This window comes from Nyctereutes procyonoides, unplaced genomic scaffold, assembly GCF_905146905.1.
Source record: "Nyctereutes procyonoides isolate TBG_1078 unplaced genomic scaffold, NYPRO_anot_genome, whole genome shotgun sequence".
Taxonomy (NCBI): Eukaryota; Metazoa; Chordata; class Mammalia; order Carnivora; family Canidae; genus Nyctereutes; species Nyctereutes procyonoides.
The window spans coordinates 26,400,775-26,471,502 of NW_026575043.1; the positions used below are offsets into that span (position 1 = coordinate 26,400,775).

Consider the following 70,728-nt stretch of genomic DNA (forward strand, 5'->3'; position numbering starts at 1 on the left):
ATAATATTCCATTGTATATACCTATCACCTTTTATTTATCCATTCATCCACTCGTAAACATCGAGCTGTCTCCACTTCTTGGCTGTTAGGAATAATATTTCTATGAAATATTTGTGCACAAGTTTTTTTTAATAAATTAATTTTTATTGGTGTTCAATTTACCAACATACAGAATAACACCCAGTGCTCATCCCGTCAAGTGTCCCCCTCAGTGCCAGTCACCCATTCACCCCCACCCCCCGCCCTCCTCCCCTTCCACCACCCCTAGTTTGTTTCCCAGAGTTAGGAGTCTTTATGTTCTGTCTCCCTTTCTGATACTTCCCACACATTTCTTCTCCCTTCCCTTATATTCCCTTTCACTATTATTCATATTCCCCAAATGAATGAGAACATACACTGTTTGTCCTTCTCCGATTGACTTACTTCACTCAGCATAATACCCTCCAGTTCCATCCACGCTGAAGCAAATGGTGGGTATTTGTTGTTTCTAATGGCTGAGTAATATTCCATTGTATACATAAACCACATCTTCTTTATCCATTCATCTTTCGATGGACACCGAGGCTCCTTCCACAGTTTGGCCATTGTGGACATGGCTGCTAGAAACATCGGGGTGCAGGTGTCCCGGCGTTTCATTGCATCTGAATCTTTGGGGTAAATCCCTAACAGTGCAATTGCTGGGTCATAGGGCAGGTCTATTTTTAACTCTTTGAGGAACCTCCACACAGTTTTCCAGAGTGGCTGCACCAGTTCACATTCCCACCAACAGTGTAAGAGTGTTCCCTTTTCTCCGCATCCTCTTCAACATTTGTTGTTTCCTGCCTTGTTAATTTTCCCCATTCTCACTGGTGTGAGGTGGTATCTCATTGTGGTTTTGATTTGTATTTCCCTGATGGTAAGTGATGCAGAGCATTTTCTCATGTGTGCACAAGTTTTTATAGAAGGGTGAGTCCTCTTTTCTCTCAGGTGTGTACACAGGAGGGCAATTGCTGGGTCATATGGCAACAGCATGTTACACCTTTTTTTTTTTTTTAAGGTTTTATTTATTTACTCACGAGAGACACCCAGAGACAGAGGCAGAGACACAGGCAGAGGGAGAAGCAGGCTCCCTTCAGGGACCCGATGCGGACTCGATCCCAGGACCCCGGGGTCAAGCCCTGAGCCAGAGGCAGACACTCGACCCCTGAGCCCCCCAGGTGCCTCCAAGATATTTCCCTTTCTAATCCTCCATCTACTCACTTGTAAAATGGGGACATTTTGATTGCGGCAATCTGGGTAAAGGGCTTAGCACAACGCCTGACACGTAGAAATACCGCTAAATGTGACACTCATTTCTCGGTGCTCTGCGCACTCCAACGCCCAGGCCAAGCGCCACCGCTTTCCTGAGCGTTTTCCACTCAGTCCAGCACAGCCCTCACAGCTCTGCTCCGACCTCCCTGGCTGCTCAGCTTGTCTATCCTTTGCTCTCCGTGTGTTCTCTGTGCTTTGTCTCTAGGAGGCCTCACCCAGTCTTGGGACTTTCGCTCCGTCTCTAGGCTCTGTCTCCAGCCTGGAATTTGACTTTGAATGTGAGATGGGTACGTGCCAGAGCTGGTCTTTGCCATTTTGTCCCTGGATCCATTCCCCGGCTGTCCCCTGCTCTGCGTCTCGAGGGGTGGAGGCGGTGCGGCCCCATAGCTTCCCTTTCTTAGGCTCCTGGGTCACGAGGGTCAGGCTGCATTTGCCCCCAAGGGGGAACTGGTGGGAGGCTCGGGGGCAGGAGGCAGGAAGGCCACGGGGCGGAACCCTCCTCTCCTGGCCCAGAAGCGTCTCTGGCAGAGGCGGCTGCTCAACACAAGCACCACGGGGCTCTGGCCAACGGCCGTCCCCCAGGTCCTCAGCCCTTCCTGCCCTTGCTGCTCTCTGTGGGCCTTGCCTGAGGCCTGTTGGCTTCCTGGCCGCTCTGCCACCGCAGAGCCACTTCCTGGGGGTGGAATCCCTGGTGCGGGTCCGCCTGCAGAGAGTAGCCTAACAAGTGTCTCACAGTCAACACCTCTACCACGACTCTCTCGACTCTCGGTTTCCCTCCCAAGGTGCTCTCTGTGCTTTCCTTGCTTGAATTCAAGTGTTTGCTCCCCCCCCCTCCCGCTGCTCTCAGCACCGCGTCCAAGCCATCACCACCTCTGCTCGGTCGATTGCAGTAGCCTCTGATCGTGTCTCCCCGCTTCCCTAGCTGACCTCAGCAGTCAGAGTGATCTTTCTAAAGTGTGAACCAGAGTATGTTGCCTTTCTATTGGAAACTCTCCACTGGCTTCCCATCTGGGTAGGAAGAAGAAGCACAATCTTTACAGTTGCCCCTCTGAGGCACCCAACTACTTCTGGGACTTCATCACATTCTGTTCCAGCGACACCAACCTCATTGCTCTTCCCAGAACCCACCAGAATATTCCTGCCCCAGGGCCTTTGCACCTGCTATTCTCTCACCCCAGAATGGTCTTTCTGCAGTATCTACATGGCTCTCAGCCACCTTCCTGTTTATGTTCAGTTGTCACCTCATCAAAGTCCTTTTTTTAGGGATCCCTGGGTGGCGCAGCGGTTTGGCGCCTGCCTTTGGCCCAGGGCGCGATCCTGGAGACCCGGGATCGAATCCCACGTCGGGCTCCCGGTGCATGGAGCCTGCTTCTCCCTCTGCCTGTGTCTCTGCCTCTCTCTCTCTGTGATGTGACTATCATAAATAAATAAATAAATAATTAATTAAAAAACAATAAAAAAAAACAAAGTCCTTTTTTATCTTATACATAACATAGGAGTGTCCTCCATTGTGACTTTATTGTTTTATTGTTCTTCGTGGCGCTTTCTACTACTTCCTGTTACATGTTTACTCGTGGTGTGTCTTTTCCTAGTGGAATGTAACAAGGGGAACAGGGACCTTGCTTGCTGGCTTCTAGATCCTTAGTCTCTCTCTCTCTCTTTCTCTTTTTAAAAAAGGTTTTGTTTACTTAATGAGACCCACACAGAGAGGCAGGCAGAGGGAGAAGCAGGCTCCTGGCGGGGACCCGACGCGGGACTCGGCCCGGGACAGGATCCAAGACAGCCGCTCAGCCGAGGGAGCCACTCAGATGCCCCCATCCCTAGTCTGCGCATTTATGAAATAAAAAGCCCTGATACTGGGCATATTAGAAATAAAACAAAATGCAAAGCAGCCTTGCTGCTCTGAGCCCTTGCACAGCGCACTTCTTCCGCGCGGGTGCGGAGGGCGCAGCCCGGGTGGAGCAGGTGCGGCGGGGGCGCGGCCGGGCTGGAGGCGGAGCCTGAGCCCCTCCCCCGCCCCGCCCCCACCCCCGCCCCCCCCGTCTCCCGCGGCGCAGGCTCCGAGCTGGCCTGGGCGGGGCGGGGTCTCGGCGGCACTTCCCGGCGGCGGCCGCTGCGATTGGCGGCGCGCGTGGCTGGGGGGGGGGCACCGGCCCCCCAGCGTCCCGGGTCCCGCCCTCCGGCTCCGCTCAAGAGGCCTTGCGGCCGCGGCGGGCTGCGAGGCGCGGAGGGGTGAGTGCTCTGGGGCGCCGGGGGTGCGTGCCCTGGGGTGCTGCGGGGTGCGGGGTTCCCGGGGGGAGGGTGCGTGCCCTGGGGCGCCGGGGGGTGAGTGCTCCGGGGCGCAGGGGGGTGCGTGCCCTGGGGCGCCAGGGGTGAATGCTGCGGACTGCGGGGTGCGTGCCCTGGGGCGCCGGGGGTTGCGGACTGCGGGGCGCTGGGGGTTGCGTTCCCTGGGGCGCCAGGGGTGAGTGCCCTGGGGCGCCGGGGGTGAGTGCTCCGGGGTGCAGGGGAGTGCTGGCTGCGGGGCTGGGGTGTTTGTGCCCTGGGGCGCCGGGGGGTGAGTGCTCTGGGGCGCCGGGGGTGCGGACTGCGGGGCGCCGGGGGTGCGTGCCCTGGGGCTCAGAGGGGTGCGGGCTGCGGGGTTCCCGGGGGGAGGGTGCGTGCCCTGGGGCGCCGGGGGGTGAGTGCTCCGGGGCGCAGGGGGGTGCGTGCCCTGGGGCGCCGGGGGTTGCGGGCTGCGGGGTTCCCGGGGGGGGGATGCGTGCCCTGGGGGCGCCGGGGGCTGCGGGGCGCCGGGGATGAGGGCTGCGGGCTGCGGGGCCCGGGGGGTGTGGGGTGAGTGCTGTGGGCTGCGGGGCTCCGTATTGCCCTGGCCCTGGCGGCACCCCCCGCCCGAGCTGAATCTGCGCCCCTGGCTGGCCGGGATCTAAGGGTGCGCGCCCAGGTGTCGGCCCAGGTGGGAGGGAAGCCGGGCGTGGGCGCAGGGAGTGTAAACGGAGCCGAGCTACTGCCGGGCGGTGGACTGGGTCCTGACCACACCGTTACCTGGGACCTTGGGGCCGACCCCTGTCTCGTGTTCCAACACCTGTGCCGCGCACCTGCTGTGTCCAGGGCGCCCCTGAAGATCCAGGGGTTCTAAGTGACTCAGATGCCGCCAATGGCCGGGGTGAAACAGGGCAGAGCCTTGCTCGCGTGTTACGGTGTAGAAAGAAGGGAGATTAAAGTTGCTAAGAAAGCCCGGAAAAAAAAACAGAATCCAGCCTGGAAGGGAGCTTTGTCTTGCTCTAAACTTCTCAGTCATCATCCTTCCCAGGACCAGTTGACTACTTGGTTGAAAAGCTGGCTTAATGGGATGGAAGGAAAAGTGAGCAGAGGGACGTGTGCAGTTGAGAGCCCTTAGTTGTTACCCTCCTGCAGCTTTTCCACAGATGCTCCGGGCTCCGTAGGTTAGCACCCGGTGGAAGGCGTCTGCTGCCACGGAATTCTTTAGTTGTGGGCATAGCCTTTCTTTCTTCCTTTTCAATCTCTTCCCTGCTCCCTAGTAAAAATAATGGACTTTGGGGCGGTTGAATTTATGATAAAAGGTGGCTTGGGAGGTGGCCTTCCCAACCACCACAACAAAACAGTTGTAATTGCCAAGGGAGCCTCTCTGCCAGTGCAGACTCAAGGTTACATTCCTTTCTTTCTGGATGCACAGTGTGCTCCGTGGCTTGGAGAAGTAACTGCAGCATCAACAGGACTTGCATTGGCGGGATTTGCATCACAGTCTCTAGAGAACGTCTCTTAGGTTGGTGGAATACTCAGATAAACCACCTTAGTGTATGGATGTACAATGGCAACACTTTAAACCAACGGTTCCATAACTTTGGCCTTACGTGTGCTCCCATGAAACCCTTGGTAAATTCAGCATAGTGAACCTGTCCAGCTCCCTCAAAACATTCCTTGTAGCCCCTTGTAATCCTTTCTTCTCGCTCCTTTTCTTCTCAGGCAGCGGAGATCTGCTTTCCATCAATAGAGATTATGTTGCATTTTCCAGAATTTTATATAAATGGAATCATATGTATTTATTCCTTCTTTTTTTTTTTTTTTAGGTCTGGCTTTCATTCCCATGATTGTTTTGAGATTCATCCATGCTATTGTGTGTTCACTCCTTTAATTGCTGAGTAGTAGATATATTCATATATATATATATATATATATATATATATATATATATATATATATCTCCACCCATTTGGGGCATTTGGGTTTTTCTAGTTTTTGTGAATTACACACAGGCTGTTTTAAACATGTTTGCACAAGTCTTTGTATGGATATACATGCACACACCTTTTTTTGAGTGAATATATTTTTAAAAGCAAAGGATGCCTCCAGCTCCAGTTTTGCCTCTAACCATCCAGGTTCCTGGGGACTCTCTTCACTTTGCCTTTAACATTCAGCCCCAAGGTCTTTGCTGTGCTGTGATTTTGCGCCATCCCTGGTGGGAACTAGATCATCTTTGTGGGTGGTTGTAAGGTCTCAGCAGGGGAGAGGGATTGGTCTTCTATCCTTTTTTTTTTAATAAATTAATTTTTATTGGTGTTCAATTTACCAACATACAGAATAACACCCAGTGCTCATCCCGTCAAGTGTCCCCCTCAGTGCCAGTCACCCATTCACCCCCACCCCCCGCCCTCCTCCCCTTCCACCACCCCTAGTTTGTTTCCCAGAGTTAGGAGTCTTTATGTTCTGTCTCCCTTTCTGATACTTCCCACACATTTCTTCTCCCTTCCCTTATATTCCCTTTCACTATTATTCATATTCCCCAAATGAATGAGAACATACACTGTTTGTCTTTCTCCGATTGACTTACTTCACTCAGCATAATACCCTCCAGCCCTGTTTCTCTTCCAGGCTCTCGTTCATTCCAGTCTTTTCCTTGGATGACATATCTGTTTTATTTACTTTTAAAAACACATTATCATACATTATAATGTGTAGTTGACACAGTGTTGACACAATGTTACATTAGCTTCAGGTACACAACATAGTGGTTCAACACCTTTGGACTTCATGCTGTACTCAGAGTGTAGCTACCATCTAGAACCATGTAACTCTCTTCCAAAACCATCGGCTCTATCCCCTGTGCTGTGCCTTTCATCCCCGAGACCTATTCCTCCCATAACTACAAGTCTGTAGCTCCCACTGCCCTTCACCCATTTTGCACACCCCCTACCCCTACCCCTATGCCATCAGTTCTCTGCATTTATGGGTTTGTTTCTGATTTTTGTGTATTCTTCTTCTTCTTTTTTCTTTTTTAGATTGCACATACATGTGGAATCATACGGTATTTGTCTTTCTCAGTCTTGCTTATTTCACTTAGCATAATATTTGACTGACAAATTTGAATCCTGACATGTAATTTTGTGTGGGAACAGAAACAGTAGAAGGCAAGAACTGATACTGGACTTGAAAATGTTTAAATCACAATTGGAAGGGAAAAGGTGGGAGGCTAACAGGCGCTGGAATTCTGTGGTTCTTCCCTATTTTCAGCCTATTGTCTTCTAAGTCCCCTCTTCTGTTATTTCTTAGGAACAATTGGTTGAACCTTGTGGTGAGAGAGTGAGTGGGTGTGCTGGGCTCCAAAGGTCACATGTTAACTGTGAAGGCAGGTGGGGGAGTTTCCTAGTAAAAAAGTGATTCCTTATTTTTTGGTTTCCCTATATGGCTGGAGTCTTTTGTATCGTATTTGCCCTTGACCCGATGTTTACCTGCCCTAAACCTGGTTCAGAACTTTTTATGGAAGCATTAATCTACCAACATAAGCTGTGTAGTGAAATTCGGACAAATAACTGCAGACTATTTTGTGCAGAATGAAAATGCAGCTCCTGGGATTGGTAATCTGTTTGGTCCTTGGGACCCTGCGTTCTGAGGCCCTCAAAGGGAAGCTGGCATCCTTGGATCCTGAAACGAAGATGAACGTGGTAAGTTTCTCAGAGTCTCAAAGAGGCTTTTAAAATGCAGCAATGACAGATGTGCATTATTTTCTGTGATTCAGTTATGTGGGCTACGTGAAGCTACAGACTAATCTCTTTATATGTCATTGTGCTTTTCATGTTCTCTGAACCTTAGATTTCGTTTGCTGCCTTTCCCACCAGGTAATGTGTGTTTTATGAATTGCACTTAACTGGTAAACTACATGCTTCTTGATGGGATAAATGTCATTTTTATAAATTCATTTCATCTTTAAGTCTCACTGCATTTATTGAAAGAATGATAAAAATGTATCAAAACTTTGCAAGAATGTGCTACCAAGTGCTACTTTTATAATACACTGGACAAGGAGTGTGATTAGCAATGCCCAGGCAATACAGTTCAAGACAAAGATCAACATATCTGAAAAAAAATTTGTTAGACCAAGTAAGCAAATATAATTTGTTGAGTAACTGACACAGTTCAGAGTTATTAATCTTAAGTAAACAGTAAAATCTGGAAATACCTCACTTAGACATAAAATATTGGGAAAATACAAGTGACTATAGAAAATACTTTATTTTTTATTATTATTATGTTTCTTTAAAGAGCAAGCATGGTGGGGAGGAGCATAGGGAGAAGGAGAGAGAGAATCTTAAGCAGGTTCCATGCCCAGTAAGGAGCCTGATGCGGAGCTCGATCTTGTGACCCTGAAATCATGCCCTGAGCTTAAATCAAGAGTTGGACACTTAACTGAGCCACCCAGGCGCCCCAAGAATAACTACTTTGAAGCAGATGATGCAGTGACCTCAGTGAAGAATCCAGGCAAGCTCAGAGGCAGATAAATCCATAGTGAGTCAAGAGAATATAACCTGATATATCAGGGTCTTAAGGCCAAGTGTTATTTCTCGTCCCCAATTTTTTCTTTCATTCCTCTCCCTCCTCTAAAATTTTTATTCTGTAAAAATGACACAATAAATTCTTTCAAATACTTGTGATAGAGAGGATAGTGAGCACTTACATTAAATCGAGATGCTCGAATTATCCACACCCACTGAGCTCCTGATTGACAGTTAGCTCCATGGGTTGTTCCTTATGGAGAAGTGAATTTGATCATAATTTCCTATTTTTCATCTCTTATTCTTCAGCTCCACCTTACTATTGTGTATTTTATTACTGTCTCTTGTTAGCATTATTTTATTAGGTCATTGATAAAAATGGGTTAATGAGATACTTTGTTTCCCAGGACAGGCCCTCTTAAAATAAGGGTAGTGGTAGGTGGCTGTATTAGCTGACATATTTAGAAAAGAAAGAAGTGTGTGTCTCCCTGTGGAGCCAAGATGGAAACAGGCTGAAAGCCATGGTAAATTAGACACGTTTGGTGTAGAACATGCTAGAATGTTGAAACCAAGGTTAATCAAACACCTGTGAGCAAAACACATGGATAAAAACGTGCGGAGGCTCCCCCCTGTTCGGGAGGTGCTTCTGGAGAGAGCACAGTAGGAGTTCAGGGACAATCGATGGCTTAAAGGCTGAAGAATGCCGACACTTTGTCTTCCCCTCAACCTGTTCAGGTGGGAGAGCCTGTCGGCTTCTGTCCACAGACTTTCCAATATTCTTTTTCTCTCTAGAGTGGAATTATCTCTCACTGGGGATTCCCTAGTGAGGAGCACTTCATCGAGACGGAAGATGGATATATTCTTTGCCTCCACCGAATCCCTCACGGGAGAAATGGCCGCTCTGACGAAGGTATGGGCCTTTTTTCTGGTGAGAGAGCAGGGCTCTGCAAAGTACTCGCAGTGCTGGTATTTGGCTGGTTTTTGTATCAGTGACCAAGTTGAGTTTTAACTTCAAAGCATTGAAATCTTATTTTTAGGTCAAAGTACTAAAAGCGTTACATTTACACGAGGCATATAAAAATACTGTTTTTGAATAAGTAAGGATGAGTCATCTAACTTCATATTTTGCTTCAAGATTCGAAGGTCAGTTTTGTTGGAGGACGTGCTGAAATCTCTGCTGTCTTTGTCATAAGGAAGCACCTTATTAATGAAAGGTTTTGAGCATTACGAAGATAGCTTTTGCTGTTTGAAAATTAAATTGTTGAACAGGCAATGCATTCACATAGTTCAAAACTTAAAGGAAATAAAAAGCCATACAGTGAAATCCCTCCCTGCTGTCTCATTGTTGGACTCCCCCAGGTGTGTATGTATCCTTTCCAAATCTCTGATTTCTTCACCTCTAAAAAAAAATCTCTTTAGAAGCAGATATGAACATAATTATTATTTTTCCCTGCTTCCATTTTAATACAAAAGGTGGACTGTAACACACATTCTTTTGATTCTTGAATTTTTTACTTAATATCTTGGAAATCTTTCCGTACAATACATAGAATACTTCACTGTTTTTTTTTTTTAAGTTTTTATTTATTTATTCATGAGAAACACAGAGAGGGAGGCAGAGACCCAGGCAGAGGGAGAAGCAGGCTCCCTGCAGGGAGGTCCGACGCGGGACTCGATCCCGGGACCCCGGGGTCACGCCCGGAGCCGAAGGCAGACGCCCAACCCCGGAGCCCCCCGGGTGTCCCTTCACTGTTCGAGTCTATAGAATCACACAGCTATATATGCTTAGCTATACCATGACTTACTTGACAGATGCCCTAATAATGGGCATTTGGGCTATTTCTAGTCTTCCGGTAGAAGACAAATACTTCAGTTGAAAATAACCTTGTGGGATCCCTGGGTGGCGCAGCGGTTTGGCGCCTGCCTTTGGCCCAGGGCGCGATCCTGGAGACCCGGGATCGAATCCCACGTCGGGCTCCCGGTGCATGGAGCCTGCTTCTCCCTCTGCCTGTGTCTCTGCCTCTCTCTCTCTCTCTCTGTATGACTATCGTAAATAAAAAAAAAAAAGAAAGAAAGAAAATAACCTTGTATGTGTGCAAGTTTGTTTGTAAGATTCATTTCCAGAAATAGAATTTTTGAGTCAGAGGATGTTGAATACATTTGTGATTTTGACAGATGCTGTTAAATTGCTTGTCGTGTGGTCTTGTTCCACTCTTGCTAGTAATACATGAACGTCCTTAAAGCTTTGAAGATAGGTATGTATCTTCCCATAGCAAAACTGTGGTTTCTAATTCAGAGTAATGAATTTCTAGACAGACTACTTGAAATTGTTAAACATGTATCAGACTACGGATCTGATCCCAATTCAGTCATTTCTCCAGATGTGCCTTATGCTCTAACATTTTCTGTTTGTAGAGACTTTCCTTGGAAAATTAAAATTGAGATTAAGGAAATTTGATGACTAACTGTTCTTCCCTTAACATTTTATGTGAGCAGAAGGGCCTTTTTCCCTCAGTTCTTTCTCAAATTATTATTCAAAGCAAACTAAAAACCTATGTTAGCATGAGCTTTGTGGCATTCTTTTTTTAATTTTTTTTTAATTTTTATTTATTTATGATAATCACACAGAGAGAGAGAGACAGAGAGAGAGGCAGAGACACAGGCAGAGGGAGAAGCAGGCTCCATGCACCGGGAGCCCGACGTGGGATTCGATCCCGGGTCTCCAGGATCGGGCCCTGGGCCAAAGGCAGGCGCTAAACCGCTGCGCCACCCAGGGATCCCCTCTTTTTTTTCTTAATCTAGAGTGTCTATTTTTTCATCCATAAATTCTAACTATAAGAAGGCATTTCCTAATGCATAAGTGGCTGGGACAGTCACTTTTTTTATATTTAATTTCTAATTCTTGAGATTTTTGTGATTTACACATATATATCATCATTAAGCTTCCTTATTGTAAATATGTTGCAAAAAATGAGTAGTGAGCTATGCTGAGGGCTTCTATTTTTTTTTCTGCTCAAAACACACAAAAATGTATACTTTTTTTCTGCTCAAAACACACAAAAATGTATACTTATTCCAAAGTGAACATAGGATCGTACTTTCCTTGCTGTTTGTTTCTTTGTTTTTTTTTTTTAGTAAACCCTTTGCTTTCAGATCCCATATAAAAAAAGACTGCACTGATATCATATCTCTTAAGGTTAGTTGACCAATTAGTAATGTGAATCTCTGCTAAAAGAAGCTCCATGAAAACAGGCCCAGACAATGCACCCTCTCTGTTCTGTGGACGTGCCCCCAGGCTTGGGTCTCACGCAGCATTAGAGCCGATAGTGAGGGCCGCCCACCATGCCTGTGGGCAGCGCCACTCCTGCAGCTGGAGCGCTGTGCCCTCCCAGGAGAGGAAAGCGAGCACCGGTCTCAGTTGTCTCCCTGCTGGCAGGAAGGGGTCATGAGTTCAGCACTAGGTCTGTGTCAGCTGGCAGAGGCGCTGGTGCTTTTGCCTCTGCATCTTGGATTCTTCACCAGCAGAAACAGTTGATTGGCTGGATGATCCCATAACTCCCTTTTAGTCTTGCTCACTTGGGTCCTGTGGCTTCTAGTCCAAAGTCTTTGGTGGTGGTGGTGGTGGTGGTGGTGGTGGTGGTGGTGGTTGGCAGGCGTGCATGCTGTGGGGCCATGGATACCCTTGGTCCTCGGAATGGGGAACACATAGGACCCTAGGACCCTGAGCTCATGACCTGAGCCAAAGGCAGATGCTTCACTGACTGAGCACCCCCAGGCAGCCCCGTATACCTTCTCTATAGTAAAATAGAACAGAACCCTGTGTACACACGTATGACACACATATTTGTAGAGGGTTTTTGGACTCAGTAAAGAATGCACTGGTATAAACAATCATTTGCCTGTCTGGCCAATGTCCTACCAGCCAGTCAGTGCAGAACGCATATTTAGAAAGCTCTTAGTGGCCTGTGGAGCGTATGTGTGTGCTTCTCGGTGTTAAGCCTACTTCTCTGTCAAGTGTTGAGCTACCCCTGCTCTGCACTCGCTCCAAAAGGGAATTGAAATTAGGAAACCCATCTTTAGAAGGGAGTGGTTCTGTTTTCATGTGCTCAACCTAATTTCAGAAAGTCATGGGACGCCAGCACTGGAAGGATGTCAACGTCCTGTGTGAACCCGGAATCTGGAGAGTTTGCATTTTAAACTTACTTCCTGGTGGATTCCAAGGCCCTTGCATTCTGGAACCTGTGTTCTAGGTGAACACCCTCATTTTACTGGGTGACACAGAAAGAAACTGCTTTGAGGCAAAGAATAGTGGCCCAGACAGTCTGACTCCAGAGACAGTGCTCTTTGAACTAGAGAACGCAACCTTAAGTCATAAGTATGGGGCAAGTGGATCCCATGATGATTAGGTGATTTCTTTTCTTTGACTAAAACCAGGAAATGCATATTGTCTTGCCTAAAATAGAACAGCGACCACAACAAGGCAGACCTGTTGCTTAATTGGGAAATACGTTCCCTGTAACACAATTGCCCAACAAAGCGCCAAGTGGATTGGTTTATCTGATACAGGTACCTCATGAGTACCTGTTGATGGTGGTATGATGGCCCCATGAGCCAAGCGGTGGGACTGTGGGATATGAGTAGTTGTCTTCAGGCGTTTTGAACTTCCCCTTGGCCGAGACGCCCCAGGGCTGGCCTCTGGAGCTTTTGAAGTCCTCACTGAAAAGTCACAGTCAGGCTTGTGAATTGGATCTTTAGACAGAAGGGCCATTGACTGTGTTTGCCTTTGATTATTTTAGGGTTCTGATTATTTCTGGATTTTCTGTTCTTCTGTGCAATCGCTAACGGAGCTGTCTCTGAGGAAACGCTGTGCCCCAGAGAGCTCCCCGAAGTCCCCAACAGGCTGAGATGTAATTCCTGGCCCCTCAGCTACACTGGGCACAGGCAGGGTCTTTAATCAATGCCGGGCTCGTCGGCTCTGGCCAGCTGAACGCACGCCCAGGTATGCTCGGCTCCGACGGCACGTGGGGTAGGCGACTGTGTTCAGACCTTGGCCTCACGGAGCTGTGCAGGCCGGTTCCAGCCTTGCACGTGCTGTCTGTGTGCAGGCTGGGGCTGCAGCAGTCAGGGTGGAAAGCAGAGTGTCCTGCTGGGAGCCGTGCCTCCTGCAGTTCCCCGTCTTCCTCCTGGTTCGCCCTCCCTCTGTCCTGTCCCCCGCGTCACCTCTCCGGGAGGATTCCCCAGCCGCTCCCGGGCCAGCCCCCGCCGCTCATTCTGAGCCCTCCGGTGTTTCCAGCACCGACGGCGGGAAGACCAAGGTCATAACGTGTTCCAATGCTCACGGGGTCTGTGATTTCCATCCTCACTAGACCGTATGCTCTCTGAGGCCGAGACTTCTTCGGACTATTCAGTTGTCCCTCCAGCCAAGGCTTCAGTCTCTCCAAGAGGCCTTCCAGCCTGGGCCCTCCTGGGATGTGGTGGAGCAGGGCATCGAGGGCCAAGGCCACGCAGGTGAAGGAGTCCATGCTCCGGAGCTCGGGCATAGCTACAGATGCCCATGGAAAGTGCACATCTTGGAGCCCTTCCTGGGGCTGGGCCAGGTGCTCCCCATGGATTGGGAGGTGGATACTCGTGCAACCCTTACCTCTGTTACAGGTGAGGGGACCAGGGTTTATGGAGCTCGATTGGTTTGCCTGTGGTGAGGCAGCTGGTTGACATGGCTTAGGACTGAGCTCCTACCCACTCCGCCCTGGGGACAAGGTGATGTCCCCAGATAAAGCCACAGTATGGGAAGTGCTCTGTTCAGGTGACCTGTGCACCAGCTTCTGTCTTGGAAGTTCCTGGCCCTGACTGCTTTGGAGATAAGCCCCTCCTTCTTCTTTTCTCCAGTGTGACTGTAAGTGTTATGACCACGGCTTCCCCCTGGTACTACTTGCTGAGAGTGCTCTGGGCTGTGTTTGGAGGCTGACTCTTCAAATTCACTCAGTAGCCCTCTGCTCTGGATAAGTGGAGGTCTGTTCTTCATAGTTCTTAACAAGGAGGCTCTAGAACCGCCTCCAGGAACCTGTGGGATGTCAGCCCGGGATCTCCACCTGTGGCCTCTCTCTGGGCATTTAGGCAGCACGGTTCTCTCTAGGCTAGGCTGGTGCGGCAGAGGGAGAACCTGCGCCCCGTTGGGTGAGGGCCCCTTGAACGCAGCTGTGGGTGGGCTGCATCCGGAGAGCTGAGGCAGCCTGTCGAAAATAACTACTTCCAGGCCTGTCCCTGGAGTTCCTAAATCAGGATTTAGTTCCCTAAATCAGGAGCTGGGCCCGAAAGGTGTATGTTTTTGAAGTGCTCCAGCCGGTTGCGTATCTTTTGATACGCAGCCAGCTTTGGGAAGTAGCGTGCTCAGCTTGCGTTGAAGTGTTTGGGTACAAATGGAGTACTTCCATTTACAAGCACACCTCTTGTCCCCTACCACTTTACTTTTTAATGACCGATTTTGTTGGAGCAGTGGTTAAAGTGGGGACTTTGGAATGAGGACAGCTTGGCTCCCGCTGGGCGAGTGTGCTAGCACAGGTCATGTAACCTCCCTCTATCTCCGAGCATCTATTGTCTTTAGCACGGGGGTGGATCGTCACATTCTCTCGTAACAGCATAATCCATGTGGAACACAGCGCCAGACCCATAATCAGGAGCTGTTATGAAAATACTAGTGATAACCACAAATTAACCAGATGCCAGAATGCCTGCTACAGTTTGGGAGTTTTTCGTGATTGGAGTCCTGCCTCAGGGATGGTTTGAACCAGCCCTGGACTTTGGGCTCGTGCACCGTTTAGGGCCTGCCTTGCTGGGGCTCCAGGTCTCTTGAATTGTCCAGTCCTAGGGATGATTGCAGGGACTCTAAAACGAGGGGCGATCCTGACTTTGCCTTACCCGGTGCAACATGGTGGCAGTGTGTGCACCGCAAGCAGGTCCTCAATGTCCTTTTGTCTAGAATCTGCCTTGGCAGAAGGAGCAGGAGGCCGGGGGATCCCTTGTGTGACTCAGAGCCCACCTTCTGAGCTATTCTGGAAGGCTTTAGGTTGTGCAGACTCCTTCCAAACCAGCGAGGAGCCAAGCCTGTCTCTTCTTTAGGTCCTGGAGACGTACTGCCCGCCTGTGTCCTGGTCCGGGATTGCTGGCTCTACGACCCCACACAGATTCCTTAGCCATACTGTGGCTTGATACCCCACACTCCTCCTGTCTGATGGTTCTGGAGGTCAGAGGTCCTAAGACCAAGGCGTTGGCAGGGCTGCGTTCCTTCTGGAGGTTCTAGGGGAGAATCTGTTTTCTTGTCTCTTCTAGCATCTCGAAGCTGCCCACATTCCTTGGCTTCTGGTCGCATCCCCTACCTTCAAAGCCAACAGCGAGGCATCTTCCACCTCCCTCTCCCTCTCTCTCTCTAGTCCTCCTGCCCCCCTCTTAGAAAGCCCTTGTGGTTACATGGACCTGCCAGCTAATCCAGGCTGATATTCCCATCTCAAGATTTTTTTAAAAAAAAGTTTTATTTATTCATGACACACAGAGAGAGAGAGGCAGAGACCCAGGCAGAGGGAGAAGCAGGCTCCATGCAGGGAGCCCGACCTGGGACTTGATCCCGGGGTCATGCCCTGGGCCGAGGGTAGAGTCTCCACCACTGAGTCCCCCGGGTGCCCCACTAGAGCGATACTCCTTTTCCAGCAAATGCTCAAGTCCTTGATTGATAGTGGGATGGGGAAGAATGACATGATCCCTTCCCTCCTCCTGCCTGCCGGGATCAAGGGAGGGACGCCGGTGGGCACAAGGGCAGGCCCATCTCCACGGCCCTGTCGTTTCTGGGTGCCCTCCTGCAGCCGCCGAATGCCAGGGGGAGGAGACAAGCTTGTCAGCACCTCTGTGCCACCTCTGTGGCACCCCAGGCCAGGCTTGGTTAATGTTTTGTCTGCCGATGACCCATTGTGTTTAACAGAATCATGGGTGCCAGAAGCCCATGAGGGCCCTTTGGTTCTAGAAAGAAAGGAAGGTGGCCCAGCCTGGAAGGACGTGCACCCCACAGGGTCCTTCATGTCTCCGGGTCACACAAGGCACCGACCTTGACCACCGGCCCCCACCCCTCCTGGCATCTGACCTCAGGGAGCATCCACGTGCACTCTGGGGTCCCGTCTGGCTGCAGCCTGGGGCGCCCTGTCGGTTCTACGAATCCAGGGACCCTTTTCTTCGCCAGAACCCCCCGTGCGGCCATCTGTGTCTCCCTTCCTGGCTAAAGTGTCCCTGCCTCTGGCTGCATGACTTCCTTTCCTGTGGGCTTTCCTGAGGGGGCCTGGCCTGGAAGGTGACTGTGTGTCTGTTCCTGGGCCGCAGTGTAGCGCCTCGGGGGAGGGCGTGTGCGTTGCCCGCCTCTGTCTCCCACATCTAGCCCAGCGTCTGAGGTAGTGTAGGTACTGGGAAAGGTTTATGCAAAATACGTGTTTTCAGTCACTTCTCTTTTTTTAAAAAAATATTTTATTCATTTAAGAGAGAAACAGCGCACAGCAGGGGGGTAGAGGCAGAGGCAGAGGGAGAAGCAGACACCCCGCTGAGCAGGGAGCCAGACTCAATCCCAGGACCCTGGATCAGGACCTGAGCCGAAGGCAGATGCTTCACTGACTGGGCCCCCCCCTGGGTGCCCCTTGAGTCACAGCTTGATGGGTTTGGGCTTCTAGCACTCTTAATGTCCAGCAGGCTCAGTAGAAATTCTGCAGATGCGTGGCTAGGACTGAGCGGCCCAGCGTCGCCGTCAGGCCATGTGTCACCCCCTGCCCCGGTGGCAGCTCCTTTCCTCACCTCACTCCCACGAGGTAGGCCGGGGTCCCGAGCACATGCTGCCCTGACGTGTGCCCCTTCTCAGCTTTGCACTTGCCCTTCCCAGAGAGCCTCGGGGGCTTTTCGCTGCCCGTGGGATCCAAGGATTTACTGGTGGTGGTTTAAGGTTTCCAAGGATTTACTGGTGGTGGTTTAAGGTTTCCTGGTGTATCGTCAACTTGCCAATTCCCACATTTCTCCTTTGCGGCTCCTCGGTGAGGGAGGGAAGTGAAGCACAGAGCCCCCAGGGACCTGTGGCCGCTGGCCCCCCACAGGCCTCGGCCCCGGCCTGGCTGCACCCCCTGGGGAGGCCACGCCTGCCTCCCCCGAGGTGGCCCAGTGCAGAGGCCGCTTCTCAGCTAGGGGTCACCAGGCTCCTGGAGCATCTGGACTCCGTGTTCCGCCGGGGAGGCGGCCCCCTGCAGACCGTGCTTCTGTGTGACCGCGGACGTCACAGGCAGATGCACCCCTCGGAACAAGGCAGTCCAGGCCGGTCATGCCTGAGTGCAGCCAGTATCTCCTCGATCAGCCTGACTTGCTGGCCTTTTAAGGTCAAGTCTTTCTCCTCCCAGTGTGGCCCCAGAGCATCTTTGATGGAGGCGAGTGTCTCACTGTGCGGAAGGAACACGTTAGCGGCGGCGTGTGGCTCCCAAGGGCCTGTCACACAGGCTGCCCCATTACCCTGAGCCATGATGCCTCTTGTTGCTGTCGCTGCACACAGGGCAGCCCTGCTGACGAGCAACTGTTGTTTAAAACCTATCACGTACACTAAAATTTATTTACTGTATTTATTTTATTTTTTTAATTATTTGGGAGCATGAGAGAGAGAGAGAGCAAGAGTGGAAGTCAGGGAGGGGCAAAGGGGGAGAGAGAAGCAGATGCCCTGCTGAGCAGAGAGCCCGACGCAGGACTTGATCCCAGGACCCTGCGATCATGACCTGAGCCAAAGGCAGACACTTCACCAACTGGGGGAGCCCTCCAGGAATCCCTTTATGATGATTCTTATTTCCGCTGCCGGATTGTGATCTTCACTAACGGTGGGGAGCTGGCCTCTCAGATGCCATAGATGCCCCGACCCTCATACCTGGAGCTTTCTGAGCCAGGTCACCCTGGTAACGTGGCACCAAAATGAGCATTGACCTCCAAGGAGTGCTCATAATGCTGCCCCAGTCCTGTCTGTTTTGCCCTCTATTCTCTCCGTGACGGTGGGAGGTCACGGACGGGTCCCTGCTGTGTATCATGAGGTCAGAGGAGTCGCGTCAGGCCCTTGCCGGGCAGGGCGTCCCGCTGCCTTCACAGACGCAGCACCCACGCGGTGCCCACGCTGGAAGCGCTTGGACGCTGCCCCTGGAGCTGCCTGGAGAGCCCACCTTGCTTCAGAGGGGCAGTCACCACCCAAATCCGTATTCGGACATAAACAGAAAAAAACATTCGTCCGGACGGATCTTTCTTCCCATTTTCCCTCGCTGCTTCACGCTCCTCCCGCTTGGTGCGTGTCGTCGCTGCCCTGCTGTCGTTCAGAGTAGCCTGTTGTCTTGTGCTTTGCCTTCTTTCCCCGCCTTCCAGGCCGCGTCATAAGCTTCCAGGCTGCCACGGTCCTTGTCGTTGCTGGTGGCTTAATTATTGCAATAAATAATTGGACTGCTTAACAGTTAGCTTCCCCCGCCCCCCAGGGCCAGACAAGCTCATTCATTTCTGTTGACAGTTGTTTACGGAGCGGAGACCCAGACTGCCTGGGTGACGGTAGTGAGCCGACGTGGGTCGGGCGCTCGCTGCGTGCCAGGCACTTCGCTGAGAGCTCTTGCAGTAGCATCCTGTAGCTCGCCGCCCGCTGGCCCTCGTGAGGCACGTCCTACATCTCCCTGCTGCAGGGGACCATCAGGGTTGCCGATGCTGAAGGACCCTGTGCGGGGCAGCACGTCCCAGGTTGGAGGGACAGCCGTGAGCCTGGGCATGTCTGTCTCCAACACTCATGGTCAATATGACGTCAGCTCCGTGAGGGCGAATTGTTTCCCCCCTGCTACGTCCCCAGTGCTGGGAGTGCCTGGCACATAGTTGGTGCTCAATACGTGTTTGGTTAACGAATGACTAAATGGTCTTTACATGATGTCACGAGCCAGAGGTCACGTTTCTCTGGCTCCCGAGTCTTTGTTTTACCACTATGTCATGTATAGGTGAGCAAAAAAAAAAAAAAAAAAAAGTAGATAAAAGAACATGTGTATATATATTTAGGAATTTGTGTGCATATTTTTCTGTCTTTCGATTTATTTTGTCAGGATACATTGTAAGAAATGTAATTACTGGACAAATAGATTACAGAAGCATTCACGAGGTCTTAAGAATGTATTAACAGGGATCCCTGGGTGGCGCAGCGGTTTGGCGCCTACCTTTGGCCCAGGGCGTGATCCTGGAGACCCGGGATCGAATCCCACGTCGGGCTCCCGGTGCATGGAGCCTGCTTCTCCCTCTGCCTGTGTCTCTGCCTCTCTCTCTCTCTCTCTCTCTCTCTCTCTCTGTGTGTGTGTGACTATCATGAATAAATAAAAATTAAAAAAAAGAGAAAAAAAGAATGTATTAACATTTTTTTATGGTGAAGTGAACGTGTCTTGTTAGCTACACAAAATCCTCTGTTTTTGCTATGACTTTACCAGCAGCACTTAAAAAGATGTTCTTTACTGATGTACGTTGTTACCTTGACATTTTATTTTATTTTTTTTAATTCTTTTTAAATTTTTTTATTTATTTATGATAGTCACTCAGAGAGAGAGAGAGAGAGAGGCAGAGACACAGGCAGAGGGAGAAGCAGGCTCCATGCACCAGGAGCCCGATGTGGGATTCGATCCCGGGTCGCCAGGATCACGCCCTGGGCCAAAGGCAGGCGCCAAACCACTGCGCCACCCAGGGATCCCACCTTGACATTTTAATTTGTTTTTGAGTCACTGTTTGCTTTGGGATCTTTTATGAATTATCTGCTCATCACGATCTCACGTTTGCTTTACAGCTGGGTGCTCCCCCACCTAAACACGAATGTTTTCCAGGTCCTAAGGCAGTGGTGTTCCTGCAGCATGGCTTGCTGGCAGATGCTAGTAACTGGGTCACCAACCTGCCCAACAGCAGCCTGGGCTTCATCCTGGCCGACGCCGGTTTTGATGTGTGGCTGGGGAACAGCAGGGGCAACACCTGGTCCCGGAAGCACAAGACCCTCTCCATAGACCAAGATGAGTTCTGGGCTTTCAGGTGTGTTTGAGTTGATCGCGATGGGGTCTGCTTCCTTAGCACCCTTCAGGCAGGCACTCTGGGGAGGCAGATCGACAGGGAACTCAGGGCAGTAGGAGAGGTTGCAAAAGGTTGTTAAAGGGTGAAAACCTGGGATCCCTGGGTGGCGCAGCGGTTTGGCGCCTACCTTTGGCCCGGGGCGCGATCCTGGAGACCCGGGATCGAATCCCACGTCAGGCTCCCGGTGCGTGGAGCCTGCTTCTCCCTATGTCTCTGCCTCTCTCTCTCTGTGTGTGTGTGACTATCATAAATAAATAAAAAATTTAAAAAATATATCATTTAAAAAAAAAGGGTGAAAACCTACTGAGGAATTTAGTAAATCACAGCAAGCTGAATTAGAAGCAAATAATTACATCTGAGATTTAGATCCGGTTACGGATGTTTAGTTATATTGGCAGTCCGGGTCGTGTGGGACCTGCTGGGTGACTCGTGTCCTATGACCTTCTTCCTTCCTCCATAAACATGCACTGCTTTTCTATTTCCAGAAATTGTCCTCTCCTCTCTGTTACTTCTGGCTCTGCCTATTACTCATGGCGTGACATGTCAGTAATGTTTTTTTGTAAAACGGAGCTAATAAATGCCTAACTCACGAGGTCATCGAGAGAATCAAAGGAGAGGATACAGGGGAGAGCCTGGCGCAGGCGGGTGGTAAAGTCTGCGCGCGCATCTCCGGATGACAAGCGGCACACGCGCGGGCCCATGGCTGTGTCCTACTACCTGGTGTTAGAGAAGGTCAGGGCTGTAGACTCCTCCAGGCTTGTTTCCCATTTGAAAAACCGTAGTCACCTAAGGACAGGAAACGCAAGCGTGGGAGTTTTTACCAAAGGCCCGGGCAAGGATATACTTGTCACACCATTTGTAGTGGTGAAAAGGCCGAAACTATCAATGCCCATCAGCAGTGGATGGACAAGGTGAGTGTTCTGTGTCTACACAACGGATGGCCAGCGGCCACACAGCAGCATGGGTGTAGCCAGACATGCTGTTTGGCCATACTTATGGGAAAATTCAGGAATTAGGGGCACCTGGGTGGCTCGGCATCTTAAAAAAAAAAGAATGGGTTAAGCTAATTTATGGCATGAGAGGCGAAGGCAGTGGTGACCCTTGGGAGGCACAGTTAGAAGGCAGCCTGTGCCGCCCTGTTAACATGTTCTGTGCTCGGTGCTACTCTTCCTGGCTGGGCTCAGCTTACGGGCGCCGTCACACTGCAGCCTTACTGTGCGCGTGCACTTGTGTTTGCATGCGGTGTCCTCACGAGAGTGTTCCTTTTTTGGATTCCAGTTATGATGAAATGGCAAATTATGACCTACCAGCTTCAATCAACTTCATCCTGAATAAAACGGGCCAAAAGCAAGTGTATTACGTGGGTCACTCTCAAGGCACTACGCTAGGTATGTGATAAAGATGAGAGCTTGATGGAATGTCTTAGTCCGGTTTGCATTTGTTCCTGAAAGTGAAATATGAAAAAAAAATGTTAGTTCAAATTGAGATTGTGTGTTTTTTGTTTTAATGCCAAGCAGAAATAACGAATAGGGGAAGGGCAGAGAATGTGGGTACTACCTCATGTTCTCTGGAAATGCAGACTTTCGTATCAAGAGATACGTTAGAGCTAGAACATTCTAAGCACATAAGTTCCTTTTGAGTATTTGGTGACTGATCTGAGGGCCGCGGTAAACGTTCCCTGGGGCTGGCGGTGGGGCGGCCTGTTGGGGAGAATCTTTCCCAGGCTCGGCTTAGCTGACCGAGGGGGAGCTTCTGGACCTCGTCCAGCGTGTACGCAGGCTCAGAACTGAATCAGCTGCACACGTCCTGGATTCACTCAGCACTCTCCTGGTTTGCGGGTCCTGCCCCGGTGACCATGCTGCTGCTGGAAGTCCCGCAAGAGGGAATTCCAAGTATCTTCCTTCTGTTCCCACAGGTTTTATAGCATTTTCACAGATCCCCGAGCTGGCCGCAAAGGTCAAAATGTTTTTTGCCCTGGCTCCCGTGGCTTCGGTCCAGTTCTCTACCAGCCCTCTCTCCAGATTAGGAGAATTACCAGAATTTCTCCTGAAGGTACGTGGACTCCCCTGACCCCAACCCCTCTTGCCCCACAAACTTCCTTTTCAGACCTGAAGAATTGGCCCTTAGAGGGAGAATCTGCGCCTTCCCCCGGTACGTCTCACTGTTGATGGAACACTGGGGCTTCTCACCATGGTGTTTCTGTCCCCATCACCCCTGCTTCCAGGTCCTAGGGGGTCAGGGAAGGCGGGTCACTAATGCTGCAGGGGCATCGTCTTCTCACGGGTCACTTGTCAGTGCCGCTCACCACCCACCACACAAAGGGAGCCCAAGGGAACCCTTAAGCAACTAGAGTTGCTCTTGTTGCCACGTGGGGAGCCCAGGGAGCCTGTGCCTGGAAGGAAGAGGCAGGTGCTGCCCCCATATGCCGGACCCTGGCCCCAAGGGCAACCCAAAGACACTGTTCCTATTGCATTTCATAGCCTGACCCCAAACACAAGCCAGTAACCGCCTGAGGCTCAACCCAGGAGCTCTGTGAGCCCCCCAAGCTCTGTCCAAGGACGAAGCAGTTTTCAGGAGGAGGAGTTGAGAGCCAGCAGAGGCCAGATGGCCCATTACTCATGCACCCGATGTGCTTCCCGTGCAATACATTTATACACACGCACAGGGAATGCTGCAGACTGTACTCTGATCTCGGAAGCCGACCGTCACATAAGATGGATCCTCTGCCCCCATGACCAGAAGTGCACGTAACGTGTGGCCCCCTCTAACCAGACTTGGGTTGTAGAAGCTTCAGGTTTCATTACAAACAATTCAGAGATTGCAAATAAAGCGCCCTTCCATTCGTTACCCAGGCCCTCTCACTCCTTAGAGTTGAACAAGGTGCTCAGCGTGGGACCTTTTCCTATAGACCTTGGGTGTGGATTTATTTTTTATTTTTATTATTTTTTAAAGATTTATTTATTTATGATAGACATAGAGAGAAAGAGGCAGAGACACAGGCAGAGGGAGAAGCAGGCTCCACGCAGGGAGCCCGACGCAGGACTCGATCCCGGGACTCCAGGATCGCGCCCTGGGCCAAAGGCAGACGCTCCACCACTGAGCCCCCCAGGGATTCCCTGGGTGTGGATTTAAATACACACACAGATCCTGCACACAGATCCTGAGAGAAATTCAGTGTTTTGTTTTAACGCTGACGGTGGCCAACTTAGGTATATATTGCTCTGTGGGTCGTGCCTTCCACTTGGAGAGCTGCCATGCGACCGCATAAAACACTGTTCCGTTCTTCCCCCTTAGCAGGAATTACCACTTACTTTTTCTTTTTTTGTCTTTTGAAATCCAGATAACTAAAGCTAAGGGCTTTGTCCCACCTTTTTCTTCTTCTTTTTTTTTAAATTTAAATTCAATTAAGTAGCTTAGAGTGTATTATTAGTTTCAGGGGTAGAGTTCAGCGATTCATCACTTGCATGTAACGTCATCAGTCCCAGTGCTCATCACGTCCCAGGAACTGCCGCCTACGTAGCCAGACTCCCGTGGTAGATGCTGAGGTTGTTGCTTATGTGCTGTGGCCGTGCCCCTGTACCTTCTTCCCGAAGAACTGAAGTGGCTCTGTCATAGGAGTGTCTCTGATTTCATGTAATCCTTGGAGGTTGTGATTTAATAGCTTTGTAAAGGTAGACCCCCCACTTCCCGCCTTGGAGGCAGTGCCTCGTTAAGTCTGCAGAGGGCCCTGGGGATCTGCACTTTCACAGAGCACCCCATAGGACCCTACTGTAGACTAAACAGCCTGGTCCTCGGGAGTCCCTGTCCCAGACAGTGGTGTTTTCTGATATCCTGGGACAGTGACAGAATGGGAAAAATAAATGTTCCTAAAACCTCTCAATTAGCTGCTGTGGGAAATCTGGGTTGCATTCACGGAAGCTCAGTGCCCTCACTCTCAGAACACGATGATGTAAGTTAGGAAGACTTCAGGATTGACCTGAGCAGGCCTGTAAGTGTACATAAGGTGAATTTTTCTTTTTCGGAACACACTGTCCTGCTTTGACGTAGTTGCCAGTGGAGCGTGCCACAGTGATGTTCGGTTTGCAGTTTTAAAGTTCAAGGTCAAAAAAATAATAATAATAAAAAAGTTCAAGGTCAGCGTCACCACCCCGTCTGTCCAAAGGAGAACGTGGCGTATTGTGCCCCATGTCAGGGATGCCCTGTCTCCGTGGTTTTAGTAAAGAACCCCAAAATCTCTTTGTCACATGTGACCATCACATAGACTTAAAGCCAGGAGTTTTGCATACTGATGCCTCTTCCTGCAGCGTCCTGCTCTGCACATGCTTCTCGCTCCCCCCCCCCCCCCAGCCAGTCATCATGCTGGGGGGGGGGGAGTGAGAAGCATGCTTCTCCAGTCAGGAGAAGAGGCAACCCGAGGGGACCCAGGGGCATCCTGTAGAAGATGGGTCCGATAGAGCTCACGGGCTCTGCGCACGGGGACAGAACTTGCCCGAAGTAGGGCTGAATGTGGCCCGTGTGGTGCAACAACTTCAAATCAGTCACACCCTTTAAGAAGCATATCTAATGCTGAAATCTCAATAATTGATTATTTTGGGGGGCGGGGAAGAGTGTTGTGTACCCCAAAGCAGTTGCACCCTTAGGCTGGGTTAAGCTTTCCGGTTCAGAACGTCACCCAGGCAGCGTGGCATTTCACATTCGCCATTTTACACGCTGCGCTTTCGTGCCGCCGCCGCGGGTCTATTAGGCCTGTGAGGAGGACCCTGCCTCATGCCTCGCCCCCCGCTTCTGGCGGCTTGCTCCGCTCTCCTTGGCTTGTAAGAGCCTCTCTCCCGTTTCTGCCTTCATCTCCGCATGTGTGAGCACCCCCTGCGTGTCTGTCTCTACCCAGAGTCCTCCTTTCTGTAAGGACCCTGGTCCTACTGCGTGGGGGCCACGCTGCTCACCTCATCTTCCCTTGACGGCCTCTGTAAGGGCCTGACTCTAGTAAGGTCACATGCCGAGATACTGGAAATTAGGGCTTCCACATACCTTTTTTTTTTTTTTCCCCCTGGGATGGAGGAACACGGCCTTGGTAGGCATTTGAACTTTTCACCCCTGCTCGTCCCTCCGTGGGGTAGGCATCTGCAGAAGTATAAATCCTAGGGGGACAAATTTGGGTGAAACGTAAGGAAGATGCTTTTCCTGTTTCGCATTGCACCCATACGTGAAGATCTTTGGGGGCATAGTGATTGCCCCAGAGATCCTTGAGCACAGGCTCAGCGGCCATTGGTCAGGGCTTGTGGAGACAGGAGTCTGCACACTTGGTCTCTAAAGGGCCCCGTAGGACGTATTGTTGGCTTTGTGGGTCACATGACCTCTGTTGTAACGACTGAACTCTGCCCCTTTAGTGTGAAAACAGCCAGAGACAAAGCAGAAGAAAATGAGTGCACCTGTGTGCCAGTAAAACTTTATTAATGAATAGGCAGCGCCGGTGGAGGAAGAAGGAGGAGTTATTGTTTAGTGGGAATGGAGTTTTAGCTTGAGATGTTGGGAGAGCTCTGGAGAGGAGTAGTGTTGTTTGGATTGCACAATAATGTGTGTCCTAATGCCCCTGAACTGAACACTTAAAAAATGGTTAGAATGGTAAAATTTTGTGTTCCTCATGCTCTATCACAATAAAAAAGCATGAAAAGAAAAACACAACAGGCAGTGGGCAGGAATTGGCTCACTGGCCAGTAGAATTTATTTGGATTTTATATGGATGTGTGTGTCCTACGTGAGATACGTTGTTGACCAGCCTTGGTTTCGACTTTCTTGGAAGTCACTACCAGCCTGGCAATCAAAGAGAGTTCTTGGGGATGACCCTGGGATAAGTGATCATTAATGCCCCTTCCTTTTCTTTTCTTTTTTTTTTTTAATTTTTACTTATTTATTCATGAGAGACACAAGCAGCGGGGGAAACGGACTCCTTTCCAGGACCCCGGGGTCACGACCTGAGCAGAAGGCAGAGGCTCAACCCCTGGGCCACCCGTGCGTCCCATTGCCCCTTCCTGCTGTACAAAGTCTGCTGTTTGTTAACTTATTTGGTTTTTCTGCCTCTTTTCCTCACTGGAGACTTTAAGTCCACATCTCTAACATCTGCTTTTGCCCTAGTAAACCTATCGTGTAAGTATGCTGGTGTGACCGTCCGCCGGTTGCCATTCGTCTTCTGGGGTCTCATGTGGGGACACTTGGCGTGCGTCTCCGCTTCGGAGGTGGGTCGGGGGGCTTGTAGGCCAGAATGAAATGCTGAGATATTCTTGGGTTTCTTTTTATTTTATAGGACTTACTCGGGTCCAAAGAATTTCTCCCCCAGAATATGCTTCTGAAGTGGCTGAGCACACACTTTTGCTCTCACGTCATTCTGAAGGAGCTCTGTGGAAATGCCGTTTTTGTTATCTGTGGATTTAACGAGAAGAACTTAAACATGGTATGTGTGTTTATGATCACACTTGCTTGAGCTTTCAGTGAGTTTATCTTGTGTGTGAACATGCATGTGTGCTGGAGGATGTGAGAGAAGCATGAAATGACCTCACTGAAGACACAAGGGATTCGCTTTGGCAGGTGCCTGGGGATGCTGTCTGCTGGTCTCAGGCCTGCTGTGGGCAACTTCCTGCTGAGTGAGGAGACTTGTCGTAATTTAAGTCCTGATAATTATATTCATTCTAGTGATCTGTTTCTTTTGAAAAAATAATGGTTAAGTGTATTTAAATTTGCGTGTGTGTGTGTCTGTGTGTGCACACATTTCTTTACTTATTTTATAAAATGTAGATCTTTGGTCAGCAATATGCTGGTACTTCTAATGCTTTTTTAAAAAAGATTTTATGTATTTTGAGGGAGAGTGAGAGAGAGAGCATGATGAGCATGCACAGGGGCAGGGGCAGGGGCAGAGGGAGAAGCAGGATCCCCCCGAGCAGGGGTCTGGGGTCCTGACCTGAGCCGAAGGCAGATGCTTACCTGGTTGAGCCATGCGGGCGCCCCAGTGCTGGTATTTCTAAATATATTTGTCGTTTGTAATGTTGCATTTTGAAAACAGGCTTTAAAATTCTAGAATGAAGACTCCAGGGAATTCTTTTAAGTGATATTAATTTTTCTTGTTCCCAATGACAAAAGCAAGGTCTGAAGAAAATGGAAATGACCCATAACCTCAACCCACGCAGCCCTACAGTTAGTTACCGTATCGCTCTGCTTCATTCCTACATATTCTGTGTGTGCATGGTTGTACGTCTTTTTATAGGACGTATTTGTAGTCAGAGAACTAGAACTTTTTTCCTTGCTCTTCGTCTCATACATTTGAGATTGTGGCTCCGAAGTCCAGAACATGTTTCTTACCGGTGCCTCCTGAATGCCGTGTCCTTTACTTATTCCAGTGTATTTATTTTGCAGTCTAGAGTGCCTGTGTATATATCACACTCTCCTGCTGGAACTTCTGTGCAAAACATCTTGCACTGGGCCCAGGTAGGTGTTCCAGGGGCGCACTGGGGTTTGCCCACCATCCCAAACCCTTCCTGTCCCCCACAAAGCCGGTCCGCTTCCAGAGCAGGGCTGGTTTCCTGCCCCCGTGTCCTGGGTTCCTGGCATTGTGCTACCGTACTGTTTGCGAGTTCACCCAGCAGCTATCAGGCTTGACTTTTTTCCCCTGCCCTCCCCTCCCCCCATCAGTTTTTCACGGAATCCTAGATTTATCTTATTTCTGTGTTGTTCCACAAAGCAAGATTTTGGAGCGGCTTTGAGAGGGAGGCTGCAATGTCAGTACTAACCCAGGAACACAGTGGATAAACCAGAGCTAAACCAGTCATCGCATCAATGGGAACCACTTGCTTTTAAAATGCAGTTTTGATTGTCTTATCCCATACCAGAAAGCAATGCATGTTCGTTCCAGAAAATTCAGAAATCATATATTAAATATGATTTAATAAAAAATAATAATAAATAAAAAATAATAATGCTCTTATGATAGAAATAATAGTTGTAGGAAGAGGCTGATTAATTAATAAGATGGCTTACATTATTTTCTTCTACTTATTCTTTCATAACTTGCTTTTTTCCCACCTAACAGTATTATCAGGGGCTTATTTCTACCTTAGGACATATTTTTGTAGGAATTTCCTTCCTAACCGTTTTTTTTTTTAAGATTTTATTTATTTGGGATCCCTGGGTGGCGCAGCGGTTTGGCGCCTGCCTTTGGCCCAGGGCGCGATCCTGGAGACCCGGGATCGAGTCCCACATCGGGCTCCCGATGCATGGAGCCTGCTTCTCCCTCTGCCTATGTCTCTGCGCCTCTCTCTCTCTCTGTGACTATCATAAATAAAAATAAAAATTAAAAAAAAAGATTTTATTTATTTATTTGAAAGAGGGAGAGAGGGGAAGGGACAGAGAGAGAAGCAGACTCCCTGCTGAGTAGGGGGCTGGCCCGGTATGGGGCTCCATCCCAGGACCCTGAAGTCACCACCTGAGCCCAAGGCAGATGCTTGATTAGCCTACTGAGACACCCAGGGGTCTCTATAACTTCTTTTTAAATATGAACTAACTCACCATTTAAGCTCCAAACCAAGATGCTGTAGGTGCCTTGGAGAGCAGTTGCCAAACACTGGGTAGTCACCATCTGCATCAGAGTTGCCCCTTTTAACAAAATATTGTTTAAAAAAAGTAAGGGGAGTTGGTCTCACGGTAGGCTGTTGGGTTGGCTACAATCCAGGCTTCTAAAAGTGGATATGTAGAAACTATGATGGGGATGATAAATAAATATATTAATTCACAGATTAGTAGATGTAGAACATAGTATTTATAGTAATCCACATGAGTACGTTAACATATAATCAGTATTTTATATTAGTATGAATATATTAATCCCTGTACGTTTTAATCCCTATATAAGTCTTAATATGTATATTACGTGTAATATCCATTTCTTTCCCAAACAAGGTAGTTAACTATTTGAAATGTTTAAGATTCAAATTTCAGTAAACAGCATAAAGTTTATCTCATGAGTATAGTCATCGATCCGGTGTCATTCACAGCACGTGTGTAGCTGCTTTAGTGTGTCATAGGGTAGCTACATTGCAACCAAAATGAAATTCTTGTATTATTTATTTTATTGAAGTGTAGTTGACGCACAATGTTATATTGGTCTCAGGTGTACGGCAAAGCAATTCGACGAGTCTTTGGGTCATGCTGTGCTCCCACGGGCGTAGCCACCATCTGTCACCACACAGCACCGTTACAGTACCAGTGCCATTTAATTAATTTATGTAAAGACGTTATTATTTATTTAGAACTATTTAGAGTAGGGGAAGGGGATGGAGGGAGAAAGGGAGAGAATCTCAAGCAGATTCTGTGCCGAGCACAGACCCTGATGTGGGGCTCGATCTCATGACCCTGAGATCATGACCTGAGCCGAAACCAAGAAGCAGACACTCAACTGACTGAGCCACCCAGATGCTCCCCCCAATGCGGTTTTATTTTATTTATTTATTTATTTATTTATTTATTTATTTATTTATTTATATTTTTTATTTTTTGCGGTTTTATTTTAAATTACAGTTTGGAAATAAAGAGTAAATCTGGGGCCAGCGTAAAATGGACTTCTGAGGATACAGCTAACTCTAGCAACCTGTGACGCTTTCTCAAACTTCTGTGTCAGATAATATTTTCCCTCAAATTATCTTCTTTTTAGTTTATTAAATACCAGAAGTTCCAAGCCTTTGACTGGGGAAGCTGTGCCAGGAATTATTTCCATTACAATCAGGTAAGGGCTTCAAAAGTCTTTAGAATTAAACCTGGCTCTGAAAAACCACCAGCGGAGCCAGCTGGAGTCACGGGGCCTCTGGGCTGGGTGGGGGGTGGGTGCTCGGGTGCTGGGGGAGATGTGAGGGAGACCTGAATAGACGGTGGCAGTTTCCCTCCATCTTCTGGAACAACCCGAGCCTTGTGGTGGGTGGTATGGCCTGGGCCTCCCATCCTGGTCCTTTCCGCTGGCTCTGTAACAACTGTCACCGTCTCATATCGTTCAGCGTGACCAGGAACACGGACTCTAGGGTCAGGGAACCCTCAGTCTTCTCCCTGGCAACTGGCCGGGCTGCACGGCCTAAGCCTTTTCTTCCACATACACAGAAACAGACCATTTTCTGAGCGCCGAGGGCTCTAAAGCCTGAGGCACGTGGCCCATATTTTTCCTGTTTAGTTCTCACGCTGCCCGTGTGGCAGGTGCGTTGGCTGTTATCGTTCTGGAAGGTAAGGGAACTGAGCTGGGCAGAGTTCCTGTGACCTGTGTGGAGCCCCAGAGGGAGAGGAAGTCAGAGTAGGGTGTAGGACACCCCCGCCCAACCGCCCAGGCTCCAGGGCTTCGCATCCGCTGCCCAGAGACCAGCGCCTTCCTCTGGGGCCGAAGCACCGAAGCACCTGCCGTGGTGTCTGGCACGGGGCAGCGGGCGATAGCTGGCAGTTACTAGGGTTACGGGTCTGTGCTCGGGGTTAGGTTTCTTTTTGCTCGGGTAGTAGTGACTTCAAAAGTGAGCTGAGAGCCGTTGTCAGAACTTCGTCTTCCACTGTCCCATCACACTTACTAATCGGTATCGAATGAGGATTGCTTGTGTTTTTGAAAAGTGAAACAACAGCAAAGCCTTCTGTTGGTTTTACTGCAGACTTACCCTCCCCCTTACAAAGTGAAGGACATGCTCGTGCCCACCGCCGTCTGGAGCGGCGGCAACGACTTGCTGGCGGATGTCGACGACGTTGGCGTTTTGCTGTCCCAGATCACCCACCTGGTGTACAACAAGCTCATCCCTGACTGGCAGCATCTGGACTTTATCTGGGGCTTGGATGCTCCTTGGCGGCTCTACAACGAAATAGTGAACCTAATGAGGAAGTATCTGTGAGAGCCACGCTGGAGAAACTGTCACCGGTTCGGGTGACGAGTCACATTTAAATTTGTGGGCTTGATTTCTCTAAAATCATTGTCTTTCCCAGGCCTTTTAAATTTTTTGTATCCCATGGAGCGATGACTGAAGTTGCTCAGGTCTCTCCGGGATTAGAAACGCGCTAGCTTACTTTCTCTCGTCGCGGCCTTTGTGAAGCTCGTGTCTCAAACATGGTGCAGCCTCTTTAAAGCTACCACTGACTTGCAAAAGGTCCTAAATGTTGTGTATCCTTACAATTTAAAATACACAATACTGCCTTTTTACCTTGCACAAGACACACATGCTAAGTATGTGATGGGGTTTGAAAGCTGTGAGGTTCGTTGGCAAATAACCGGACTTTTGATTTGAAAATGGTCAGGATGTGCCCAGTTCTTATCTCTTTGCCTCAAAGGGCTGCTCAGTCCAGCGGCCTTGGAGTCACCGGAGAGCTAAGTGACACCCTCATGTTCTCATGCAGTTGGTGCAGAGCTGGGCCAGTCGTAAAGATTCTATAATGAATTTTAGCCAACAACCATGATTCTCGTTATTTAGCAAATGTTTAAATTGCTCAGACCAAACAAAACAATTGGCTGGAATCTTCAGACAATAAATTCTACTCATTAAAACGACCCCCCAACACCCTATATTTTACATGGCCTGAGGACAGGCAAGCCTCCATAGTCAGGAACCTCTCATTGTGCAGCAGGCCAGAAATCCACTGGTGTGAGAAGACAAGTGGACCGGGAGGGAGCCCCAGTCTCCTCCATGGGGTTAGCGTCTGCTAGGCCAGCCGCTGTGACTCGGTGCTTGGGTGTCGGAGGCAGGAGCCCAGGGCTGCCCGGGAGGAGTGTCCTAACCATTTTCACCCAAGAGAAATGTGACATGATTGTTTTCAGATGAATGCTCAGGGATTCTTCCCGTGTCTTTAGTTTCGTACGTGTCCATGCTGTCAATGCTCCTGACCCCACTCCTAGTTCACGAAGCCCTTACTCACCTGCCTTCCTTGCTGCGCCATGTCCTTGCAATACGAACAGATGGACAGAAGGACAACCGATAGGTTTTTCTGGTTCAGCTCTTTTGGCTGCGATAATAAACGATGCTTGGTACTGGCTGATGTGTGCAGGCAGCACGATACCACTTTGTAACACTGAAAAAGTCTTATTGGAACTTTGCAATAAAACTCAGTAGCTTCATGGACCTGAGGGGCTGTGTGTATGTATGTGGTTTTGGGTTTTTTTTTTTTTTTTTACATTTTATTTACTTATCCATGAGAGACACAGAGAGAGAGGCAGAGACACGGGCAGAGGGAGAAGCAGGCTCCCTGCAGGGAGCCCGATGCAGGACTCGATCCCAGGACCCAGGGTCACGCCCTGGGCGGAAGGCAGATGCTCAGCCACTGAGCCCCCGGGGGGCCCCTGCTTTCTTTATTTGCTGGCCCTTCTGTACTTGCCTGTCTCTTATGGCAGGATTTAGGCTTTTCTTTCTCATCTTCTCCCCCCCCCCCCCCCGTAAAGCCTCACTGACACTGCCCATGGGCCTTTGGGCCCTTCCCATGGTAAGGAGAGAATGGTTGCAAACCTAAGGGGCATGGGGGATATTTTGGACACAGTGGCTCTCAGCCTTACCCCACAGGGGCCGTTGAGCTTGTGAGGTCAGATGGAGACCAAGCAGAGACCCCCATCTACGGGGGGGGGGGCGGCTGCAGGAGGGACCGTGGATTCAGGGACTGTCCATCTAACCCCTCCCTTGCAGGAGGCAGCCAGGCTGGCAGAGACCAATCATTCATGCTATCGGGTCCCCAAGGCATTGATCTGGGGGCATCTGGCACCATCTCTCCATCACTCGGTGTGCTTGAGGGCCGAAGAGCCATCTTACCCGTTTCTGTAGACCCAGAGTCGAGCAAAAGCCTGGAATAAAGCGAGTCGATATGTATCCGTGGACGGAAAAGCAGTGTGGAGAACGAGACCACACCAGTCAGCTGAGTGGAGTTAGATGCACAGTGACATCCTGGGAGGGGCTGAGGTCTGAAGCGGAGCCTGTGTTTTCATGGCACCACAAAAGACCCCAGTGGCACCAGAGGCACAGGCTATACGTGCCTGGGAGGGTGCCGCTCCTCACTGGCTCTGTGTCCCCCCCATGCCGCCCTTTCTCCTTGGGCCAAAGCAACCGCTTGCTCGGGCTGAGCAGCCACGGGATGCACGGGCAGGGCTGAGAGGAGGGAGCTGGGCAGGTGCTTCCGCCTGCTGCCCTCGGGCACTAGTGGGCGACAGCTTGCCCCAGACGCAAGGACTTCGGGCCGTCGCAGGGGACTTGGGTCTCAGCTCTGCTTGTGCCTTGGAGAAAGAGTCAGTAGAGTTTTGGGCACCGGGCGACAGGACACAGATATGCGGGGTGATTCGTGGGGCCCCTCCCACCGGCATGTGTATCGCTTCCCCCCTTCCCAGGCTTTCCTCCAGGGCGTAGTCTTCAGTGTGGGGCAGGCTAGACGTTGCATAGCTGTTTTTGCTACAGTCCTGGCACCTTGCACATTTGCCTCTGTTGGTGGCCTTTTGTTCCTGACATCGCTGCATAGCTCCTTTTTTTTAAATTATAGAAGCTTTATTGTTTTTTAAAGATGTTATTTGAGAGAGAGAGAGTGAGCAAGAGAGAGAGCACAAGCCAGGGCGAGAGGGAGAAGCAGGCTCCCCGCTGAGCAGGGAGCCAGACTTGGGGCTCGATTCCAGGACCCTGGGATCATCACTTGAGCCAAAAGCAGATGCTTTATGGACTGAGCGACGCAGGTGCCCCTGTTTTATTGTTTAACAAAACAGTCTTGCTTTATCTTTGGCTGAGTGGAGAGGAGCTTGTCCCTTAAGAGGTCCTGGTACAGGTTGGTAGGAGGTCTGACTCTTCTTTTCAACTAGGTTTGATATATATTCATTTGAGCAGCACCAAAGATACCCAGAGATCTCCAGGGCAAGAAGACTAATTAATGCACCCATTGGGCTCTAAGACGCTGTGGTCACCCGGGCAAAGCCCCCAAATGGTTGAGAACACAGTCATTTCTTGCCGGCGCCATCAGAGGGCTCTCTTGGCTTTGCTTCCAAATCTGTACCTAAGGAGGCTTTCCCTCCCCTCTTGGGCAGTAGGTGGCGATGGCAGAGAAGGTCCTTGATCTGAGAGTCACTTGGTAATTTGAGGACTGGTGAGAACAACCGTGTCTCTGGTCATTTCTATCCAGGATTATGACCAATTCTTGCCTAACTCATAATATCTGAAAAATGTCCTCAAAGAGTAGCTGTGCCCCAAATGCAACATGAAGCTAAAAATATGCCTAATGGGTAAGAGAGTGCTGGGAGCCTCAGACAAGCAGGGGAAGTGGGCAAGGCTTCAGCCTGGCCTCACACTTAGGAAGGACCAAACTTTAGACCATTGATACTATCTTCAAATAATGGAGATAATTTTATGTCTGAATTAGAGGAGTTAATGCATTAAATGTAAGTATTTAAAGTACACTGTATTTTTTATTTCCTTCATTTATTTTTTAATTTATGGAGATATTTTCAAAATGTGACACCCTCCCCCCCAAAAGGTGATATTAGATGTCAATAATTGTTCTGATTTTTATTTTTTAAAGATTTTATTTATTTGAGAGAGAGCACAGGCTAGGAGAGGGCCAGAGGGAGAGGGAGAAGCGGACTCCCTGCTAAGCAGGGAGCCTGACGTGGGACTCGATCCCGGGACCCTGAGATCACGACCTGAGCTGAAGGCAGACGCTCAACCGCTGAGCCCCAGGGGTCCCCCAACTACATGTTCTATTTGTGGAGGTGGGGACAGTATCCAGAATCTTCTGGTGTGTAGTACCAAATAACTTAGAGAGTATGTTAAATACGCACAGACTTGATAGCTGCACTCATAGACGTGATTTGATCTCCAGGGTAGCTGGAGAAGAAAGGAATCCTGTCCTCCCACCCTGTCAGAAAGACCATGCCAAGATAAAAATGACAGAAAGTCAAAGTCAACTGGAAGAGCACAAAAATAGTATGGCCCAAGTTCTAATACTACTAGAACCCAGTAAATACCCCCTCTATGGAAAACCATCCCAGTAGGTAAGTAGCTGAACCACATCAATCAGTGCTCTAAAAAAAAAAAAATTCACTTTTAAGCTTCAATTTAGAGCTAGTATCTTTAAAAACAGGCATTGAGTCCACAGATATCTTTTGAACACTCACTATATGCAAGGTATAATGCTTGGCACTGGGGGAAGAACCCCTAAAAGATGGTACCTGTGCCCTAAAAAGACCCAGCAAGCTGTTCAATCTGTTTTGTGTATGGAAGTTTTTAAAGGTGCACATTTGCCAGTTCAGGAAATGATACCACTCTAGTCAAGACTAAATAGGGTTCAATTTTATTTGGGTCCATTGCGTGATGCTGTCTTTGTTGTCTGTAATGTCATGCTTACTTTTTCTGCATCCTCCCTATGACCTCAAGTGGACAACCATGAGATTATAACTGACTAACGTCCCTGAGATGATTGCATTTGTATATCAGACACCGACTTCTGTCCCAGGCAGCTGACGGGCTGGAAAGGCAGGGACGCCGGTGGCTCTTCTCCGAAGTTCTATGAGCAAGAGGGGAGAGCCTGAGCCAAGCGGAAGGAAACTGAAGTTTTACTGCACAGGACTTGATGCAATTGGCCCATGGAGAATATTCGAACAGGTTTAGTGATAGAGGATGGAAGAACCAAAGAAGGCAAAGAACAGGTTTTGGTTGGAGCTGGGGGCACAAAGGGGGCAGTCCTGACAGCAACCTAACAGCTAAGTGCAAATGAAGCACGTTGGCCAATGCCACCCACTGAAAAAATCCACAAGAGTATCCAAAGCACCCAAGCATGATAGCTGAGACCTCGGGAAGAGGACAGCGTGTGCTGAATGGAAATTTGCAGGTTGACTTAATTTCTTTTGAGGGCAAATCTGAGTGATGATTTACCTCTGGGCAAATCCTTTCATTCGAAAAGTTGGAGAAAGTGAGCTCTGGCCATCCTGGGGTGCGCCGAGGGTCTAAGAGTGAAGGAGACCAAGCCCATCCTCTTTCCTCTGAGATGCTGCTTGAGCCATGCAAAGTTCAAGGGCAAGCCATGTCTGCCAGGACTGGGAAAGAAGGAAGTCCCTGGGTTGCCCTAAAGGTGAATTGGACTGAGCAATGGATCGGGGTGGGGGACTGAAGAGGAGCCCTGAACCAACAGGCTGCCTGCGAGCTAGACACTCGCCAGCGAGGGAGGCCAGGGGCCTGTGCCGTCCCTAGCTCTGCTACCATCTAGATATCCAAGCAGTCAGAAAATCCCCCCTCCTCCTGTTTTTGCATTGATGGTCAAGAAGCTCAGAGCTGTTTCTGAATCTCTGTCTCATCAATATACAAGCAGAATATCGTAACGTTCTCTGTCTGGCACACTGAGGTTCTAAAGAAAACAAAGCTGCAGCATGGCCAGGGGCTGAGGCCCCAGGGAATGGGCGTCTAGGGAATAGTGTATTCCATCAGGGGCGGGGCAGGGGCACACACCACTCAGGAGGTTCTGAATTGGGAACTGGCTTGTTTAGGGTATATGCGTAGCAGCCAACACATTACTAGATTTCAATATATAACCATGTATTATGAACTGGCTTATGGTTTATCATATGCATATGTGTACACATCCCATAGAGCGTTATATTTCTGGGTCCATAAACTGTTTTATATTTGTTGTATTTATTCTTTCCTCATAATATGTGGCATTATCCTTTTATTTCTCTTTACGTGATTTTCTTTGATTTTCATTGTAAACTCCCTCGGTTCTTCCGGTGAAATGTGGAGCACACATTTAAAATAATATGTGTCTTCCTTAGCCAGCTTGCCGTGTGCCAGACACTCTGCTTTTGCCCCTGTAGGGCCACAGCGTGGATAGCCACGCTGCTTCTGGGCAGCTTGGGGTTCCCAGTCCGGATGAAATCACTTCAACTGAAGCACTTAGGTAATGCCTGGCAGACATTCTTTAATTATTATTGTCTTCCCATTTTAATGCTTGAAAGAACCTCATGAGATGGAGACCGGCGGTGGGGATGGATGGGGGGTGGATAAAAAAAAATGCAAAGCTTTGAGAAGTGGTGCGCTGTACCCCAGCCTCACAGGGACACCAGAGGCAAAGTTAGAATCAGTTCTGAGCGGTTCCACCCTCAAAACGTTCATCCCCGACTTCCACGCTCTAGGGGACACTTGGGTCAGCCGCCCCGGGTCAAAGGCGGAGGTGGTTTCCTAGCAGGTCCCGGGGAGGCCCCAGGCCTCGCCCAGGGCGACCGCCTCCCGCTGGGCCCCCCAGCGGGGGGGAGCAGGGAGCCGCGGTCAGGGGAATGGGGTCAGGGGGCAGGGCGGGCGGGGCCTCTGCTGCACCTGCAGCCCCTGGAGGCCGCTGCCCGGGAGGGAACCGGGTGGGGGTGGGGGGTGCAGCGGCTTTGCAGCCAGATCCGGGCGGGCTCTGGGTGTTCAAGTCCAGCACCTGCGTGTTTTGGGGTTTGTTGTTCTTGTTGTTTGTTTGAATTGAAGCCACACAGCCCAGGGCCCTGCCCAGTCGCGGGGCCTGCCTGTCGGGATGCGGGTCGGGGCCCTGCACGCTACGGAGAGGAGCGGCCAGCCTGTGCGCGCCCCGCGGGGGTCCGTGCGCGGGGGAGCCGGAGCAAGAGCTCCTCGCGGGTCGCGCCCTCCGTCCTCTTCCTCTACCTGCGCCGCACCCCCTGGCGCGCGCGCCCGGGCGCTCCGGGGTTCCCGCCTGCGGAAGGATGCGCAGCTCGCAGGTGGTCAGATCCGCCAGCTCAGATCCAGCAAGTCAGATCCAGCAGGTCAGATCCAGCAGGTCAGATCCACCAGCTCAGATCCACCAGTTCAGATCCACCAGCTCAGATCCTCCAGCTCAGATCCGCCAGGAGGTGCGCCCCTATGGAAGCGCGGAGACACCGGAGGGCCGGGGCCCAGCAGTGGAGCGTCTGCCTGGGGCTCAGGGCGTGACCCCGGGGTCCCCGCGGGGAGCCTGATTCTCCCTCTGCCTGGGTCTCTGACTCTCTGTCTCTCATCAATTAGTTAATTAAATATTTTTTTAAAAAAAGAGAAAATGACACGTCTGCACTGAAACGCACAGGGACTGGAGCGGATCGCAAAGCTCCTGGCGGGCGGCGGCGGCAACACTGCGTCTTGTTTGGGGTGAGGACGCGGAGGGATGCGGCTGTCGGGGTTCGCGGGCCCGCCGAAGGGCCGCGCGTCGTACCCCGCGGCCGCCGTTCGCCAGCCGCGCACACTCGGGGCGACCCTCCCCTCCCCACCGCACGCGCACGGGGAGGTCCTGGGGGTCTTCCCGCGGGTCCGGCTCCGGCTCCGGCTCCAGCCCCGCCGGGGGAGGGGGGCGAGGGAGGCTGACCTCGCCGGGGCGGGGCCGCGGAGACGCGCCCCGGAGCGGCCCTGGGGGTCTTGCTCCAGCTCCAGCTCCAGCTCCAGCTCCAGCTCGGGGCTGACCTCGCTGGGGCGGGGCCGGGGATGCGCCCCGGGGCGGCCCTGGGTCGGGGGGGGTCTTCCTGCCCTTCCAGCTCCAGCTCCAGCTCCGGGCTGACCTCGCTGGGGCGGGCCGCGGAGATGCGCACCCGGGCGGCCCTGGGGAGGGGTCTTCCCGCGGGTCCAGCTCCAGCTACAGCTCGGGGCTGACCTCGCCGGGGCGGGGCGGTGGAGATGCGCCCCGGGGCGGCCCTGGGGGGTCTTCCTCCAGCTCCAGCTGCAGCTCCAGCTGCAGCTCCAGCTCGGGGCTGACGTCTCCGGGGCGGCTGACACCACCCGGCTGACATCACTGGGGCGGGGCCGCGGCGCCCACAAAAGGCGGCGGGCGAGCGCAGCCTTCAGAGCCGAGCATGAGCAGCCACAACAGCTCGGGGCCCCTCACCCTGGGCCCGCCGGGCCAGCTCCTCCTGCAGCCGCTCTGGGACCAGGTGCGCGCCCGGGCCGCGCTGGCGCAGTCGCCGCCGTTCGCGGTCCTCTTCTCCATCACCGCCTACCTGGGCTGCTGCCTGCCCTTCGTGCTGCTGGACCTGCTGTGCCCCCGCGTGAGCGCGCTGCGGCGCTACAAGGTGCACCCGGACTGCGGGCCGTCGGCGCGCCAGCTGCTGGGCTGCCTGGGCCGGACCGTGTGCCAGCATGCCGCCCTGCTGCTGCCCGCCTCGCTGCTGCACTGCGCCCGCGGCCCGGTGCCCTGGCCCCGTGAGGCCCCCGAGCTGCCGCAGCTGGTGCGCCACGTGCTGGGCTGCCTGCTGCTCTTCGACGCCGAGGTCTTCGCCTGGCACGTGCTGCACCACAGGGTGCCCTGGCTGTACCGCACCTTCCACAAGCTGCACCACCAGCACGCGGCCTCTTTTGCGCTGGCCACGCAGTATATGGGCGCCTGGGAGCTGCTCTCCCTGGGCTTCTTCCACGTGCTGAACGTGGCGCTGCTGCAGTGCCACCCGCTGAGCGTGCTGGCCTTCCACCTGCTCAACATCTGGCTGTCGGTGGAGGACCACTCGGGCTACGACTTCCCTTGGTCCACGCACAGGCTGGTGCCCTTCGGCTGGTACGGCGGCGTGGCCCACCACGACCTGCACCACTCGCAGTTTAACTGCAACTTCGCCCCCTACTTCACACACTGGGACAGAATCCTGGGGACCCTGCGGTCCGCTCCAGCCAAGTGACCCGCGCCCTCCCGGTGCTCGACGGCCGGGGCACTTCACGCTCCAGTGGGGAGAAATATGCCCGGGCTGCTCTGTTCTGTGTTGGTTTTTTTGTAAGTAATTTATTGCCTGATGGAGATTTATGGGTGAAATCCGAGGTGTTTTCACCATCTGGTGAAGTGATTTATATCATCCTTGTCTATGACAGTTGTATTCTTGGACTGAAATTCTAGCTCGCTTCCATAGCCTTGATTCCTGGGTATGTTAGACACTCATCACCGGCATATTTAAATCATCTCACAAAGGACTCGATTGTAGGACAAGGACTTGGCTGTGCTCGCACGTGCCACAGAAAGAGGTGAAAATGACATATTTTTATGGAGAATAGGATCTCTGACTCTATTAGCAATGAAATATGTTCCTGCTGGACAGTGATCGCAATTGTTGTAACTCTAGTATTTTTTCATATGACTGTATATTTATATTGAAAGAATTATTATTTGTACTTTAAAAAAGAAAAGAAAAACCAGATCATAAACCAAACAAGTACTGGCTGCTGTTTCACTGGCATTGAAATACGAAAACCGGAAGAGGGAGCTGGGGTGGCAGGTGTCCCTCAGAGCCTCCATCAGCCACGGGCCGAGAGGAATCTGGGTGACGGGGTGTTCTGTAGGGGATTTGTGGGGGTGTTCTGGGGGGATGTGTAGGAGAGACAGGCCAGAGAAGGGGTCAGTTTGTCTGTTTGGGTCTAGCAATCTCACGGAGGGAGAACCGCTGTTCTTCTGAATGGTTTTCAGCTGATGTCTGCGTAACAGGCAACTCAAAGAATTACCCTCTCAAGTTTTAGAGAGATTAATTAACGCCGCTCAACCATTTGATTATTTGGAGGAGAGCAGTGTTGGGGGATGCGTAGAATCAGCAGAGTGCCTTGCTTTGCAAAACTGGTGAGTGCGAGCGTGTGCCTTAGAGGGGCTGATACCTACAGAGGAGACTCTGAGTCGGCCCTCGTTTTTATGGATGTTTCTAGCATAAGTGACCCTCGCAGCTGCTGCAGGCTCTGCAACTGGGGATTTTGGGGTATTCACTTTTCTTAAGTCAAGACATACATGCAAATTACCCCTTTCTCAAAGAGAAAAAAAAAGTGAAATTTGGCCTCAGGCCCCTGGTTCCTCATTTGTAAAAGGGGATTGTGTTCCAGATGTTCTGGGGATTACTTGCCACGGTAAATGTCCCTATTCCCGACCACACACCTGCTACCCATTATGTACCCCAGCCAGCTGCTGCCTGCTTGTTCTCATTCTATCTTTGGAATTGGGTTATACAGGCTAAAGTAAAACATTGAGACCGTTTAGATAGAAAAGCATAAGGAATGGGAACTTTGCATGTAATTCTAGGCTCATTATATACGGACTAAACGGTCTTGTTTAAAGGTGGAAACATCCATCTAAAGACCCGGTTTCCGCAGCCTGCCAGATGAGACTCCCGAGAAGAGGCCTCCCCCCGCCCCCTCCCCCCCCACCCTCCCAGGCTGGCAAGATGCAGCAGGATGCCTGGCCACTCTGCGGATTTTCCTACGTTCCCTCCAATGCGTGGGCTCTCTTGGCTTCTTCACTACCTCCTCCCGAGCCTGCAGAGGGTCCATGCCGGTCTTAGGGATTCTCTTGATGCGTAAAAGCGAGGTCCGTGAAAACAGGCCATGAGATGTAGGTGGAATGGGCTGCGTTGGAGGGAGTATGAGGGCAACACACTGGACGGAGAGGGAACAGAAGAGCGGGCAGGCGTGGAGTACGTGGTATGGCTATTAGCTGTTCCGAGCAGCTCTGGGCACCCCCCGAATTGCCTCCAAATCTGGACTAATGACAGCTTATCACAGCTCACTCTCAGAATTTTTTGAAAATGTTTTGTGTTGTCTCACTGTAGAAGGGAATTTTTGCATTTCGGGCAAGCTGTATCCGTGGAAATTATCTAGGGTTAGAAACATTTTGTCTAAATCGAGCTCTTAATGGTTTTTAATACCTTGGGAGGTGAGGTAGGGGAGTGGAGAGGATGAGCGGTTTTTCAGCTAGTTTAATAGCCCAGGAATAATAATAGTGAAAAACCTCACATCTGCACGCACTTTCACACTTTGTTCCACTTGCTCCTCACACTCTAAGGGAGGTAGGATGGCCCCTATTATTATCATTAGGATCGCCATCCCATGTTACGGATGACGAATTGCTACCTGCACAGGTTAAGTGACTTGCTCCTGACACTTTTTTTAGATTTTATTTATTTATTCATGAGACACACAGAGAGAGAGGCAGAGACGCAGGCAGAGGGAGAAGCAGACTCCCTGCAGGGAACCCGACGGGGTACTCGATCCCGGGACCCCAGGGTCACGGCCTGAGCCGAAGGCAGACGCTCAAGCCCTGAGCCACCCAGCGGCCACACTGCTTTGCTGTGGGTGTCCCTGGATTTGGAGCTGGGGAAAGCAGGTGAGGCCAGTGCCCGCAGGCCCCCAGAGAGCAGCCGCAGGTCAAGCTCCATTTCCCGTATCCCTCACTGCACGGGGGCAGGAGCACAGACGCTGCAGCCGGACTGCCCTGGGGGAAGCGTGTCCCTGGGACCTAGCTAGCTGAGTGACCCTGGGCAGATTACTGAGCCTCTCCGCCTGGCCTCCCTGTCTGTGAAATGTGGATCATCACGGAGCTCACCTCCCGTGGTTTCTGCGGGAGGTTCTGAGGTGCGTGCAGGGCTACATGGACTGGGGTGGAGGGGGGTCTTGGCTGCGTTTGTTGGCTGCAGTGGGTGCTTCAGGAAGCCAGCAGCAGGGCGGCCCCGCGGGGACCGGGCCTCCCAGCCACACGCTTGAGCTCTCCTGCCCCGTAGGGGACCAATGCAAGCCCAGGGTTTGATCCTGCCTTACCTGGATCTTTAGGGCTAAAGGTTCGGAAAAGAGAAGTCTGTGTTTGCTTCTTGCTCCTCACCTCTGAGACCTCCCACCCCTCCTTCTTCCAGGAGCGCCCATTCCTGGGTACCTGCTGTTTCCCCATCGATCCAATCCAGTGATTTCTTCTCCTTGCTTTCCCATCTTCCTGCCTTTTTGTCTCTCTTTGGTTATCCAGCCTCTTCTTGGAACATGGCTCTTGCTTGGTTTCAGTGAGGTTGCTCCAAGCTGCTTTCCTTCCTGAGTCTCTAGTTTCCACGCGTGGCGTAGCACGGAGGCCAGCCTCAGCCTCAGGGTGTTTCTCTTCTTGCTAAAAAAGCATTGACTCTGTATGTGTAGGTCAGATGGGTAGTAGGTGTAGGTCAGGGTGTGGGTCATTCGTACCAGCTTCTAGTGCAGATCTCCAAATCGCCGCTCACAGAGTCGCACACACACACAATGCATAATAGGCGCACCTGTATGTCCATGCGCATGTATACACTGCATGTGGAGACACCCTGAGGGTACACGCGACACACAAACTACATAGGTCAGCACACCATTATGTGTCCGTAGGCGTGGTTTGCATAAACACCATCACACGCACGCACAGGCACAAGCACACAGGTATTCACACATCTGCATGTACACACCCAGTATAGACATGTACTCCCTCCTCTCTGTCTCTACCACTTTTTTTTTGAGATTTATTTATTTATTTGAGAGAGAGAGTGAGTGGGGGAAGGGGCAATGTGGAGACTCTCCAAGGAGACCGCTGCCCAGCGCGAAGCCAGACGCAGGGCTCCATGTCACGAGCCTGAGATCACAACTTGAGTCGGTGCTTATCCGACTGAGCCACCCAGGCAGGCCCACACACTACCCAGCGTGGCCTGGATCCGGGAAGCTTTGCCATCGCCCTGCCCTTCCCCGTCGGGTCCTCATTCATCTCTAGTGCAGCCCGGCTTCCTAGCGGGGACCACACTCCCGACACGCAGTCTCCGTTGGGCGGGGGCCCAGGATGCCCAGCCAGCACGGGCGCCTAATCTAAGGCAGCACGCACTCCAGCGGAGGGTGTTCGCAGGGTGCTGAGAACCCGGGCACCTGGGTTTGAAGAATGGAGCTCAGGGAGGATTTGTCCGTGTTCACAGGCAGGGCAGGGCGGGGAGCGCTAAAGGGACCTGGGCGCCCAGCGAGGAAGCGGCGGCTCGGGGACAAAGGGCTGCAGGGGCTTGGCACCGCTTGCCCACCTGCTGCGCCCGGGCCGGGCCGGGCGACGCGGGGCTGCCTGGCGGCCAGTCGGTTTATCGTGAGCCCACGGGTGCGTGAGTGAGCCGACCCCGGGGTGGAAACTCTCCTGAGAAGCTCCGGCTGTGTTCTCCAGGCAGCCGTTCCTTCGGGTGAGGGCCAAGCCCCCAGATGCTAAGCAGAGGACGGATGTGGTTCCATCTGGTGGATGAGGGCGACTGAGACGCAGTACCGGCTCCTGCGTCGGGGCCCCTGCAGGCCCGGCTCCAGGCCCCACTCCTCTGCCTGCAAGCTCTGTGAGTGCAAACAGGCTACTGCATCTAAGACCCAGTTTAAAAAAAAAAAGGGCGGGGGGGGGGATTGTGCACAATAAGGAGGGTATTTGGAGAATTTCACGCCCTGCCACCAATGGAGCAAACCCTCGGGGTAGCAGCTCCTCCGTCACCAGCTGTGGGGAAAGCATCAGGGCTGCAGTCGGGACCTTGTCACCTTGCTCCCAAGGTGACCATGGCAGGTAAGCGGGGGAGGAATGGGTCTCTGTCCTGAAAGCAGCACAGGCTCAGGGAAGGGACGGCGTGAGGGAAGCGCGGCCTCCGCCTCAAGCCTGGACTTCCTCCCGCCAGGGATGCAGCCGGGCCACCCTGGCGTGGGCTGCAGACCAGAGCCACTGGCCCGGGCCCTGTCTCTCTTCAGCCAGGAGGCACGAAATGGTCTTTGAAAGTTAAAAAAAAAAATAAAATAAAAGTTAGTGTGAGCAAAATTTTTAGACAAAAGCCCAAGGGCATTTCCTCCCTCTAAATATCTTTGGCCTATTTCCTTTTTCTGTACTTTTTGATCATGACTCAAAGCAAGAAGAGAAACTGAAGCTGCCTTGCCCAGCGGCCGGCTCGGGGCTTGGGGCACGGGGCATGGGGTTCTCCCCTGCCCACCTGGCCTCCCCTTGGGCAGCCACTCTGCCCTCCCTGCCCGAGAGAGAGGCCTCGGGAGGAAGGGGTCGTGTCCCACGGATCCGGATTCCCTGGAGAGCACGGCCAGCATGGCTGCAGGGCTCGGGCCAGCAGCTGTCGCGGAGCTCCCTGCTCTCCCATGTGACGGGAATCTTGAGCCCTCGGAACATCAGTTTTCCTTTCTGTGACATGGGCGGAGGTTGGGGTACGTGCAAAGTAGGGGGCCTACTTCCCAGGCTGCCAGGCGACCTCAGGGGACAGTGGGAGGACAGTGGGGGACCCCGGGTGTGTCAGGAAGGCACCCAGGCCACGGCCTCCTGTCTACCCCCGATGCCACCTTAGGCCTTCCCTGCCAAGCCTGGCCTCGAGGCTTTTGCCTGCAGCCCTTCCCTGAACTCCTCTCCTCAGCAGCCCAGGCTCTGCCCCCCATGCCGCGTCTTGGGGGAATCCGGGGGGGGGAGTGACTGGGGGTGAGCAAGGCGAGTTCGCAGAATGGGGGGGTGGAGTGTGCAGGCAGGAGGGGTGTGGGTGGGAGAGGGCTCTTCCTTCCTCCTGTGTGGGGACCTGGACGGATGCACGCCCTGCGCCCCGTGCTGCAGCTGGCTGCAGAAAGAGCTCGGCAGCCAGGGCCTTAGAAAGACGCCCCATGCCCTTGGACGCTAAGTGGAAGGAACACCCCTGCCAGCACTTGGAGTTCCCAGCTAAGTGGCGGGGGCGGCTCACCCCGGGCCGTGGGCTTGATGTGTCTGAGTCCAGCAGGGCCCGGGAAGGGAGCCCGTGCGCTGCCCTAAGGAGACTCTAGCAACGCGGAGGCAGGCTCCCTGTTTCCTGCTGTGGAACCTGAGGCCCGGGCATGGGCAGTGCCTTCCCCTGGATCACAGCTGGGCTGGAGCTGAGGACTGTGCCGCCCCTGCGCCTCCCTGCAGGTGCCCCCCTCGGGGTCCTCAAAACCCCTGGGGGCTCCCTCCCGCTGAGCAGCAGAAACGTGGTGAGCGGCCACGGCCTAGAAAGGGCCGCAATGCATACTGTTAGTCACTTGCACAAACACCACATAAACAGCTCTGCTGATTTTTGGCAACTCAGGTGCAGTGTTTATTCCCCCCTGGGCTGAGCTCCACCCCACCACATACCTTTGCGGGTACTTGGTGTAAACTTTTACTGCATCCCTGTGACCCCGGACAACCTCTGTTTCGACAACGCTTAAGAAAGCAGCCCCGTCCTGAAGCCCAGTGAACTCAGCAATGAACGGGGAGGGCGGGGGCCCCCCCGCGATCCATGCAGGACGAGGATGGATTTTAAAATAACAATGAGAAGTAAGGGAGGCCTGACAAAAGAAGTGTGCATCTGTGGTTCTATTTACATGAAACTCCAGAAAATGCAAGTGAGTCCATTGCAACAGAGGCGGACCTGTAGTTGTTCAGGGAAGGGAGAGAGCCTCGGAGATACATCACCCAGGGCACGAGGAAACTTTCAGGGAAGAGGGTTATGTTCACCACCTTGATTGTCGTGCTGGTTCCATGGGCATATACACATGTCAGATTTATCCAAATGGATACTTTAAATATGTGTAGTTTATTGTACGTCAGTTATGTTGGTGATGACGATGACAATGATGATTTACCATTTATGAATTTTAGCTTTGGGGCCAGTTTACCACGAGAAAACTACGGCAGAGGATTTCATGATACCATCATAAGCAAGCATACGCCTACAGAGTGTAAGGTCCGTCCTTTGCCCATCTGTACCCCTGACCTATCGGGAACCGTCACCATCACAAGAAGCCCACTTGAGAGCCTACAAAACCTCAGACCCCTTTCTCTGAGCCCCTCCCCCTGCTCTCCACACGTACACAGACAGGCTAGGCTCCTGCAGCCATGTGGTACTATGCGATCCCTCTCTCGTGGTCACAGTTTGGGGGACCTGGGTTGGAAATCTGTTTCACATCGGAATAAATGGATCACACGACACGTGAACAAGGGGGTCGAGATGACCACGTTGAGGCTGCCATCTTGGATCATGTGAATGGAGACGCTGCGGAAGCTCATCTACAGAACAAAGGAAGGGCGAGTAGGTTATCAGGGAGGAGAGACGAGACACACATGTCCCTGGACGAGATGAAGGGAGGGAGAGTAAGAGGAGCCAGCTGCTCTGGTTCCTGATGGATCTCACACCAGGCCCTGGGGTTAAGCCTGCCCTGTCTCCTGCCTTTGCATTTCATGACTTTCCCTAAGATGCCTCTTCTTGGCTGTTCAGACGTCATTGTGGTTCTCATATGCAAAGAGAACGTTGGCCAACACACAGGGGCTGGGGCACCCTTCTGCATTTAGGTGGAAGGAGGAAACCCCTCTGGTGCCAACCAGGCTAGGAGTCACGGGTGGTTGTCACCAGTGGATGCTAAACAGATACCTCCTATGCGACGGCTGGAGGTGGTGGGAGTGGAATCAATGTGTGGCCTTTCTCGATTGGCTCCTTTCAAGTAAAATAATGTGTTTGAGGTTCATCCATGTTGTTGCATGTATCAGTGTCTATTCCTTTTTATTGTCAAATAATATTTGATTGTACGGATAGACTGCATTTTGTCTCTCTAGTCACCAGTTGCCGGACATTTGGGCTGTTTCCGTCTTTGGCTCCTATTGTGAATAACGCGGCTATGAACATTCATGTAGACTTTTTTTGTGGGGATCTATGTTCTTATTTCTCTTGGGCTTAACCAGGAGCAGAATTGTTGGGCCATATGGTAACACTAAATGTTGAGAAATAGCCCCCGTGTTTTCAAAGCAAATGCATTATTTCTCATTCCCACCAGAAATGTGGAGTGTTCCAATTTCTTCACATCCTCCCAATCTCTGCTATTTTCATTTTTAAAAATTATAGCTATTCTCGTGGGTGTAAAGTGGTCTTTCATTGTAGTTTGATATGCATTTCCTTAATGACTAATGATGTCAAACATTTGCTCATGTGCTTACCAGTCATTTGTAAATCTTCTTTGAAGAAATGTCTGTTAAAGTCTTTTGCCCTTTTATTTTTGGTCTTTTGCTATTGAGTTGCAAGAGTTCTTTATATATTCCAGACATTACACCTTTATCAGATATGTGATACACAAATACTTGAGCATATTTAAGACAGATTTAAGTTTTTGTCGGGGTGCCTGGGTGGCACAGTGGGTTAATCATCTGACTCTTGGTTTCCGCTCAGGTCAGGATCTCAGGTCATGAGATCGAGCCCTGTGTCGGGCTCTGTGCTGAGCTCGGAGCCTGCTTAGGTTTCTCTCTCTCTCTCTCTCTCTCTCCCTCGGCCCTTCCTCTCCCTATCCTCTCTCTCTCTTTCCAAAATACATAAATCTTTAAATAAATAAAGTCTTTCTCTACTCAATCCACAGAGTGTGCTTCATTAGGAACAGTGTCTTTTAGCTGCTTTCCCCTCCTGTGGTTGTTTCTTTGCATGGCTTATAATTTTTGTGAAAAGCAGACATTTCAAATATTGCGGTGTGGCAGTTCCATAAATGCTTCTAATTGCAGACATGTCTATTTTTTCTTTTAGTTCTATCAGTTTTTGCTTCGTGTATTTTGAACTCTGTCTCATGAGGTATAGAAATATCTAGAATTATTACACAGCCCTAATTTATTGAACACCGACTCTGTGGCAAGTGTTCTCCTCCCTGCTTTCCCTAGGTAGCCTCCTTCCTCTGCTAAAAGTATATTCAGGGGACATCTGGGTGGCTCAGGTGTTGATCTCAGGGTCATGAGTGAGTTCAAGCCCTCTATTGGGCTCCATGCTGGGCAGGGAATCAAATTTTTTTTAAAAAGTGTATTTAGTAGCCACAATCTCAGTTTTAGAGAGGAAAATCAATGCATGAAGCCTTACACAGCAGGAGGAAAACCTAAGCAGTTAGCAAGAGTCCTGGTTTTCACTAGTGTGTCATGTTAATGGGTGGTGATTCCAACTTTGGGCCAGGCCAGGGGAAGCGATTGTAGTCTCCCTTGAAAATTTGGCCCTTTTGTTGCAGTTGAACTTGTTCCCATTTTGGCGCATCACACACACACCTATTATCAAGATGAGAAAACAACACGCTTTTCCTGGTAAAATAGAAGTAATTAAGGTTGGAGCCAACTTTTGAATTCCTCGTTTCTGTTCTTCTCTTGTAATTTCTGTGAGGCCTGAGAGAGCTGATCAATGTCTTCCTGTCCTTGGGGTTGCACAAAAGCAGTCCCGAAGTGGCCGGTGAGAAAAAAGGAAGTGTCTTAAATAGATCTCTGTTAATGAGTTCATAAAACCCGCTGCTAAAGCAGCTCAGTGGCTCACCCGCTTTGCCGATCAAGCTTCCTTCAAGTGCTTCCCCCGAAGCCCGTTTGTTTCTTGCTGAATCGCTCAGAGAGAGAGAGCATTGACCTTTAAGTCAAAAGCAGGGATTTGAGTTTTGGCTTTTCGCTCCGTGACTTTGTGACTTCGAGAAAGTGACTTAAGGAATCTGTAAAATGGATCTGCTAAGAGTGTTGTAAAGGCCGTTTTGATAGTAATATGTGAAATGCTACTTAAATATGGGGTCCTGTTATTACTATTATCTTTCTTTATAAATAGAGGAAGCCCACTTCCTTCCGTGTCTGCTTGGCAGTCAGAGTCAATACTGATAATTGTCATTTCTGAGTTCCTTCCATGGGACAGGCACTTTTATTTACATGGAGTCGTTTGGCCCTCATTGACCCATCAACCTTGTAGGATCTTGCTCGTCGTATCCTTTTTCTACAGAGGATATTGAGGCTCAGAGTGGTTTATGTGCCTTGCCCATAATCATGCCCAGAGTGTGTGTGGAAACCAGGACACAAAGTCGATTTTAAGCAAAGCTGCTCTTCCACACACCTCTCCTCTGCTTCATCCCTGAAAATGGCAGAAAGGCTCTCCCGAGCCTGCCATACACAACCCTGCAGGTTGCACACTGAACGCCTCCAGGGAGTGTCATTTTCATAGATATCAACTCGAATGCCTCCCCCCCACCACCACGGAGGTGTGCAGTGTTCCATACACGGTCCGTATCAGAAGGCTCTGGAGCATTTAGTGGGCGTTGTTCAGACAGCTGCAACCACATCTTGAACCCTGCATCCCCTCTTGCAGTTGTTCTTGGAGGTACTTTCCACACTTAAAAATCTGAGTAAATGACCTGAAGGCACCTGACCACACTACCTCTTCGCGTGTGCTGTGACTTTCTCAACATGATGATGCTACAAGTGCCTTCTTGGCATTCGCCTTCCACGTGTGCCGACGGTGCCTGCTACCCTCCGAGAAGTGGCTGTGAAAGAACTGCCTCACTGATTTGACCGTAGGATGCCAGGACACCGGCAAAAGTGACATACTTTCTTCGAGTTCATCTTCAAAGATTTCCTTCGTCTACTTGTATACTTAGGCCACTTTTTAGTGTCTTAGAGGCAGTCTCCTGTGAGATAAACTCCCTTATGTCTCACTTCCAGAAAACGCGGCTTAGCACGGCTCTGTGCACTGACTTTCAGTGGATCTGAGCAAGATCTGGGGTCTGGGCTAAACACACTTAAAGATCTTATCTAATCAGCTCAGTAATAGAAAAAGATTATTCTACTTCTCTTACCTGTCTATAGGGTTTTATAGAATGTGCTCACTCACAGTCAGGAGCCTTGATCTGTGAAGTTGGATGCATGGATAATTTTATGTCTTGCAAAAGACAAATCTGAAAGACAAGATTAGAGACGTCCAGCACGATGTCTAGTTCACAAAGCAAATAAGAGTCTGGACCACGTTTGAGCTTTCCTTCCCGGATTCCCATAGCAATCACTGCATCCATTTGGAGGTCACAGAGGCTTAAATCTTTTGCGTTTTTCAATTCCTAAGAGAAAAGATTCGCTACAGAAACGTTGTGGAGAACATTATTTAAAGCCTCTCCAAATTATCACAGTGATTTTAAGCTAAGTCCAGTGAGCATTCCAGCAGAATAAGTCCATGTCTCTGTCAGCTACCTCTTCCAGAAATAGCCCTTTCTGGAATTCTCTACCCCATTAGAGTCAACATACAAGAGTCAACAAAAACAGTAAAGGGCAGAAGTCCAACTGTCGTCTGTTAAGAATTGCTTCAACAAGAACTAGCTCCAAACCAAGCAGGTGTTCCTAACCCTGCATGACCTACAGAGCAGTAAGGAGGAAGAGCCCAGACGGAGCCGACTATTGGTCATCACTCGGCCAGATGACGATGCTATATTCATTCTCAGAGACTTGGAGATCATTTAATCCCCTCAGAAAACCGTGCTTATGCTGCCAAGTGGTCCCCTCTCCTGCTCTTAGTGTCTTAAACTGTGGTCTCCATGGGGGCACGAGTCTTTTACGTCTAAATGTGTATGTTGATAGAACCACATACATTAATGCACATCACAAACTGGTGACAAAGAGGGCCTTCTTGCTCTCTTTCAACATCTAAGTTCTCCTGAACAACTGAATGAGCTTGAGGTAGGCTGCTCTTGATGTGAAAGGTAAATAGTATTTTTGAAAATAGATACGTCTTCTAATTCAGTGGAAGCTGATGCCGGTCCACAGTTCAAGGGGTTGTTGTTGAGTACAGAAATCAGACTGGGAGGGGTTGGAGTGAAAGAGAGAATTCAGGAGATGGAGACTTAAGTTTTAAGGTTTCCAAATTCTTTGTGTGGCTTGACATGATTCCAAAAATGTTTCCAAGTGAAATACAAAGGCAGTAGTTCCACTGAATATTAGTGTTTCTGCCTCCAGCTCCCTCGAGGGCATCGCCTTTAATCAAATCTTAGCTGGTGGGGAAAAAGTTTACAACATGTAAGCACCATTTGAAGCGTTCCTTCTGGTTAACCAGAAACATTGAACAAGACAAGAAGGGAATGGAACGGAATGGAATATAGCATGGGAAGTTCTTTGTTGGAGATAAATTCTTGAAATGTATCTGTCCTAAGGTGATGGTTTGCCATCTTTCTTCTTTGTCTTCATTGAAATTCCATGTGGTCGTGATAGAAAATGTAAATGGAGACAATTTGGAGCTTTTATGGTTGAATTGGAGGTGGTTACACAAGCCTACTTGATCTGTCACCCATACATCCCCGGGGAACATCTGAGGCACTTCAAGAGCTTGAAAGAACATAGTGAAAACCCAGTGGACTAGGGAATTTCTAGAATTTCACTGTGGGAACGAGGTGTTCGTTCTTGAGCGATTGCCAGAGGAGGTCAGGAAGAGAGCATCAGAGTGTGAAGTCATGATGGGAAGGATTCTAACTTACTTATTTCTATATTGTTGGTGACTAGCATAAGACTGGGGTCACGGCAGGTGCTAATTAATTCAGCAATCCGTTAAATAAGTGACTATATTTTCAAAGTCTGCATTTGAGTGACAAAAGTACCTAAAACTAAGGGAGCCCAGGAAAGTAAGTATCTTAAGGAGCATGCATGTGGGCCTTTTGTGACTTGACATCCTCATCAGTTGCCTACCTAGAGAAAATTAGGCCTAACGAGGAACAAAATAGATTGACACTAATGAATTTCCCAGCTTAATGAGGTATAGCCTCATTAGGTTGAGTTCATACCCACCCTTGAAGTTGGCTGTAAGAACCTGTATACCATGGTTTTCAAATTTTAGAGGGCATAAGGATCACTCCAAAAGTGTTAAACAACATAAATTTTGGGTTGCTCACTAGAGGTTCCAATTCAGCAGATCTAGGGCAGGAACTAGGAACCCTTTTACAAATAGCTCACAGAAACCCTGATTGCCATGGGCACAAGGTACAGAAGAGGTTGACTGTGTGTTCTTGGAGATGACAACTATACTTGTAGATTTTGTGAACTCTGGGCAAAGTAGGAATCCCCGCACCGACTTTGAAGGCAGCCTCAAAGCATTCTATTCCTCCAGAGGTTCCCAGAATGGGAACTTCCACCTCATGGGCTTTCCAGCCCTTGCCCTGCTATGGGGCTTGCCGGAGGAGGCCTTGGGAAGGTGACCCCAGCTGTAGCTGTGGCCTGGATGTGCTCTCTTGACACATTTCTATTCAAACCCTGGAATGGCCCCAAACGTCGTAGTTGGAATGTGTTCAAAAGAATGTGGGAAGAGTGACAGAGCAACACAAAGTGAATCTCTGTAACCACATTCTTTTAAGAAAGTCATTTTATTAGGAATCTATTGAAATCTACCAGCAGGACAGGATGGAAAAACCAAATTCCTTTGTGATTATGATATTTTCCTAGTAGCTAAATATTATGACTATGAAGGCATTACCTTTAGATGCCTCTTCCAGATGGTAATAGCAACTGACATTTGTATAATGTGTGTATGAAGGGCAATTCTAATCAATTAGCCTGCAGAGCAGACTTGAGAAGCAGATACAGCAAATTTGAGTTTTAGAATATTAACTTAATTTTATTTTAATCCCAAATGTAGTTAACATACAGTGTTATATCAGTTTCAGGTGCGCAATATAGTGATCCAACAATCCTGTGCATTCCTCGGCGCTCATCGCAAGTGCACGCCTTCATCCCCATCACCTGTTTCACCCACCCCTCCACCCTGCCCCCCAGGTCACCATCGGTTCATTCTTTGTAGTTAAGGGTCTGTTTTGGTTTCTTTCTTTGTTTGCTTGTTTTGTTTCTTAAACTTCATATATGACTGAAATATAGCATATTAAGTGATCTTTGAAATGAAGAAACGTGATCTGAGATGATGTTGGTTCCATAATTGACTTCAATGTCAAAAAATCTTTTAATACCACGGAGGATGAGTGAAATAGTATGTAGCAGACAAAAGCCTCTAAAGGCAGGTTAGAAAGGGAACTCCCTCCCCCTCACCATCTTCAGAATGTTCTGAGCAACAGTGGCATCTTTATAGGAGGTGTCAATCAGTCACATCACATCTCATTGGAATGGATCAAGTCATGGTATTTTTTGTTTCAACAAAATACTGAACAATCAGCCTTTTACAGCTGAAATATCCCTAGATTATTAATGAGATCCATTATCTCAGCTACCTCTCAATCTTGTCAGCTCTTCCTCAGAAATACCTAAGTGGAAACACCACCCCAAAATTTATAGAACCTAAAACACACATTTCTGAGGCAGCGGAAGATCCTTGCCAAGAAGCCTTTTGATACTTAGCGTTCTCTTACGGAAACAACATTGTTCCATCTTTGAGGAACATATGTCTCCCTTTCAATTAACAAAAAGATCTCAAATTCTATCTTGTCCCAATTCAATACCTCTCTCCTTCTTCCTCTGAGAATTACCAAATTTCATGGATGGGATCTTCTGTGAACAGGGATTCTTAAAAATAATCTTCTGCAAGTGTGGAGTAGAATAAAGCAGGGTGGTAAAGACCTCTAGAGTAGAAGTTAAAAAAAATGGTGGGTTTTATTCACTCGCATGGCTCTTACCCCATTAAATACAGCCTCGTACAACTAACCTCCCTCTTTGGGCCTTGGTGTGTGTTCTGGAGTTTCTCATTTAAGAACTTCCATCTTTACCTTCCTCCGGCTCTGATATGTTCTAGTTTGCCATCAGAAATACAACGGTTATAAATTGTCATCATGAGGGATGGGAAATGTTAAGTAGTCGGCTTGTTTCCCAGGCAGATAATTTTCCCAGAGGGGACTCTGGAGAGCAAAACACTCTATGGGAAGGAGCAGGGGGTGGGTGGGAATTATCAAGAGTCTAATCAGGGCTAGTCCATTATCCAGAGAAGATCTGGTTCAGGCACATGGATGCGGGCGTAGCTTCATAAATGGAGAGCCCTGTTAGCCCAAGAGGACGCTGGACCATGAGCTCCAGGGGCAGACAGGGCTCCACACACTTTCCTCCACCCAGCCAGCCCCCCATCACCCAGCTTCCCACGTCTGCATCTGCCCTGGGTGCAGGAGCTTTGAACACCCAATGAGGCCAGCACAACCACTTTCCTGATTTTTTCCTAGAAGGCTGTGTCTGGTGGAGGGGAATGAAGGCAAGGTAAGAGGAGGAGGATGGATAAAGGACACCAAAAGCTCTATGAATTAATTGTCTGTTGCTATGGTTGAGTTCCAAAATGAGTCCTTTCTGCTCCCCAGCTCCCCTTGTTCCCTCCCCCCCAACCCCCCACCCCCACCTTATGATATCCACAAAAGCTGGGGCAGGCAGGGCAGAAGCAGGAGTCCCTACTGCTCTGCCCTAGGTCCCCAAGGTGCCAAGTCCTTGACGGTGCAGTGGTCCAGGCCCCAGCCAGTCAAAGCAGATGCTGGCCATGAAAGGGTCAATCAGGGTCTCATAGTCAAGGCAGATGCTGGCATGAAAGGGTCAATCAACCTCACAGTGTATCTATTGAAATAAGCTGTGTCCCGAAATTATTACACTAGCCAACACCAAAACAAAACAAAACAAAACAAAAACAAAAAAAATAACTTCTGCTCAAAGTCGTGCTGCGAAAATTTTCCCCCACAACAGAAGACCTACTGTCGTGGGAGGGGCCTGAAGTGTCCCCTTTCCTCGGCACATTGGTTGAGACTGTGCAGCAGACTCTGGGCAGGGAACGGACGTGGGGTGAGTGGCTCTCGCCCTTCGCCAGCCTGCAGCGGTCTGAGATGACAAGTTGGAATCAAGCAATGGGAGCATAAACCGAGGCTAGGAGTTCCTTCTAGATGATGGTTGGCATTTATTTGTATGAAATTTGGCCTTCAATGATACTTGCCTTCCAATTCTTAAAGACTCCGCAGAAAACAACACTTAAAACTTTACACCAGGAAATCACTGAGAAACCAAATATTTTCCTCATCAAAGAATTGCAATATATACTTTTACCCCTAAAGTTACATATAAGTGTCTACAACATTTGTAGATACTTAAAAAAAAAAGATATTGTTTGTAACATATCAGGTCTAAAAAAATATAAACCTAAACTTTTAAAGAGGTAATCTGGATAAGATTGCTTTCTTTCCTATTTTTTTTTCTAACATATACACACATAGAGAAAAGGATTTATTTTAAGGAATTAACTCATGTGACTATGACAAGTCAATGAGCCAGAGACCTGGAAGAGCCAGGATTTCCAATTTTTCAAAATAAGCATGTATTATTTATATGTCAAGGGAAATGTAATATGACGATTCTTGTTAACCATCCTGGAGGCCTTTCTCTGTGCCTGGTTCTGGGCTCAATCCTCTGCGTGCCTCGTCTGTTTTAGTTCCCCCAGATACCCTTTAAGAGTGGAACTTGCATTACTCACATTTAACCGACAGAAGCAGGCTTCTCAAGGTTTGGTGGCTTACCCAAGGTCGTTATGGCAAAGCCAGGATTTGAACACAGGTGTTTGGGGACTGTGGGGCCTTAGGAATAAACTCATTAATAAAATCAGGACAGTTCTTTAATTTTCCAGTGCTACCAAACCCTAATGCTTTCAGCAATATCTAACCACCAAAATAATCCTAACATGGCAAACTCTGGCATCTTATCTCAATAAGCAGATTTTTCCTTCGCCTCTTACTACTTTGCCCTCTCTCTCTCTCTCCTTTAACTTGAAACCCCGGGAACTTAGTAATTCTGAAACCCAGTCTCATTTGTCAGGACCCTAGATGTTCCAGGACATTGGCAGAAAATTCATGGATGTCAGAATATTAGTTATTTTAACAAAAGCATTAATTTTTCTTTGGAGTTGTCTCGCTCGCTCACTCACTCGCTCTCTCAAAGGTGAATGCTCACACAACCTTGACTGACCGCAGTTCGCCTCCTGAGTGTGGCTAACAGAGGACTTCTCTTATTCCCTGGAGGGAAGCGTGGGCACCAGCCAGTCATCACGGCAGGCCTGTGTGTTAGGGAGGCTCCTGCTGGGCCTCCGTGGGTACACAGGTCGCGAAGGCAGGTGAGTGAGGAGGGCACAGAGCGGCTGGGTGCCGGGGTGCTCGGCGTGCAGGACCGCTAGCCCCTGGGGAGCACGGCGCACCCCGGACCCACAGCCTTTGGGGCAGGTGTGTGTGCGAGGTCTCCGTGCACCCCGAACCACCCAGCCGAGCCGGGGCTCCTCGGGGGAGTCAGCGCTGGGGCCTGGGAGCCCCTGGTCGCACCGTATTTGCCGACCGATCACCCTGACTTTGTGTTTCGAGGCCCCGACCAGTGGGCACCGCTGCCTGGCACCACTGCCTGGGCTGTCGCTGCAGCCGCCACTCAGCCCCGGAACCAGCTGGCCTTCCCCAGGAGCCACCTCCCAGCCCTCCTGAGCTTCGGGGCATGAGCACGGCAGCGCTGGGCCGCGGACCTTTTAAAAGTGAGATCACCCACAAAACCCACAAAACTGCAGGCTGCGCAGCTACGCAGACCGTGCAGAGGCCACCTGCTGGCGGTGTGAGCCCGAGACAGGAAGACCGTGGGTCGCCTGCTCCACCCTTGGCCCTGAGCGGCCACATCAGGTGACTCATTCTTTTTCTTGCTCTGCACCTGTCCACGAATGACGGCAAAAAAGCCAGGAGAACCGCTTTGGGGGTTAAGAGTGACCTTTGGCAAGCAGCCAAACTTGCAGCCAGAGACTCTGAACAACGAGGACCAACTGTGCTTCTCTACCTTCGTGTCCGGTGAGGCCACCGCGGGTCGGGCTGAGCACCCGCGCTGGGCATCGTTCTGTGGCCCTGGGCCCTGGACGCCGGCTCCAGGCGGCTGGCCTCTGTACGCCCACCCTCCGTGCCGCCGCTCTGGCTACTTCTTCAGTTCCAGCAAATTGCTACTTCCTTTGCCCCGTTTCACCATTTTCTTGTGTTTTCCATCCTGTAAGCCTGTCAAATTTGCAACCTTTTCCATACGGTCACCCTGATAATCTTAGGCAATATTGTCCTCTATCCTCCTTCCTCCTCCCCATCAACAAATAAATACCACTTGGTCGTGAGATCTTGCTTCTTAACACTGGGGCTCTGTCCTCTGCAGCCACATAGGGGTTACTCAACAGATTGGCCCCTTGGGGACTGTGGTCTGTCCCCTTCATGTCTCTCCTTACTCTCCTCGTATAAAACTTGCTTTCAAAGGGCCCCTGGGTGGCTCAAGGATTAAGCATCTGCCTTTGGCCCAGGGCGTGACCCTGGGGTCCTGGGATCGAGTCCCGCGTTGGGCTCCCTGCGTGGAGCCTGCTTCTCCCTCTGCCTGGGTCTCTGCCTCTCTCTCTCTGTGTATTCTCATGAGTAAATAAATTTTAAAAAATCTTAAAAAGAAAACTGAAGGTAATATATTTAATATAAACAAGCTGAAAGTAATCTAGGATATGAAAAAGAAAAAAAGAAAGAAAAAGAAAGCAAGCAAGCATTTCCTAAAGTCACCGTTCTGCTAATGAGCGAGGTTAACACCTCAGTGCTTTCCTCTTTCTCTTCTCTCTTGCCTGGAATGAGGCCTTTATCACGAATTCCTGCGGACGGAGGCGGTGGGGAGGCCGGGGAGGGCTTTCCTACGTCAACACTGAGCCCTACCAGTGCTCTGGTTCTTAGGGACTCTCGGTCGGAAGGCGTCTTTGGGGCTTGCCACCCAAGACCTACTCTGTGTTCTTTGGGGTTCTTCCCTAAGACTCTAGCACTTTCCCCGTGGGGTGTCATGTAGCCTCTTAAATTCATGCCAGCATTAGTTTGATAAAGATCCACATTCACTTTTTTTTCTCAGGTATCTGAACTTTCTGAGTGCTGTTAGCGGAACGTTTGTTCTGATTTTGATCTGAGGTCAAGGTCTAGAGCCTGCCCACGGCTCAGGGCATACCTGTGCATTCGTATGTTTGATGAATCGTGCCAAACTGCTTCTGCACAGTGACCGGACCAGCGTGTACTTCCACAAGTGATATTTGGAAATGGCTGTTTTCTGGAAAGCTTTTATGAACCTGTTATATTTTTCTAGGCTGACGGGTAAAAAAATGGTATCTCCGTGTAGTTTTTAAAAAATATTTTATTAAAAAAATATATTATTTATTTATTTGAGGGGGATGGGAGGGGCAGAAGGAGAAGTAAAATCCCCACTGAGCAGAGAGCTTGACCTGGGGCATGATCCTAGGACCCCGAGATCATGACCTGAGCTGAAGGTAGACGCTTCACCGACTGAGCCCCTGAGGGCCCCTTTATATGTCTCTCTGTGTGGTCTTGTTTGGACTGATGGAAGGTATTATTTTGGAAATAATTATGTACATGCTGCTCTGCCAAATTCTCTTATTGCATGTATTTTTTTTGCATGTATTTTTTTTTAATTTATGCTCTTGGGTTTTTCATATTTACAATAATACTATTTGCAAACAATAATAGTTTTACCTTCTTTCCAATTATATTTGTAATTTCTTCCTTGTATAATAGACTGGCTCAACCTTCCAGAAACTGTGAAATAAAAGCAGTGAGGGCTCCTGGGGGGCTCAGTGGTTAGCGTCTGCCTTCAGCCCAGGTCGTGCCCCCGGGGTCCCAGGATCGAGTCCCGCATCGGCCTCCCTGCAGGGAGCCTGCTTCTCCCTCTGCCTGTGTCTCTGCCTCTCTCTCTGGGTCTCTCATGAATAAGTAAATAAAGTCTTAAAAAAAAAAAGAGTCGTGAAAGGAGCCGTTCTTGTCCACTCCCTGATGTATGTTTCTTTTTAATCATATTGAGGAATGATTTGTCTTTTTCTATTTCACTCCTATGGTTTTGAATAAAGAATGTTTTTGAATTTGCCAAATGTCTTTGATGTCTACAGAGATACAAACTTTTATTTTTTTTCCTTTTTTTTTGAGATACAAACTTTTAATACAATCTACTTAAAACCTTTCATTAGAGTGACCTCTTAAAAAAGAAAAAGAGTGACCTCTTAAATAGATTGAATTATTAGATATCATTATATTGAGCTACTCTTATCCTGCTGGAACAAAGGGTGTTTGGCATAATGTATAATTCTTTCCAAATGCTGCTGGATATGGTTTGCCAATATTTTATTTGGGATTTTCCCTCAATATTTATTACAAAGTTTCGGGTGTGCGTGTGTATGAGTGTGGAGTCGAGGGGGGAGGGAGAGGTCTTTATCAAGTTCTGGTATCAATGTTACATTCCTTTCATAAAAAGAGCATGAGGCATTTCCTTCTTTCTCTTTGTTCTGAAACAAATCACATCGGAGTACTCTGTTCTTACTTTTTTTTAAAAAAAGATTTTACTTATTTATCTGAGAAAGAGAGCACAGAGGGAGGGGGAGAGGGAGAGAAGCAGGGAGCTGGGCCCGGGACTCGAACCCAGGGCCCTGTGACCGCGACCAGAGCCGAAGGCAGCGCCTGAGGCACCCCGGGATGCTCTGTTCTTTATGAGCCGTTGACCCCGCCACATTTTGTGACAGAGGCTGTGGCATTTCTTCTCCGCTCACTTTGTGCCTAACTCTCAATTTCCTAAATTATGTTGTCGACTGACCCACGGCAAGAAGGCGAGTGAGAGCTGACCACATCCCTGTCCTCCTAGGTCCTGGGAGACTTCAGAGAAGTCACGGGAGGGACAGAAAATACGCGGGAAAAGAGCAAGAAAGAAACTCTTGGGAAGCCGCAGCTGCAGACCGTCGGCATGTGCTCTGCGTCTTCACATAAAGTACGTTCCCCGGGGACTGGCCGGCTTGATCCCAGGTTGTCGTCGGCTGGTGGCACCTTGTAAAGACTCCCAATGAGGGTGTCCTGTGCCTGAGGGGCTGCCCCCCGCAGTCGTGTTTGCAAGAGCATGAGCAGCACCGGTCGCTGGACACACATCCAGCAACGTAGGCTCTGGGCTGACGGGCACAGACGGGGACACCGAGAGGGCTCTCCTGGCCGTCAGAGCTGGGGGGTGGGAGGAGAGCGGCAGCGTGGCCTGTCCGCACACATGAGCACCCGAGGGGGCGGCAACGGGGGAGCCGGCTGCAGCCCCCCGTGACTTAACAGCCTCGTGCTCCTAGCACAGGTACAATGTCACTTAACAAAGGTAAAACAGTGGCTCCTGCGGGCTCTGAGGGAAGCGTCTGCCTCTGGCTCAGGTCGTGATCCCGGGTCCTGGGACCCAGCCCGACGTCGGGCCCTGCTCGGGGGGGGGGGGGCGCCTGTTTCTCCCTCCCCCTCTGTCCCCCGCTCTCTCTTTCTCAAACAAATAAATAAAATATTTTTTAAAAAGGAATGAGGGCAAAAGAGAGGAAGCCCCAGCAAGACGAGTAATGTAACACGGAGTCCCCGAGCGAGGGAAGTCCTCAGCCTGGTTAGCAATCGTGGGATTTACCTGCAAGTCCTCAGCCTGGTTAGCGATCCTGGGGGTTTACCTGCAAGCGACAGTGAGACAGCCCCGCATCCGCACTGGGTTAGCGAAAGCTGCCGAGAGTATCGGGGACGATATGGAGCAGATAACGGTCGTCCACGGTTTCCAGGAGTACATGCGGGCAAAATTACCTGGGAAACACTCTGGATGACCTCCCAGAGTTGAAATTAGGATGAACCGGGGACTCCGCATCGTATCGAGGCTCCTCTAGGGAAGGGGAAGCCCCTTGGATCGGAAGTAAGGCGCCAGGTTCTCTGAACCCCACGTGCAATTTCCTGGCCCGACCAGTGCTTCCGCGTGGGGTTACCTTTCGCTTCACAACAGCCATTCACATGATGCTTCCTCTTCTTTTCTGCCTAAGTGCTGCATTGACGATTAAAATGCTTGTAAAACGTGAAAACGTTTCTCTCCGCGTGCCCCTCGGTGTGGCTCCCCGGACACAACCCATCGTCTTCTCTTCCAGGTTGCCTGCCCACCTTAGGTATTTCTAGTACTTGTTTAAATTACTGTCCCCCCCCCCCCAAGTTTGAGTTACTTTTGTTCTCACTAACATAAGTTGGCTGGTTTGGTGCTTTCCTTTCGAGGCAGCCCCCGCTCAGCTGTCTGTCGGGTCCCCCAAGTCAGGCCGACTGTGCTGCTGAGTCCCTGGGGCTGCACCACGGATTCTCCGTCTCAACTAGGGGCAAGTCCATACCCCGGGGAACATGTGGCCACATCCAGAGACAGTTTCACCAGCACGACTGGGGGAACGACTGGCATCTGCTGAGTAGAGACCTGGCTTGCTGCTGCACATCGTAAAACACCCGGGATAGCCTCAACCAGCAAGGGATTATCTGACCCCAAATGTCAAGATTGCCGAGGTTGAGAGACACGGCCCTTGTATGTGTCCCCCTGGGAAATTCAAGGGAAGAGAAGGGTGCAAGCCCTAGGACTTTAAAAATGACAGTGAATTTGTCTCCTTTGGAATCACTCACCTAGTAACCCTGCAGCCGCTCCGAGTCATCAGTACTGCTTCCTTTTCCAGCTCCCAGAGAGAACAGGGAGGGGAGGGATTTTGAAACACCAGCTCTGGGCGCTGGCAGGGGTGCGGTGGGTTTCTGGTGCTGTTCAGGCCTGGACCCTTTCTTCACCCCTCCCCCCAACCGAGCTTGCACTCTTGGGCTTGCACTTACCAATGGCCACAGCTCATTGCTGCGGAGTCCTGGGGAGGGGGCAGGTGATGGCTGCACCAAAGGGGGTAGAGGGGCACGAGGGCAGAGCCCAACTTTTCCTCCTCAGTGCCAGCCACCTCCACCCTGGGCCACAGTGTGTCTCACTGCGCTGGCCAACACACACACGTACACATGCACGTGCACATGCATGCACGCATGCACACACACACATGCACACAGGCACAAACACGTACACATGCACATGCACACAAATGCATATACACATACACATGTACACACCTGCACATACACACGCCCATACATGTGGACACATGTGCACATGCACAACATGCACACACGTACACATGCACACATGTACACATGCACACAAATGCATATACACATACACATGCACACACATACATGTGGACGCACAGGCACACACACATGTACACACATGCACATGCAGAGACGCTAGTTCAAAACAATCTTCCATCCCCAAGGGGTGCCTTCTCTCCCTCTCTGCTCCCTCCTTTCCTCTTCTCCACCTCTGTTGGTTCCTCCTCCTCCTCCTCTCCACTCTCCTCTCCCTTCCTCTCCTCCTCTTCATCCTCGGTCATTCCGAGTCTATACAATCTTCTACAGTTTCCTCGGGTCTGATTTCACCAAAGGGGCCCACACCCTGTGGCATCCAGGCTCTTGTGGTGACTGCAAGAATCAGGCTGGCTATTTTGCGATGTTGTTTATGGAAAGCAAATACCACGCAGTTTCTCAAAGATGGGTAGAGTTTCAGCAGTGTCTCCAAAAACAGTGAAAACACAAATTTTGTCCTGTTTTTCTGGCTCACTTCGCTTGTTTCATTTGTTTTGTTTTGTTTTTTTAAGCAGGCTCCACACCCACCATGGAGCCCAATGTGGAGCTTGAACTAACCACCCTGAGATCAAGGCCTGAGGGGAGGTCAAGAATTTGAGGCCGAATCAGCTGAGCCGCCGAGGCACCCCTGTTTCATTTTTTGGAATAAGTTTCCGAGGTGCAATGGACTTTGTTTGGAACTATTGCTGAGAATACGGAACAATAACTTAGCCAAATGCTTTAGTTAAGTCAAATAAACACTTGGGCCTCTTGAAAGCTGATGATACTTAATTTTATGTCAGGATAGTTGGGGTACAGTGCCCAGCTGTTCGGTCAAACACAAGGGGCATAGATGCTGCTGTCCAGGTGTTGTGCAGGTGTGATTACTATCATCAGTTAACTTTAAGTAAAGATGACTCTTGATAATGTGGGTGGGCCTCATCCACTCCGTTGAAGGCTTCAGGAGCAAAAATGGATTTTTCAGGGAAGGATTTCTGCCTCGAGACTGTGACCTAGAGATCCTGTCTGAGTCTCCAGCCAGCCAGCCCACCCTACAGATTTAGGGCATGACATGTCCACAATCACATGAGCCAGTTTTCCAGAAACAAATCTCCATCCATAAATGCAGACATATCCCATTGGTTCTGCTTCTTTGGAGAACCCCTACTGATATAGAGGTTATTTGTACCACATCTTTTTTTTTTTTTTGAAAGTGAAAGGGCTTTTAGGTCAGTTGTTCGGATGAGATTCTCAGGGTCAGTTTACCGGGGCTGAGAAGAAGCAGGTGTAGCTGGTGCTTGACTAGACCTGCTCCATTGCCCAGAGGCACCACACAATAGCTTCTTCCAGTGAAGTCGAAGCTAGGTTGACCCAGAGTAAACGGACACCTTGGTGAGAAGTAGTGAGGTAATTAAATGCTTTTTCCCAGAATCACATGTATCTTTCCGCCAAACTAAGTGTACAGCTCTTGAAGCATAGCCAGGAGCCCTGGGAGCCCCGCACATCTTTAGCCGTATCCACCAATCCTGACATTTAGTCACTCATCCGTGCAGCTTTTACTGAGGAGGACAAGGATCCTCTCTGGCCTGTTCACTCTGCGCGGAGCTACCCGGCGCCTGACACGGCGCCGGAGCATTTGTGGAATGATATGCGTCTTAAATTGCCCATTTCTGTGTCCGTTGAATTAAAGAGTGAACTAGAATACCTGCGGAGAGGTTTCATCTTTGTAGATTGCTCCAGGGTAACTTCCGTCATCGGTGTTTCTGGCCGGTGTTGCTCCTTGCTCCCGCGGTAGGGACCCTGCAGGTGGGGCACTGGGCTCCCATCTGCAGACTGATCCTGCCTCCAGGTTTGGGGCCAGCGCTGCTCCGGAAAAGCAGTGTTGGAGGCTTTGGTTCGGTTTGGCAGCTTGTTCTGGGCATGCTCGTCCCTGAGCTGCAGGATCTGCGAGCTGCCGCCTGAGCACACCTGGCCGGCTGTGCTCCCCCTGTTCCTGCCGCTGGTGCTGAAGGCAGGGGGCCGCTCTGTCCCTCCGGCGGGGCCCGTGATCCGGGGTAATGGCCACAGCTGTGGCCTCTGCTAAGTTGGTGTTCGAATGTCAATCGTGCCTTTTACGAGCATGGTTTGCTCATCTGGAGCCGTGTACCTGCCTCAGAGCTGCTGCGAGTCCGGGGTGGTGGTTCAGCCTGGACACTGCCAGCGCCTGCCCCTCCGCACCCCGGGCTTGGCCAGTCCTGCTCCCCGTGCTCTTGTGGGCGCGGCGCCCTGTGCAGGCCAGGTGCCTCCTGGGGCCGCGCACCGAGACTGGGTGTTAGACTGCAAACCGTGTCGTAGAAAACGGCAGGTGTCTGTTGAACAATTCCCTTACAAACACCCACTGAGTGTTACGTTTGGGCCAGATGCCTTCATGCATTCGGAATTCAGCAGTGAACACGAGGAAACCCCATGCTTGCGTGGAGCTTACCGAACGTGCAGAAAATTGAAATTGGTGTCACTAGAACTGGAGGGAGGCCAATGGCTGGTGGTCGGGAAAGTTTCCCTGAAGAGGTGCATTCAATCAGATCCTAATAACAAGAAGGAGGTGGTCATGGGACTGTTAGGGGAAGAGGTTCTGGGCCAGGGGAACAGCTCGTTCCAAATCCTGACACATGGTGCCTGGAGAACTGAAAGCATTTTGTCCTGGGTCAGGCCAGCAGCTGGTCGACGCACTCTTGTGGAGCGATTCTTACAGGGGATGGTCCGTGATGCTAATGGACAACCCATGTGACAAGAAGGGCTCTCAGGTCCAACAGACTCGGGAAACACAGCCCACAGATCATCCCTTCTTGTGCTCGCACGCTCTCTTTCTCAAATAAACATATAAAATCCATTTTTTAAAAAAGATGCTTGCGGGTGCCTGATGCTTGGCTCAGTGAGTTAAGCATCTGCCTTCCACTTGGGTCATGATCTCAGGGTCCTGGGATCGAGACCCGTGTTGGGCTCCCTGGTCTGCAGGGAGCCTGCTTCTCCCTCCCCCTCTGCCTGAGACTCCCCTTGCTTGTGTGCGCTCGCTCTCTCTCTGGCAGATGAAAAAATAAAATCTTTTTTAAAAAAAGATACCTGAAGACAAGGCACACTGGGGTTGTTAAACATCAACCACCAATCGAAGCTGCTGTTTCCCCTCCACCCCCATCGCACCCACTTCGGGAGCCTCTCGTAGCCTCACCACCCAGAGCCTTGTCTGATATATCTATCTATTTACTCCCAATTCTTCTTTTTTTAAAAAAAGATTTTATTTATTTATTAATGAGAGACACAGGCAGAGGGAGAAGCAGGCTCCATGCAGGGAGCCTGATGCGGGATTTGATCCTAGGACCCCAGGGTCATGACCTGAGCTGAAGGCAGACGCTCAACCACTGAGCCACCCAGGCATCCCAGAATCCGTCTTTAGAACTAAGGTTCTCAGAGCTAAGGTCACAGATGTATTCAATTCTCTGCTTTTAGCTAATTTGACCAGATTTACAGATAGGAGAGATTTTTCTCTTGCCACTATACTTTACTCTGTGCTGGCCTAGCAATCTTTGTCGGGGCGGGGGGGGGGAGGTGTGTGGAGGGGGATGATTTCCAGAATTTATTCTCTCATCACTATTTCTATACTTTTTTTTTTCATTTTCTCTAATTCCCCACCCTTAGATTTATGCATTCTCCTTAGGTGTATAAAGATTTATAATCTATCTTTGTATCAGTGTCAATGTCTTTCAAAGATTGAGAGAGGCCCAAGCTATTTCAAAGATTTCCAAGTTAGTGGATTGTTTAAAAATGGTAAAAATCCAAAATATGGTGCTGAAATTGTGGTATATTTTAACTGATTATATTTTTGGAAATATGGTTTTTCATATACAGAAAATTACCTAGTAATAAAATTAAATTTTTGGTAAGTTATTCTAGATTTATTTAAAATATTAATTCCCAGTGTGATACTCAGTTGGTCTGCCCAAGTACCCTTTTCCTACTTTAGGAACAAAAGAATTTTTTTTTTTTTTTCAGAGCAGAGATGAGAACAGCTGAACAATTAGATCTCTGGTCGTAAGAGGCTGGTCTCTGACAATGCTCTGGTCAATGCAGGGAAGTCCTTTTTGTTTATTTATTTATTTTTTTATACATTTATTTTTTATTGGTGTTCAATTTGCCAACGTATAGAATAGAGCACCCAGTGCTCATCCCGTCAAGTGCCCCCCTCAGTGCCTGTCACCCAGTCACCCACACCCCCCGCCCTCCTCCCCTTCCACCACCCCTAGTTCGTTTCCCAGAGTTAGGAGCCTCTCATGTTCAGTCTTCCTTTCTGATATTTCCCACTCATTTTTTTTCTCCTTTCCCCTTTATTCCCTTTCACTAATTTTTATATTGGGAGGTCCTTTTTGAATAAAATAAGCAGCAGCTTTGCTTTCTGCCCATCACCATTCTGTTTCTTCCTACCAGAAATAGGGACATGGAAGCTTCAGTTGCGGTGGTTATTTTGTCAAATACAGTGAAATGGAAGAAGAAGAATCTGGCAGACAAGTAAAATCCTCAATTGTTATAACCTCTAGTTGTTCAGTTTCTCTATTTGTGTCCACACACGCTCCTAACCATGCACAGCGGTCACGTGGTGAAGGTCTCTTCTTGGTCCTCCAGGTATCTCCTGAGACTGTCAAGTCGTTTTAGAGCCCCTGGCCCGATGGCCTTCTCACCACGTGCCACCACATGCAATCCTCATCAGACCACCCACTTTTGAAAAAGAATATTCCTTCTCGATGATCACATCTAGGGTGTGAATTCCATTTAATATAAGAGCATTAATTATTGATATTTATGGCATTAGGCTTGCCTCTTTATGTGAAGAGCTCAAAAGCACTCCATTGGTGTCTCTAGTCCTGTGCCTCAGCAGACGGCCATCTGCAGCTAGACGTATGTTTGCTAACTCCATTTATTTTCCTTCAATAAATGCTTCCCAGGGATAGTTTTTCTGTGGTGACTTTACAGAGTTTTTTTCCACTGATGACCTTCCTCCCCATGAATGATCCTTAAAGTTCCCCACATCGCCACCCTCCTCCTGGGTTATACAGTGTACTCAACCCCAACGCCCACCCATTAAGAGCTTGCTACAGTGGCTTTTAGAGTTGGGGTTCCCCTTGTTTTCTCCACCATGTTTGACCCTACCTTCGGCCTCCTGTACCTTCTGAGATGCCCCCACAAAAGCCACTGGCAGCCACTTGCCCCCTTCTAGTCCCTATGAGTGGCCATGCCACCTCCTTTTCAGCACAGACAAAATGTTTTCTTCCCTAACACTGAATAGAAGGCAGAATTTGCAGTCTGTATTATTCCCAGAGAATAATAAATAATAATAAAATAATCATAAATAATTATTTAAATAATAAATAATAGAAGGCTCCTAATGCCACAGTTACTGGAAGAACAAGTAGACATTCCACTCAAGAACTCACTAGTCGATGACACAAGATCAAAATGTAACATTGCTACCAATTCAGATTCTGGTTGGTCTCATGCATGGGCAATTACGTAAGTCGTGATGCTGACAGAACAACGCTGAGACATGCTCTCTGGCACGTGGCCTCCTCTGTTTGGTGGCCAGTTTCAGTTTCCTGATAGGTCTTGTTCTGTAGCTCATCTGGGACAGATGTGCAACAGGGAGCCAAGGACAAGCAGAAAGTCTGCAAGTGCAGGAAAGGGTAAGTCATCTTGTAGGTGATGTTCTTGCAGACGCCCACTCGCTTTTTCCTTTCTGAAACTGGGTTATAACCTATTGGTCATTGGCAAGTTGACCTCCAGTGAGATTAGAATTTTACCCAATTTGCAAAGGGCAGGTCTTGGTCATTTGCACTAGAAATGATGAGTGTCTATTTCAGCTTTTCAGGGACATGCCTAAAGCTTGTTGTTGTCTTGCTTAGTTCTCTGGTACAGGACCCTGTTCTATCTTCCGTAGAAGGAACCACTGAGCTTGGACTTGCTGGAAAACATGTGGGCAGTTTTCCTTGAGAAGTGCCAGGCTGAGACTCCTACTTGCTACAACCCACCCAGGGCCAGTCATGCCTCTGCCACCAGCAATGAGGACACCAAGGTAGGTCATGCATCCTCAGTGCTCATTGAATTAGGGCTCAATGTCTTCATCTGTGAAATGGGAATGATGCTATCTATTTTGCAAGAGTGTTCTGCAAATTTTAAATCACTTCAAGGCATACATGAGATGTAAAACTGCCGTCCCACTCACTACTCATGGGATATTTATTGAGTGTCTAGAGTGAGCCAGACACTGTGCTAAGGATGGAGTCCTTGCTCCTAAAATGCTTATAGATTATCTAGTGGGGGATACAAATATTTTACAGATAATCTTACAAATAATGTCATAATGAGAATAAAAATTAAGAAAGTGAACAGGATACTATGTTCGTTGCTGCCACCACTTCACGCTGGGCACAATATTATATTGGAAATCAGAATTGTTTAAGGTGAGGCAAGTAAGAACACATGTTCACATTCATTTCTTGGCAGAAAATTGGAGCCACTACATAATGGGTTTTACAATATACATAGAACTGAAAATTGTCTGGTGGGCAATCATTTGTTTTGCCTTAATCTTCTCAAATAAGGAAATGGAAATCAATACTATCCAAACCAAAGAGAACAGGCCAACTAATCAACAGCAAATCAACCAACCAACAAACATAGAAGAATTAAACAGTAAGGGAAGTGATTATAGTGACACTTCTTTCAAAATCCAGTAATGAGATCTGCTGATATTTATTAAGTTCTTTTCATGGCCCACTCCTGTGCTAAGTGCTTTCCTGGATGTTCCCATTGGCCGGATAGCCACCATTCTTCTGGGTATGCAGTGCGATGCCCGCACCTTACAGATGTGAGAACTTGCCAAGAGTCACACAAAATAGTTGGGCTTCCACTTCCTGTAAAGATCTCCGGGACTGAAAGGCCCTGGGCTCTCAACCACCACACAACAAAGCATTTATCTAAAAATAAGATTGTTTACGAACCAACTTTAGAAAAAATTAAATTCTCAGACCATCCATGAGTAAATTCCAGGTGAGTAAAATATCTAAATATAAAATGCAAAACTATGTGAAAAGACAGAATGCAGAAGAAATATTTTTATATAATTAGGGACAGAGAAGCCCTTCCTAAGTATGGCATGCAGCCCATAGGTTATAAAAGAAAGTGATGACCCTTAGGAAAAATTTAAAATATTGTTGGGGCAAAGGAAACCGTAAATGAAATAAAAGGGAAATGAAAACTGAGAAGAAAAATATAATTTAGTTAACAAAGGGTTAAGATTTACAATATGTAAAGAAACTAATAAGCTAATAAAGAAAACAAATAAATGGGAAAATAGATTAATAATATAACTATCATGGTCAGATTAACTTTACTGACAAATAAATCAAAACTATAATTATTTCTTTTTCAAAAAGATTTTATTTATTTATTCGAGACAGAGAGAGAGAGAGAGGCAGAGACACAGGCAGAGGCAGAAGCAGGCTCCATGCAGGGAGCCCGACGCGGGACTCGATCCCGGGTCTCCAGGATCACGCCCTGGGCTGAAGGCAGATGCTAAACCGCTGAGTCACCGGGGCTGCCCACTATAATTATTTCTGAAATATATTTTCAAATTTAGAAAATGCTAATATCAGGTATCAAACACACAGAAATACTAATAAATTGTCAAATATTAAAATAGCTATTATGATTTTAAATGTCTCATTTGTTGGTCTCTTCTAGTTCTGGAATGTCTCCTAATAAGTATTTCCACACCTGTGCAATAATTCATATATAAGGATTCAATATTATATTTTATAAAATAGAGAAAAACAGAAAAAACTCACTAATGTACATATCATTTAGTGGAAACAGGTTCTCCAGGAAGATTGCAGGTATTATCATATGATGGACTTTGCAGTTATTAAAAAAGAATAGACCGCTATGTTCAGATAAGAGGGGTTTGATTTGTTATAAAGTAGAAAAAGCATATTGTTGAACTGTATTATTTTATTTGTATTATAAAACCATACTTCCAGCAGCCCGGATGGCTCAGTGGTTTAGTGCCGCCTTCGGCCCAAGGT

At 49.6% G+C, this 70,728-nt stretch overlaps 2 protein-coding genes across 2 annotated transcripts; both read left to right on the forward strand.

Annotated features, from left to right (window-relative positions):
- Nucleotides 1-3,396: 3,396 nt before the first annotated feature.
- LIPA (lipase A, lysosomal acid type) lies at nucleotides 3,397-32,311 on the forward strand. The gene is made up of 10 exons (XM_055323359.1): nucleotides 3,397-3,522; nucleotides 7,142-7,253; nucleotides 8,874-8,991; nucleotides 19,961-20,159; nucleotides 21,477-21,586; nucleotides 22,114-22,250; nucleotides 26,500-26,646; nucleotides 27,603-27,674; nucleotides 29,893-29,964; nucleotides 30,860-32,311. Exons 2-10 carry the CDS (start codon nucleotides 7,143-7,145, stop codon nucleotides 31,091-31,093), a joined length of 1,200 nt encoding a protein of 399 aa, XP_055179334.1. The 5' UTR covers nucleotides 3,397-3,522; nucleotide 7,142; the 3' UTR covers nucleotides 31,094-32,311.
- Nucleotides 32,312-39,015: 6,704 nt separating this feature from the next.
- CH25H (cholesterol 25-hydroxylase) lies at nucleotides 39,016-40,343 on the forward strand. The gene has a single exon (XM_055323244.1). The coding sequence runs from the start codon at nucleotides 39,016-39,018 to the stop codon at nucleotides 39,826-39,828; it is 813 nt and encodes a 270-aa protein (XP_055179219.1). The 3' UTR covers nucleotides 39,829-40,343.
- The last annotated feature ends 30,385 nt before the right edge of the window (nucleotides 40,344-70,728 follow it).

Excerpts from the sequence above, each read along its gene's own strand:
- LIPA (XM_055323359.1), top strand. The coding sequence starts at position 7,143 with ATGAAAATGCAGCTCCTGGGATTGGTAATCTGTTTGGTCCTTGGGACC. Across the intron at positions 26,647-27,602 it reads ACGAGAAGAACTTAAACATG|TCTAGAGTGCCTGTGTATAT; the intron begins GTATGTGTGTTT and ends TTTATTTTGCAG. Across the intron at positions 29,965-30,859 it reads ATTATTTCCATTACAATCAG|ACTTACCCTCCCCCTTACAA; the intron begins GTAAGGGCTTCA and ends GTTTTACTGCAG.
- CH25H (XM_055323244.1), top strand. The coding sequence starts at position 39,016 with ATGAGCAGCCACAACAGCTCGGGGCCCCTCACCCTGGGCCCGCCGGGC.